Source organism: Eufriesea mexicana, unplaced genomic scaffold (assembly GCF_001483705.2).
Source record: "Eufriesea mexicana isolate 0111107269 unplaced genomic scaffold, ASM148370v2 scaffold876, whole genome shotgun sequence".
In the NCBI taxonomy this organism is placed as follows: domain Eukaryota; kingdom Metazoa; phylum Arthropoda; class Insecta; order Hymenoptera; family Apidae; genus Eufriesea; species Eufriesea mexicana.
Window position 1 is genome coordinate 112,682 of NW_016909003.1, and position 71,768 is coordinate 184,449.

General features: G+C 37.1%; 1 protein-coding gene across 1 annotated transcript; it reads right to left on the bottom strand.

Moving 5' to 3' along the window:
* Window positions 1–18,849: 18,849 nt before the first annotated feature.
* On the bottom strand, window positions 18,850–57,361 carry LOC108546965 (trichohyalin). Its single transcript, XM_017899279.1, has 6 exons — window positions 57,291–57,361; window positions 32,794–33,044; window positions 28,411–30,130; window positions 27,436–28,317; window positions 24,037–24,208; window positions 18,850–20,765 (listed from the first exon to the last, which is right to left on the bottom strand). The coding sequence occupies exons 1-6, from the start codon at window positions 57,344–57,346 to the stop codon at window positions 20,502–20,504; spliced, it is 3,345 nt and encodes a 1,114-aa protein (XP_017754768.1). The 5' UTR covers window positions 57,347–57,361; the 3' UTR covers window positions 18,850–20,501.
* Window positions 57,362–71,768: the final 14,407 nt, after the last annotated feature.

The following is a 71,768-nucleotide window of genomic DNA, read 5'->3' on the forward strand; positions in this document are numbered from 1 at the left end:
ATACCAATTTTAAAAAAGACAAACAGCTTAACAGACGAGAGTAATTTCCCTTTCCACTCAAAGAGCTTCGAATCAATAGATCTCTCAAGCCTTATCTCCTGTCCGTATTACTCCTTGTCCTTTGATACGAAGATTAAAGAAGCGTAAAGCGTGTAAGTTAGGTCACATACAAGCATCTTTTAAATTAGAAATTGCAAGAGCTGCTTCTTTTAATATGAAAGGACTTCTATCCTACACATATATCCTTGTATAACTTCGATATTAGATTCCTTCGTAGCAGTCGAGCAATACTATTCTAGAATTTTACGAAAGGATTGACCTCGTGCACTATAGCTTAATTGCGAGAATTGTGGTTTCACTGTGCATTATATAATTACTTAATGTCAATTTTCCACTATATACCTGTTTTAATTACAATCAAATTATACAATTTTTCCGGATTTATTCCAATTTTGAGTATATTAAAATATGTGAAATATAATTTTAGTCGAACACGAATGTAATTCATTTTTATGGGTTTTAATATGAGAAATCCATGACGAATTAGATTCGTTATCGTAGTATAAAGTGTTAATATTCATGGAGCAAAAATATAATCGGTCCTTTCTTCTCTGTTATCGTATAATTTATTATTATTGTACAATGAAAGCATTTAGCCGAACTACGTTTGCAAATATTCGGTAAAAGTTTTTTCCTTTAATTAATATAAATACCGTACGAAATATTAACATCCATTAACGACTCGAAAGCTTCGTAAACAATTAGGAGAAAATATTTTCCCGCTGTTCGTCATAGACGATCGATAGTTTAGTCGTATATTTTGCAGTTTGTAAAAAGAAGATTTCTTCGATTAGTTGAGTAATAAAAGTTTAATATTTTAATATTTTTAGATTTTTATAAGTAAATAGAAATATTGTATTCCAACATCGATGGATTTATAGAAATAGTAAATTTATGAATTAAATAAAAAATAATATCAGTAAATTTATCTTGTAATAATTCATTACATATTCGTGACAGGTTTCATAGATTCAAAGAAATTTTAATTACGAAGCTTTTAATTAAAAATAATACCAGAGGAAAGTAACTTTCCTTCAAAACAAATTTTCTTCGTTAGTAGATAACTTATTGTTTTAATTGTGAGTTTTCGTGATGCAGTAATATTTTAATAATATTATTTTTAATAAAGTCAGACAATATGAATTATCATTCTCTCAATTTCATGATTTCGTGTATTTCACAGAAAAGTATAATATATTGAATTTTGTTATAATTATTTTTCATAATAATTATGCAGTCGCATTAATAGTAAAATTATATATAGAATGATTTTTATTTTTAATTTTTATTTTCGAGGCAATATAAAAATAATATCATCGTGAGTGTCTGATAATAATATCTTTTTATTTTATATAAGGAAATTGTAGAAGCAATTTGTACGAAGACTCTTTAATGGAAAAATAAAGAGCTTTAATCGTATGGTAAGTGTTCGTGTAGTAAACGAAATAAATGTTAAAATACAAATTTATTGTTCAACGCTACAAGGTGTTTCAGTGGAAAATAATTGCGTTACGCGTGTAAACTACAGCATGCATGGCACTATTTTTAGGTTTTGAAACAGCAAATGTAAGTTATTGTGCAGGAAGCTAGCTTTTACCTGCAAGCAAGCATTTTAATGAACATTGCGCCTTGTTGGAAGTTATTATTACTTTGCTTTTACGAAGCTCCTCGGTGCAGAATGAATCACCATCAACTTTTTCCAGATAACAATTTTATGCTAATGGACTGAAAATATTTGTTTATCGATATCTGCTATCGAATCAATCAGTATTAAATATAATAGTATAAAATCTAGAAAGAAATTTTATATTTTTCTGTCATTCTAGTAATGCGGAAGGAAATATTTTCAAATGAAATTTTTTTAATTTATAATTTGGATTTCGAGGAAAATTTATTAGATACTGGTTTTTTCTTAGTAGACCATTTTTCAATTAGATAGAAACCATTTATGCTAGACTATCAAAAATTCTGGGAATCATAGTTAACTTCTTTTATTTAAATTTTGCTAGTAATACTATATTCATAATAATTTCATAATTTATTGAGAAAGCTGATAAATATTCATAGAAAATATTTTTAAATATTTTCCGAATTATATTCCGGGTTAAAAATTTAATTTAATTTTGTATATGATTATTTAATATAATTTTATTTAAACATTTCCGGAATTATTTCGTGTTACTGATTAAATTTCTCACAAGATACTGTAAAAAGCATTAACTAACATATCAAACTTAATGAAAATAAAATTTCAAACTTTCGAAACTATAGCAAAGACCAATTCAGAGCAATATTCAGCTTCAAATCTCGCGTTACCTCTCAAGTATTACTCCTTGTCGTATCCATAACGATACTTCGCAAACAAAATTATTCAAGGCGACAACAAAGCATCCCTCCTACCTCAAGGACGCATAATACTCCCTCTAGAGGGTCTGAGAAAATCACCTCGTTCCTGCCATCTCGAAGCAACCTTAAACCACTCCAGCCAAACAATACCGATTCACACTTTATTAAACATCCCGGAACCCGTGGTCCATTACATGGCAATCGCAAGATTTACCTTCACGCCCTTTCAGCAATGGCACGTTCGAGTTCTCAATGCCTGTAATTTACCAAGCCTGCAAAGAAACCGCGAGCATCAGTCCCGCATTAAAAGCGTAATACACGTTTAAATGATCCTGCCCAGCACCGCATCTCGTATAGCCAGCGAATTTTATCGCGAAACAATAAAGCGGCTTAATAACTCGGGGTCGATGGATTATGTCTGGTGGAGAAGGTGGAAAAAAGGGATGGTAGCTCGCGGGGTAGCCGTCACGGTAAATAAGGAGTCACAATGGGGCTGAACAAACTCGGAGCTAGATAAACGAAGTCACGCTTAAAGGTTATTAGCATAACTTTCGTTAAACTTCGTTAACGCTGCCGCGAGTTGGGTGGAATTCCGGGATAGTATCGGTGTTAGGTAAACGAACGACCAGAGGAATCGGGCCAGCGAGGAGAATGGCGGAATCGACGCGGAGGAGAAATAAAGCCGGTTGAATGGTCGAAAGTGTGAAACGAGCCGGGCCTATTGTGCTCCTCTTGCCCCGTTGTCAAATGAATCGCGCCGGCAAGGCGCGAAGGGGTTGCATGGGCTAGATGAAAGAGGGTGGAATGGTACGCGGGGTAGTTGCGGCTCGAGCGGAAAGAAGACAATGGCCGCGAGAATTGCTGAGGCAGAAGGCATCTTCGCTTATCTCGAGGGCAGACGTTTTCTTTCCAGTGAAGTTACTTTCGGGTTATTGTCGCGACTCGGTTTGATCTTTGTACGGTTTCTTTCTTCTCAAAAGCGTTGGAAATGTGTGAGAATAAACTCGGTTATTTCCTTTATTAGGGTAAAGTGGGGATTGTACCTAGGCCGGTAATGAGGCGATTGTACCTAGGCGAGAATGGGTGATGAGTCGCGATCGATGCGAGATCGCCAGTTTGTAACGAGTAGCGTGAGAATGAAGAGAAACTTTCGTCCAGCCACTCTGCACAGAATGGACCCGACTAATTTTCTTCCCTTCAACTATTGTTAAAAATGTACGTGGCGAACGAGTACAATCCCCGCTTTGCTGTCCTATTGTTCCCTGTTTTAGTGTCCTTTACGCTTCTAGTATTTTTATTCCTTTTTCTTCTTCATTTTGTAACGACCAACGTTCTCACTTTCGCCAATAGATGGATTTCTACTTGAAGGAGGTTCGAGGACTTTTTCCCAAGTCGTCAATGAATTCTTAACCTCCCATAAATAGAAGTTCCTACGCTACTTAAGTATCCCCATACCTAAGTAGTCTAAGGTAGCGCCTGCTAGAAAGCCTTACTGACGAGTCCACTATCAGGACCAGGACGAAACGCATTCTTTCCTTGCGTTCTTCTAACAGCTACCCTAACATAGCACAACGACCAAGGGGATACCGTGCCCCCGCAATTTATTCTTTGCAAAATGGCTATCTTCATTGAGATACCATCGTGTGTGGCTTAAACCAATGGATATGAGATGTTAAATGGAAAAAGTCTAACGGATGTTTTCAATCTTCCAGTGATGCTGTCTGTGTAAACTTCCGCAGCTAATTTGTTAGGATGATTTGAAGTTCTTTTCTTATAGCGTCTAGCAAAATTGCAAGTTTCTTCGCATATTGTTAGGATCTATAGATCTCTACGAGTATCGCTATTCCTGACGTACCAGGATACATCAGCCACTGTTCTAAGGGCGATCGCTTAGGGTGATTCTACCCTATGGGTACTCCAATTGGATGTGTGTAATGGGGTAATTTTTCTATGTGACCTTTTGCATTTTGTAGATTTTCTACTTATTGTTTGAACTCAATTCGGTTCAAATACTAATTAGCAAATGCATTTCTCGTCGTTTTACTCAGATTTGTCATGTTGTTGCTTTTACGTGCTGTTTCCATGTGTAAGGTTAGTATCAACGCGTAGAGTGAGATATTTGACACAGTTTGTTTGACTTGTTTCCTTGTTTCGTTTATGGTGACGCTTAAGGCAATGTGTTTGCGTAGTGCAAATATTACCTTCTCGACAAGCCATTCTTCTATCCTTGACAGATGTTCTTGCAGTGCCTCGTTCGTTGTTTGTAAAATTGGACGTGTAGCTAGTAGGGCAGTATCGTCAGCGAATGTAAATACGTTCCTGCCAGATTGAGTTGGAATGTCAGTCGCGTATAATGTATCTAAGATTACTTCGCTTCCAGTCTCACAACTCTCTTGAGTTGTAAGTCGTAATTCCTTCTACGGGACCATCAGCGATGATGTTGGGGACGCTGGTTTTAATTGAATTAACTGTACAAGTCTAATTGAAATTGATTAATTTTCTGTGTCATCGAAGTCCGTAGAGTTCTGTGTAGTTCTATGGTTGATTCAGTCGTGTGTGGTGGATTTAGCTTGTGGAGGGTCCCCTTCTGCACTTTGTTGAAGTTGGCTGGTCACAGGTACCCTCGATGTGACGGTGGTGTTAGAGGGGACGAAAGGAAAAGGAAGGGATACGTTTCGTCCTGGTCCTGCTAGTGGTCTCATCAATAAGGCTACCTAACAGGCCCTACCTTAGACTACTTAGGTAGGGGGATACTTAGGTAACATAGGAACTTCTACTTGTGAGAGGTCGAGAGTTCACTGACGACTTGGGAGAAAGTCCTCGAACCTCCTTCGAGTAAAAATCCATCTATTTGGATGGATTTAGACGGGGATATTATTGAAAGGTTTGGAAATTGTATAGATCGTACTTATTGGCCAAATCTCATACCCCATAATTAAATGTCAAACTTCCATTAACTCGGACCATCGGGGCTACCAGTAACCATAACCCAGCAATACCAGTGTGTGGTTGAAAGACGTTCAGGTTCCAAGTAGAAAGCGAAAGAAAGTTGGGAAAGTAAACGAAATAGAAGCAGACTCGTCGTAAGCTGCATCGTCACGCATGGAACACAAGGAACAAGATAGGATAGAGAAATTGTAACGAATAGCCAGAAACATGTTGGAGGTCAGAGACGAATAGAGAAGGAAAAGTAAAGCAAACTCGGACGTGTTTCGAGGTAGACAGGGAAAGATGGACAACAGCTTTGGGGATCCTTGGCACAGACAATGCCTAGACGCACCTGTCTCTTGCCAACCGTTATTGGGATTTCTGCACGCGCGAAAGTCTCGAGAGAACGACCCCTCCATCCTCGCCTTCTTTGAATTATTCGAAATTCTCCGAGGGTCGAAATTTAATCACACACCATCACGCGTTTTAATAATAAGAAGTCGAATCGGAATGTCACATGGGCTTCTATTCAAACGATTATTTCTCTGATCGTACCGATTATCTCATAAGGGTGATCTCTGTCAATTCTGCCCTTTGCGAATGAGATTATCCATGATCAGATTATTCTATCAAAATTCTTCGTAGAGAGATCAAATTTTATTTTAGGAAATTCAGTATGGACATGGTAATTTAAATATGAGCCGTTCATGGGCCAAAGTGATTAACTCCATTTGTTCGAATTTGTTTAAATTTTATTGTCAAAGAACTCGATTGGTATTTAAAATAAAGTTCTGCTTTTCAGTATGTCGAGCTAATAGATTCGGAAAATGGTACACTCATATAACAATGAATGCAATAAGTGACTATAATTAGCGAATGTAATTAGGAAACCTCATTTACAAGGAAATTTTATTATTCAGTGTTAAACTTAATCTTCAAATGATGACGTGTCATTAAACAGTCTACGAGAATTAATTAATAATGAAGGAATTATTATTGGGGATTAACCGTTAAATAAGGTAATACCTAATACATATGTGGATATTAAAATATATATTTGCAGGAGCATACGTAGCCTACCCATTGCAGGAAATTGTAATTATTCTACTTGTTTTCAGCTTTATACTATAATTGCATGGAATAAATTTCCGTGATACGTATATGTATGTCCAAATATTTTTATTTCCTCTAAATTTTTGGCTAAAATGAAGTATTAGGTGAAAAATAAGAACGCTAAGAGGTTCATCACTCTTCAGTATATTTAACCCTTTGCACTCAACGATTTTTTCTTTACAGCAAAATAGTAATTCGAAGACTTTCTGCCATAACGTGGACGATATTTCCAAAACGGTAAATAAGAAATCGTATGCAAATTAAAGCGTAGAATTATTTTACTTCGATAATTGTAAATTTGACATATTAATTAACATCCATCTTTAGAATCTGATTAAATGGCGACTCAGAGGCGTCTCTCTAGTGCAGTCTCACAACTCTCTTGAGTTGTAAGTCGTAATTCCTTCTACGGGACCATCAGCGATGATGTTGGGGACGCTGGTTTTAATTGAATTAACTGTACAAGTCTAATTGAAATTGATTAATTTTCTGTGTCATCGAAGTCCGTAGAGTTCTGTGTAGTTCTATGGTTGATTCAGTCGTGTGTGGTGGATTTAGCTTGTGGAGGGTCCCCTTCTGCACTTTGTTGAAGTTGGCTGGTCACAGGTACCCTCGATGTGACGGTGGTGTTAGAGGGGACGAAAGGAAAAGGAAGGGATGCGTTTCGTCCTGGTCCTGCTAGTGGTCTCATTAATAAGGCTACCTAACAGGCCCTACCTTAGACTACTTAGGTAGGGGGATACTTAGGTAGCATAGGAACTTCTACTTGTGAGAGGTCGAGGGTTCACTGACGACTTGGGAGAAAGTCCTCGAACCTCCTTCGAGTAAAAATCCATCTATTTGGATGGATTTAGACGGGGATATTATTGAAAGGTTTGGAAATTGTATAGATCGTACTTATTGGCCAAATCTCATACCCCATAATTAAATGTCAAACTTCCATTAACTCGGACCATCGGGGCTACCAGTAACCATAACCCAGCAATACCAGTGTGTGGTTGAAAGACGTTCAGGTTCCAAGTAGAAAGCGAAAGAAAGTTGGGAAAGTAAACGAAATAGAAGCAGACTCGTCGTAAGCTGCATCGTCACGCATGGAACACAAGGAACAAGATAGGATAGAGAAATTGTAACGAATAGCCAGAAACATGTTGGAGGTCAGAGACGAATAGAGAAGGAAAAGTAAAGCAAACTCGGACGTGTTTCGAGGTAGACAGGGAAAGATGGACAACAGCTTTGGGGATCCTTGGCACAGACAATGCCTAGACGCACCTGTCTCTTGCCAACCGTTATTGGGATTTCTGCACGCGCGAAAGTCTCGAGAGAACGACCCCTCCATCCTCGCCTTCTTTGAATTATTCGAAATTCTCCGAGGGTCGAAATTTAATCACACACCATCACGCGTTTTAATAATAAGAAGTCGAATCGGAATGTCACATGGGCTTCTATTCAAACGATTATTTCTCTGATCGTACCGATTATCTCATAAGGGTGATCTCTGTCAATTCTGCCCTTTGCGAATGAGATTATCCATGATCAGATTATTCTATCAAAATTCTTCGTAGAGAGATCAAATTTTATTTTAGGAAATTCAGTATGGACATGGTAATTTAAATATGAGCCGTTCATGGGCCAAAGTGATTAACTCCATTTGTTCGAATTTGTTTAAATTTTATTGTCAAAGAACTCGATTGGTATTTAAAATAAAGTTCTGCTTTTCAGTATGTCGAGCTAATAGATTCGGAAAATGGTACACTCATATAACAATGAATGCAATAAGTGACTATAATTAGCGAATGTAATTAGGAAACCTCATTTACAAGGAAATTTTATTATTCAGTGTTAAACTTAATCTTCAAATGATGACGTGTCATTAAACAGTCTACGAGAATTAATTAATAATGAAGGAATTATTATTGGGGATTAACCGTTAAATAAGGTAATACCTAATACATATGTGGATATTAAAATATATATTTGCAGGAGCATACGTAGCCTACCCATTGCAGGAAATTGTAATTATTCTACTTGTTTTCAGCTTTATACTATAATTGCATGGAATAAATTTCCGTGATACGTATATGTATGTCCAAATATTTTTATTTCCTCTGAATTTTTGGCTAAAATGAAGTATTAGGTGAAAAATAAGAACGCTAAGAGGTTCATCACTCTTCAGTATATTTAACCCTTTGCACTCAACGATTTTTTCTTTACAGCAAAATAGTAATTCGAAGACTTTCTGCCATAACGTGGACGATATTTCCAAAACGGTAAATAAGAAATCGTATGCAAATTAAAGCGTAGAATTATTTTACTTCGATAATTGTAAATTTGACATATTAATTAACATCCATCTTTAGAATCTGATTAAATGGCGACTCAGAGGCGTCTCTCTAGTGCAAAGGGTTAATATTCAATCGCTTTTCCCCAAAATAATCTTCCGAGATTAAAGTTACGTTTCACCCAGCATTTTATTATCCAATAAATCTTTCTCTCAGAGGGAAACATTCACCCTTGAGACTGATATCGACTTCACCTTGATAGATGTCGATTTCGCTGTGGAACGGTAACCTTTGATACACGTGTGACAGCAATGGAGTGCGATTGACACGGTTGCAATCCATGTAATATACAAAGCAGTGTACACCAGCTGGTTAATCAGCGAAGGGTTTGTTTGGCTTGGTTTGTTACAAATCGATGTCTGTCGGGAAGTCAAACTATAAATGCGCCCTGGTCACGTTGCTTTTGACCGTATAGTAGTATGTAATACTCTTGTACACGTGTTGTTGCAATATTTGCTCGGCAGTGTCGTATAATTGCGTCAGAAATGAACCGGAAATTAGATTCGTTGGGGAATTACATAGATATCTTTGAGTTTATATTGCATGATCGAAGCTGTAATTGGTGACAGTGAATTGACTAGGGACGCACCGCTGTGACAATCTTGGCAAAATATTACGTCTTTGGAGCATAGTATTAAGTACGACGAAACAATATAATGCAGAATAACGAAGAAACCATTTCTTAATTTAATTAGATTCACGGAAGGTACACGAATTATATAATTTAAGAAGATGACGATGTTAGCTCTTCAAATATGACCATAATTTTTTACTCTTTAGAAATTAACCCAAGCTTTTATATATTTTCCTACATATTTTTAATTTCGGAAATTAATTAATTTTTCTAGTGTAATTCATTTAAAAATATTTTTCTAAATATAGTTGGACATCATAAGAGCCCCTATAGTGCATAGATTTATTAACGTAAATATGTGGAATTTCAAACGTCGGCAGACTGTAAGATATTATTCAAGAAACTGTATAGATTCTACAATATTTTACATTTGACGAAATTTTTCGCTAGTATATTTATATATTTCGTAAATTTTATAGAGTTTGGATTATTCGTATAGTTATTTTCTTATATTTCAACGTGTTTGAAATCGAGTAGAGGATTTTATTCTATTCCATTACTTCTTTGAAACTATAGCATATAGTGCAATCTAAATGTGCGGAATGGATGCAATCCACACAGGTCTCTCAATGAAAATCGATTATAGAAACTATACTAGTCGAAATTGATTTTTGCAAATGGAAGTTTTTAAATGTCTCCCAGCTTGTAACTTTCCGATGGTTCGATTTGAGAGAAAATACCATTTAGGTAAATGGAATATTTTGATACAGGAATGGTAGTACAGATTGCGTTGCATTTTACACTCAAGTTTTAACGGATATACCTTATATAACATACCAGAATTTCATTCTACCTCACAGATATTACATTTTCATCTACCAATAAGTAAATTCATTTTATCTAATAAAATCCATATCGATGAATTAAAAATTATTTCAAATTTGTTAATTAATATTCTCACGTGATCTCATCTTTTTGTCCTATTCATATAAACCTTCGCTGCAAATTCAAGATAGCGTTTAAGCCCTTTGGCGTTTATACTATATACATATGTGCATACGTCGTGACCAAAGTCAATTTGCAGCGGAAATAACGCGTGTACACCGATTATCGAATTTCTTGTATGTCTATACCTCAATGCTTATGTTACATGTTATCTCGTGAAAGTGTACCGTGTTAAACCTTGAGTTGACTCATCGTACTAATCAATTGCCAGTTCGTGTACATATCTCGTTCATAGCTTCGTAGTATACTCGCTCTTCGGTAAGCTACTCGCTGCACATTTTTAGAACTCTGGAAAATTAGTATACCATTATTAATATACGAATGAAACTTCGAATAATCGAAGGGCTAAATATAATTTTCGCTTTAACCGTTTGCGTCCCAAGCAGCGCGATCGCGCTCAACTTTGCTGATGCATGTACGTCATATTGTACCAACAAGCGCTATTGCGACGATTGGGATTTTTCGACATAAAATTAAACAAACCCTATCGCGCCGTTTGGACTTCTTCGCACTCGATTAAGGCTCCTGTTCAGGATTTTTCGACCGTGTTCTTACGAAAGTCTCAAGCGCTGCTTGGGACTCAAATAGTTAAACAGAAGACGCGATAATTTGTCATTTTTAAAATTCCCATAAACTCGACGAATGCCTAAATTCTGTCAATACGGCTGATAATAAAATTCCGTTCACTCGATATGAATCGTAGAAATGTGAAATTTGCATGACACGATCATTCGACCTACTATTAATCGTGACTCGCGAACAACAGTCCGTCATGTCGACGCCGTTCAATCATCTTTGCAATTCAACGTCACCGACGTCACCGTTGCTGGAAACAATGAACTATTGATCAATGCGTCGGATCTCGAGCCGATTGCTGGAAACAAAGATCAAACGCCCTAACGAGTCCGACTATGACGCGAAACGCACGGTGCAAGATGACCGGTTGAATCGCCGCTAGATTATTCCCTTTAGCCGGCGTCGCGAAGGCAAGATGGCGGTGTCGAAGGTATTTTCGATAGGAACAACAATGCGGTTGATTGGACAGGAAGCGTTCACGAGTCCTTCGCCGATGAATGTCCTCGTTATCGGCTGTGGCCATTACGGAAAAAGAAAACGAGCAAGGGACGCGAGGCAAATGCAAATGCCGGAAGTTGGCCGGACGTGGTGATTTTTCCCGCCATTTTGGTCGGCCGTTGCCTAGCTTTTTGTTTCCTGCCGTTACGGCCGAGGCTCCAAGTGTCTTCCGCCATTTTGGTCCGAACGATTAAACGCGTTACACTTCGATGGAACATTTTCTCTCTTCTTTTTGACGATGGTGAAGTGGTTAAAGACACTTGGGTTTGGGTACGTCGTAAATAGCGTAGGGATCGGTGTTGGAATGAACCATAGTCGTGCAATGGTGATATCAGGCTTGCTTGACGATGCAGGCCAGTAGCGATTTTTGGATCTCAAGGACCTTCGCTATTGTGCTGGCGTCAAAGGGTCGTGCACCTGGTTTGGGTTTGAAAGGCATGCTGTTTTCTAGAATCGTTCAGATCCTAACTCGATACGGTATAGAGCACGCTAGTCGTTAGGACCCTTACGGACACCTATATTCTTTGTATGTATTTCCATCAGTGTTCATTTCACTAATAATAAACTTTATATATTGATCACTATATAACTATATACAATTAGTTCCCTTCGAATTATAATAAACTCTATAATTTCAATGTCAAGAAATTACAATAATCGGTAAAAGAAAAAGATGTTAGGTTCTAAAATATTAAAATTAAAGTAAACTTTGACTGTTCTGTTTGACTGCCAATTCTTGGACTCCTTGCTTCATCGTTCAGTCACCTTTTATTCACTCACACACGCTAAACGCTCATATGATGCATCCCAAAAATCTCACGTACGTTCCAAGAACTCATTCGTTCTGCTAGCATAATCTTAACATATACATACGCTCGTCGTTCGCACCGATAATTATTCTAAATATTCTCTCACCTACAATGATATTCCATCTTGAGAAATATTTAGAAAAGTATCGTTCGTTATTCGAATCTATGGTCACGTATCATTAGAACGAAGCATATATTTTCAACAATCGATGGTGACGATTACTGTTACGTCTTGGTTATTTCGGACGAGTTTTGGTAATCTGGTGAAAACGGCCATGGCTCGATACACCGTGGCTTCTATGCAAATTCGGTAATTATGCCGCGGAGGGATACGTTTATGAACTGTGCGGTTAGCGTTGCGGAGTATTGCTCCGCAATTAGTATGTCAGAAACGCGGCGCGCTGGATGAAACGAGACACCCGGTCTCCAGACGTTGGTTTATCGAGCGGATACGACGAACTTCGGGCGACGAGATTGGACGTGGTGGGTTACTTCCACGAATATGGGACGCCATAGTTGGGAATTTTTGCGGTGCGTTCCGTGGTCACTACTCCAGGGCGCAAGTTTTCAACGGGTCTCGAGGTAGCCTTTGAGGAGTTAATATCGACATATAATAGTATCGAGGGGAAAATCGGTTAATCCTTGTCGGCTCAGTTTGTTTTCCGTTTATTAAAATAGTTTGCTAAATTATGGTAATTTCATTTGTATACTAGACGCAAGAATTGGGGTAATTGATCGATAAGGAGATATATAGATACAATTCGCAAAATAATAGAAAATTATGTGAAATAAAAATGAAAATTTCAGTGCAGTGGTTAATGACAGTATTTGATTAATATTTGAATAATATTTATTTCCAGAATCATACAAATTTATTAACCAACGCTATTGGGAATATATCGGTACTAATTTCCGAAATATATTTACAGATACTTATCATTTTTATTTTTCGTTTTCTGAAAATATAGCTTGTTTCTGAGAAATTTTCACTGCAGAACTCTGTATGCCAGAGTTGTTGATCCATGGAATAAAAAATTTTCAAATTTTAAAGGATTAAATAAGCACTCTGCGTATTAAAACTAATCGAAAAAATCCTATTTCAGTTTTAAATTAAACGTACGAAACTGTTTTTCAAATAAACTCGGAAAGTAGGAAAAAATATTTTTTCCCATACAGAAACGTATTTCACATTGAAACATTGAAAAGCACATTCGTAAAGTCACATTTGTAAAATCATCCGTTTAATAATTATTTCAAACGACACTTAAGAATGGACACCCTATACATCCCTAAATTTGCGGATATTTTAATTATTTCATCTCGTATCAGAACCCACATTTATTTAAATAGATTCAACCGATGAATTGTCATACACCCACAATTTCTGATAAATTTTCTATTTCAAATTCAATTTAGGTGTTTACATTGCAATAGGATCTTTAAAAATTCCCTCTTTTGGCATTAACTCCTTTTCCATTAATTCTGGAAGTGCAACGAATGCTATCTAAAAAATACCCGAGCGGCGATACAAAGCCGGAATCCTCAGGCAAATTAGATTTCGAAGGAAGATTGTAATCAGAGTGTAACAAATCTAGTAAAGCCGGGAGCGAAATTACAAATTGAAGAGAAATCGGTTATCCAGTGGCTCGATCACGTTCAGGATGGTTTTAGAGGTCGGGGGAGAGAGGGAGAGAAGAAACAAATTCTTCTCTTTGAGCTGCTGGTCACGTCGCTTTTCAACAGGCAATGCCCATTTCATGTCCGATAGGGTACGGGATTATTCTACTCGCTCGAAAAGAGACGAGGAATTTTAAGAACTTTCGCCACGCCAAGCACTGACCTATCACAGGGCACTTTTACGCCCTCCGCTAAGCGGAAAAATAGTTGCCTCTTAAAACTACCCTTCCGCGCCGAATAAAAGCGGGAAAAAATGTTTCCACAGAGTGTGCACGTCAGTTACCATGTAATTTTAGGCAGTGGATTATCTTGCTTGCGTGCAACAAGTTTAAGCACGATTTTAAGTAGCTTGTATAGTTAGCAAACGGTGTTTTTTATTTCGGCAATTTCCGTGTAACTTGTGTTTATGTATAGTACGTGACAGAATTATAGATTAGGATGTTTTGTGCGCCTCGAGCAATTTCAAAATGGTAATTCGCGATAGAAAAGAAGAAAAATAAAATATATATATTTGTACATTATTTATTATAATTTATATTGTGTAATAATATAAAAATATTTGTATATGTATCTAATTATAAATCATATCATTTGCATTTTAACAAAAATTAGTGTCATTGATATATCTCCACGCTACATTAAAAATCGATATTTTTACATTTACGTGCAGTATACCTCAAAATGATAGCTTTATTATTTCTAGTATTTGTCGAATGATTTTAAAACAGCGCAACATGACAAAACGAAGAAAAGAAACATGATTATAAATCAAATTTGATTTTACAGGAAAATGCTTCGTTGGAAAATATTATTCATAGGAATATTGAAAAAGATACCGTCTTTAGAATATTTTTATAATGTAAAAATCTCGTTTATTTATACAAATTTTATATCATTTAAATTGATACTCTTTAGTACATGGAAGGAAAATTTTAAGAGAATGGGAAGTTAAGTAATTGTCATCCATATTTCGAATAATTTTCAAGGGTTATTTTTGTACTTATAATACCTTTTCTTTTTGTTATGTAGCAAGTGAATGTATTTCAGTTCTTTCATTAATATTCATTCACGTCGCATCGAATATTTCCCATTTTTATTATGAATAGAGTGTGATCGATGATGATGGCATGTTCCATTGAGACCGCATTTTTATCGCACTTTTTAAATCGAATAAGCATGTCGTGTCGATATATCTCTATTATAAATTCTATGAATTTTAGCGATACATCCAGTTTCATCCGAGGAAAAATAATTTCACGCGGTGATACTTTACATTTCGAATTAATGTAATTCGGCATATCGGTATGTACCGGGTGTCCAATACGACTCAGCTCGAATAAAAATTGCAATTACACACAAGCTGTAAATTTTATTTTTCGAGTATTCCTAGTAAAATGATCTACTGGTATCGGATATAGTGATCTCCTGTGACTATGAAACCTTTCGTTCAGCGTGACTCGAACAGAAACATAATCGCGTCGATAATTAAGCAATATTTGTTGCTTAATTATTAACGTAACGGAGACCTCTCGTCTCTGTGCAGTAGTATTAAAAAAGGCAGACCAATATTATAGTCATTAACCATTTCGTCTGCAATATTTCACAATAGTGTGAGACTCGTGGTAAGAAAATTGGGCCAAACATAAGTATCACGGTTGGGAGACGTGGTTTGCAGATAGGGCTCAACGTGAACAAGACGAGTTAGGCACGTGGTTAATTTTCGCCGATGCCTTCGTACCTCAGTTACCTGTTATTCTTCGCAATGTTCGGACGTGTGACCGACTATGTTGATTATGGCACACGCCATCGGAAGTTAACTCGTAGGCCACGCGTTGGAAGACCACTGTTGTCAAAAATTCTGTACCTCCTAATACTGGATATGAAATTTAGGATACCTGAAAGGTTGAAGGTAATATAATAATTTATATAAATTTACCAAAAATTTACACTTGTATTCTTTACTCATATTACAATCTTTTTTGCACCCTCCCCTTAACCCCCAGAAGCACACTGAATTTATTCAAAATATTTCTGAGTATCGTGATCACTTCTGGAAACATTCTTGGAATATTTAATATAAATCTTGCAGATTAAAATTGGTAAAAGGTGGAAAAATAAGACAGTCGATGTTGAGTTAGACATTTGTATTTATAAAGAATTATTATCTATATTACACAGTAAGTGTTAAATATGTTACAGCGTGCTAAAAGAATCTCTACAATCTCACCGCTTCAAGCACGTATTCTTACATGTTCCTCTTTCCAACGTGTCACGTAGAAAAATATCGATCACATCGTTGCTACCGCCCTAGATTATTGATCAGAACAGAGAATACTAATCTTCGCTTAACCACCTGTCCCTGTAGTCGACTTAAACTATCCCATCGTCCCTCGATACATCCATGAAACGTATAGTTGGCTCGAACGATATAACGCTTTCATAAATTATCGTACTAAGCGTTCACTTCGATTGACGTCCAAATGACACCCTTCATTGCCGACTTTGATAACACTCAAAGTCAAAATTTGTAAATACAAAATTAAAAACGAAAATATTATCAATTAATTTCGAGTTTCGGCGTACAATAGTTTGTTAACTGTCACTTATTATCGATATTTCAATAAATTTTTGGTAAATTTTGTTCAATCCTATTACTGATAAGCGGCTAGTGTGTCGACCCTTGGTGCTCATGCGAAAACTTGCTACTTCTGCACCTTTGGCATTTGACTTCAAGAATTTCCCATAACATACAGGGTGAACCATTCAACGTGACCACTTGTACAGTTTTCATTTTCAGTAAATCGATTCTCTGCATGCTTATTAAATTATTGTTTATTGTCTCTTCGGTACAAACTGGACGAAAATAACAGAGGATAATCGAGATGGTCACGTTACATCATCCACCATGTATATATAATTAACCTCTCAATATATATATCTCTTTTCTTATTTCCCCTCTTTTCCTTTGAAATTCATATTTAGTCCATATTTGTTCGTAGGTTTAATGTCAAATACATACTATTTTTACATTTAAATACAGCGAGAAGAAGATGCATTGAATCAATTTACATTTAGAATATGTATTTTGGTACACTAATGATTGCCATAATGGTTCTCCCTAACAAAACACTTCTAGCTATAGGTATGTAATATTAACACTAGATTTACGGAACCCGTCCATTTGACGGAAAGGTTGCTCTAATTAATATAATATATAATTGTTTTTAAATTAAACTAATCGTTAAAAAGAAAGGCACGTGGTTTCCTTCACCTGTCAATTTGACAGGTGTCGTTAGAAATAGGTATACAGGTAGCGTAGACCTAATGTTAAATTGTAAAGTGGTAAACAATTATTAACTTCAACATTTCCAACTCAATTTTCAATTTATTATTTCTAAATTCCGTTTCATATCTCGAATATTTAAAAGGACCTTAATTTTTGAATTATCAATGATACCCATGAACAGAAGGGTTGATTCCACATTAACACTGCACTACAGTGATCCACATAGAAGTATTTAAAATTGCTATTTTGAAAGTCGAAACGTCCATTTCGTTAATCCTTTTAGTACTGTTCGATTTTCCAATCTCGTTACACAATTCGAACCAACATCATGCGTTACACTATCTCGCATCTTACAAGCATAAACGCATCTTCCAACTATGATATTCGTCGCTGGCAAACGATCTTTCCTTCTCGATTAATACTCGCAAATGTTCGTCTACGTTACAGAGATAAATACGTCACTATGCTAGAGCAAATTAAGAGCCTATCTATTATATCACATGTGAGAAAGCTGCGGTAATATAGCTCGAAGACTACGTACAAGAGGAGAAACAAAGGGCTCACGGTTAATAATTCTACGTTCGTTAAACGCGAAACGAACATGCTTAATTGCACGTGCGTCTGCTACGCGACCATATGTCGCGTTTTTCTTCTCTCGTTCTCTCACACATACACGCACACACACGCATACATGCACGTAGACACACATTCTAGATCGCTCGTGCCCGATTTATAGCTATATTTTTACATGCTAACCGACTCGGCACCGAAATTGGCGACCGGCCAATACTAAACGATCAGTTACTCTCTGTTGAATATTGGCTCCCTCTCGGAATTGTATCGGGTCTGTAAAGCATAACGATTCCTGTTCCGTTTCGACCCCTGCATCGCGAGGCTGCAACGATTCAATGGCGCCCAGGGTCGCTTAATGAACGTTAATTCGAGATGTTTCGGGATACGTTGACCACGTTTTATTTCACCCTACGATTACTCCAAATACTGCACACGCTTACGTCTTGTGGCCCGAATTAGGGATCGGTACCCCGAAACGCAGGGGCTTCGAAATTCCTCCAAGTCCCGGGAAAGTTTGCCGTTTCGAGGATTACAGACTTCGCGCTGGTTTCGTGAATCGAGATTCTCGAAAGTTTGCTAAAGGGAGATGTAAGATCGGCGAATAAAGGAAAAATATCTCATCGCGATGATATTAATGGTATTCTTTGAAAGAGCTTTAAGTTTCGAGAATTTGAAATTCCGCGCTCGTTTCGTGACTCGAAATTCTTGAAAGTGAGATAAAAAGGAAATGTAAAATCGAAGAATAAAGGAGAAGGTATTTTATCGAGTCAACGTTGCATTTTGGAAAACCCTTCAGCACATCGAGAGCTATAGTCGATATAAAATAATGATATTCAAATTAGCGATTTTGAAAAAAAATTCCGATTAGATATTTTTCTAAATCGTTACAATTTTATTTGTATTTTACTTAACCATTCTAGTACCTTACGAGTTTTCTATGTACCAGCAAGAACACCTTAAAAACTAATTATTTTTGGAAATACATATTAAAGCGAACATATTTTTCTTTTAAAAGGAAATAATTTTACGTTTGTTTTATATTTCGTTGTAAAATATATACGTGCTTTTACATTTGTATTATAGAAATAAATCGCCATATTACATGCGTGTGTCAAAATCGAATTAAAGGGAAGAAAAATCAAAATATGGGTTGAAAACGTATCTCGAGAAAAGTATTAGGAATCGGTATATAAGTACTAGGGTACTAAGAGGATTAACTACGACTAACAAAGATTAACGCAAGATTTTTGTTAAGATTTCGGTTCACGAAACGATTCCTCTCGCGGGACGAACTCGACTCAGGAGTTTCGAAAGTTTCGAGAATTTCGCGGGTTTCGAATCTTACGAAGTCTCGGATTCGAGTTTCGAGAATTTCGAAATTAACTTGGAACCCACGGCTCGTAGCGATTTTCCATGGCGAAACAAGTTCCCCGGTCTCGTTCCGGTTCCTGAATCCTCGACGCATTCTATAAACGTGTCGGAATCGTTGCGAGGAATTGTTCGCGTTTAACGACGCGTCGCGCGATATCGAGCCGTAAAAATTCACTCGGGATGATGGTGGTACTGGGAAAAATAATTTCGAGCCGGCTCGCAAGCCCTCGCAGAATTTCTGACGCACCGGTTTCACAAGAGGAACGCGACGCTTTCGAAATCGTTGGCGCAATTGTCCGCGCTGTTATATTTAAAAGGCTGTCATGCAACGCTACGTCGATCTAAAGAAGCGAATAGAAAAATATCCGATCTATAATGTAACTGTCTGTTTCACGTTCTAAGAATACGAGAACAGCGAAGAACACAAGCGGTGCCCTCCTAGCCACGTGTCACGAGTTCTTTCGTGTTCGCGTTTTAGAGACACGAGGGTGGCTACTCGAGTGGATCGAAGTGTTCAGCAGATACTCCAACGTGGACGTGATTGCAAATTTGATACGAGTTTTTAAAGGGAAAGATAATACTGGAGAAATCGAGAAAGTATCGTTAATGAAATTATTAAAATTCGAATCCTAAATTAAAATTTTACTCGAACAATTTCGTCGTGAACGAAATAAATCGAGGATATCTTCATTTCCTTCAAGTAGGATAATTAATCACGGTGAAGTTTCGTAGAAATATGCAGATTCCAAAATTTCTCGAATTTCTTCTGTATATATATCTAAGTACTAGTAACTGTAATTACTTCGCAGCCATTGAATCGATCGTAATGTTCCCAATAAAATAAAGAAAAGAATTTATTATATTCTCAAAATGTTTTTTTTGTTCACAATAAACATAAATTTATAAAGAAAAGGTGATATATTTTATGTGAAATATCTAATACGAAGGGAATATATATATATTATATCAGAAATTAAATTCGTGTACTGAACATCTCGCATTGTTCAGCCCCATCATGTATTATAATAGAACATGAACGTATCATTGGCAAACGCTAAAAAGCTCAGAGAGCAATTCACGATACACGAAACACAGTAGCTACCATCGATTGAAAAATATCTCGTGAAATAAATTCTGCACATTTCGATTCGACCAGGAGTGTAGGCTAACGACCAGGTTCCTCGGTCAATTCCCCTGTCAACTGTTCGATCCACTCGCGTTAATCGCCTCCGTCTTCCTTAAGAGCTACAGGCAATCTCCTGCGATTGGTTGGCAAAGGACATTTCAAAGGACGATCCACGAAATCCTATCCCGCGAAACGCACACTCTACCATCTCGCGTTTCTGCTAATAATCTTCGTCCTCGTCCTCCTCGTAGAACTTGTTCACCTGTTTCCTGGCAGCTTCGACGATGCTGCTTCTGCACGGTGCGGGGTCCCAGTTGACACCCGGACAGCCCATAGCCTCGAAACAGTTCACCAGGCGGTTGATATTCGACGGACAACAGTGGACAACCGCCCAGATGCAGGGTGGAAGGCTTTTCTTAGGTTTCTGAGTGGACGGGGCTGGGAAGTTGGCAGCTATCGGCCCGGGTCGATGCATATTAGCTCCCTGTAAACAAGTACAAGTCGCGAGTAGATTCGTATGTTCTTTTTCAACTTCTCGCTGGAACTGCTCCCGTGGAAACTTTATCTTTCGCATTATCCTGTCGAATATCGACGAAGAGTATAACGTGGCACGAGCTGGACGGCGATGCCATCGATGTGGGGTATATCGATTGAATTAAATTAGATAGATTGGGTCGCAGGCTGGTATTTGCATGCACGATTCGATGGTCGGGTATCATTGGAGAATTTGCAACGGATTCTTTTGAAATTTAGAAAATGCGACCGTCGTTTAAATTTGGGAAGATTGGCAGGGATTTGGTATGGAAATTTTACTGAAGAGGATGTTTATAGAAATGAATATAGAGATTATTTCTCTTATTCGTTTTATTTGAATAGAATTTAAAAATTAAACGAAGTAGAGTGGAATTTAAAGCTGAGAAATTAGGATTAACACTAGAACTACCAACCCAGTGAAAATGACTGGTCCCAGAATTTTCCTTTTTGCAATCACCGAACACATACACCTGTTTTAAGAATAAAATTGGTATCAACTCGTATTAAGAAAGAACTGTAATCGATATATTCACTCATGTTCATCGTATCGCTGAAATTAATATAATCTGTGCACGTTATAGTTAGGTACCCATTAAAGATCGGCAGTTCTAGTGTAAAATTTGATGTACATAGTTGCACTCTGCTTTTGTTAATCCCTTACACCAGGAGTATTCCAAGAACTTTTGTATCGAATAGACGCTTTTCTAAATTAGCGATTAATTCGTTTCGAGTAGGATTTAATTTTAATGACTCATCTTGTGACTATAATTTTATTTGTACGATTAGTATAGTTCATCTTTGACTAATCTGGTACGAGCAACTCATGGCAAGCTAGACTCCTTGTTATAGTGCAAGGAGTTAATTATAAAAAGCTAATAAATGTACTAAAACGATAAATATAATTCCCCGTAAAATGAATTATAATATTTGAATATCAGATTGCGACATTATAATGCTATTTTACTATGTACTTATACAACCAAATTTGTATAATTATATTATACATTATAATTATATTTATAATTATATTTGTATAATTATAAATAATTATAATTTACTCGTATTTCTTCCTTAACTATACCGCAGTTACTATAAATACATTTCCCGTCGTCTTCGTAATTAATGATAAAAAGTTATTCTCGAGTTTCAAACTAATTGCCCCATTAAATTTTTTATAGCACGCAGTGGATAAAAATAATATTCGCGATACTTATCCCCCGCGAATCTCTTCTACTTTACTCTATCTCCATTATGCGTTACAGCAAAAAACCGTTTGAAGAAATGAATAAATAAATAAGTAAAACCACGAGTCATTTTAACATCGTATTCTGAATGTTCAACCCCTATCTAACTTTTCCATGCACATCATACTTCTCCACGCCCATCTGCGTCTTCAGCAAGATTTACATAGTCCGAACCCAGCCATATATTCCCCTTTCGAAAGAAATCTCCATCGTAGACTCGTGTTCAACGCGTTACATGCGAACTACTATACCACGCAACGTAATAACCCGTAACCCTTAATTTATAATTAAGACGTAATTTATATCCCTTCATCCACTCCGCTCGCTCCTGTTACAACAATTCGGTGCGCGAATATTACACCATAAATTACCGCGGTGCTCGCACGAGCGCCATATCCGGAGCTCGATTATTCCACCTTTAACGATCGCGAACACCAATACCGATATCAGCGATAACGACGCTCGTCTCGATAGGCCGCTACATGACGTCGAGACAGGAGCGAGTCCTATCGGTTTCCGTTTCACTGAATGGCGGAGTTGTCGTCGCGTCACGACCCTTGCACCCTTTTAACGTTACCCCTTTTCGGACCTTGAGGTCTTATTAAGGTCCTCGATCAATAAGGATCCTTCTTCCTCGAGTATTCCATTTTTCCATTTTCATTTTGTCGATGCATTTCAGCGAAGTTTTTTAATAAGGAATCTGACGCGAGAATGTGTTCTTATTTATGTATATATTTGTTAATTTTGCATGTATGATACATGAAAAATACCCTGGATCTCGAAATCTTTAAGATTCCCTAAAATATTCGGGATCCTGAAATTTTTGAGATTCCCTAAAATATTCTATCCTGAAATCTTTAGATTTCCTAAAATATTCCGTTGTATCCTGAAATCTTTGAGATTCCCTTAAATATTCTGAACCCTGAAGCTTTTTTAATTCCTTAAAATACCCCGGATCTCGAAATCTTTGAGATTCCCTAAAATATTCTGGATCCTGAAATCTTCGAGATTCCCTAAAATATTCTGAATCCTGAAATTTTTGAAATTCCCTAAAATATCCTGGATCTCAAAATCTTTAACATTCCCCAAATTACCATGGATCTCGAAATCTTCAAGATTCCCTAAAATATTCGAGATCCTGAAATTTTTGAGATTCCCTAAAATATTCTATCCTGAAATCTTTAGATTTCCTAAAATATTCCGTTGCATCCTGAAATCTTTGAGATTCCCTTAAATATTCTGAACCCTGAAGCTTTTTTAATTCCTTAAAATACCCCGGATCTCGAAATCTTTGAGATTCCCTAAAATATTCTGGATCCTGAAATCTTTGAGATTCCCTAAAATATCCTGGATCTCAAAATCTTTAACATTCCCCAAAATACCATGGATCTCGAAATCTTCAAGATTCCCTGAAATATTTTAAGCCCAGAAATTTTCAAAATTCTCAAAAATATCTCACATCCCAAGTCTTCAGAATTCCCCAAAATATCCCGGATTGCGAAATCTTCGGAATTCCGCAAAATATCGCAGATCCCGAAATCTACGAGATTCCAAATACCCTGCATCTAGGAATCTTTAAGATTGTCAAAAATATCCCAGATCCCAGAACCTACTAGAATCCCGAAAATTTTAGAAATCACCGTGTCAGTACTCGTCAGTGTCATTTGCACCATAGAACCTCTTCAGGCCAAGCGATATTCATCAAACTCTCGCGCATCTGACCAAAAAGTGTTACATACGAGCGAAGGAAGTGCATCGAGAATCACCCTTAACCCACGATCAGCCCTTTCAAAGACCCCAGCCACAGAATCTGCATCGTCACCGTGTAATACGCGTACAGGCGCGACAGGATAAGGCGAAACCGAAACAATTATCGGAAGTCTCTGATCTGAAGTGCGCGCGAAAGTCTTGGACAATCTTACCAGGAGCGCTGGAACTGAAACAGAGGCTCGTAGGAATAGAGAATAGAAGACTCACCGGGAAATCGATATCACTGTCGAAGCCCATCCTCGATATCACGTTAGGCACCGCGGGCTGGACTATTATTCTTGCCTTCACGCTCAACGCGTTCAGCCTGGCCTCTTCCCTGCGTCTCTCTTCCTCCGTCATCACCCTGGTGCGTTGTCCCTGCTTCCATGCCTCCTGCGTTCTGCGGAGGATAAGGGACGTTGTATTATCGGGCGTGCGACGAAAGAGGAAGCTCATTGTCGCGACCGGCCTGTTTGTTTCATTAACGTCGCGCGCTAACTCAGGCCCTGCCAGCCGTTTCCCGCCGACCAAATTGTCAGAAGGTCTTCTCGCTGAATATTTATCTTCGCCCGCGGTCGCAAAGACACGCGATGGATCTTGCGGAACGCAATAACCGCCACGATAACTGTCCCACCTTTACGAGCTCTGCTAGCTCGCTGAATCCTCGCTGGCGTCTCGACGCTACACACGCGAGACTGTTCGCCGACTCGAGTTCCGACTGTTGGCAGCGAACGATCTCGCGTGTCGCGTTGGTAGGTTACCGGGCTGGATAACGACCGATTCTTGGATTAGGTTAGGTGCGCGCAGTTGACAGAATTGGGAGTTTGAGGATGTATACGATCGTGAGATAGGTCTTTGCGCTTTGGTTTGAGTGAACAACGTTGGCAGTTTGTTGCATGTCTTGTTTTGGAGTCTTTGATAGTGTCGATTGCGTCTTTGTGTTCTGGTTTGAGTATGTATAAGATTGTAAGATAGGTCTTTACATTTTAGTTTGAGTGAACTGCGTTGACAGTTTCTTGGGTGTCTTGTTTTGGAGTCTTTGATAGTGTCAATTGCGTCTTTGTGTTCTGGTTTGAGTATATATAAGTTTGTGAGATAGGTCTTTACTTTCTGGTTTGAGTGAACAACGTTGGCAGTTTGTTGGGTGTCATGTTTTGGACCCTTTGGTAGTGTCGACTGCATTTTTGCGTTGTGGTTTGTATGAAAAACGTTGGCAGTTTGTTGGATGTCTTGTTTCGGAGTCTTTGATAGTGTCGATTGCGTCTTTGTGTTCTGGTTTGAGTATGTATAAGATTGTAAGATAGGTCTTTACATTTTAGTTTGAGTGAACTGCGTTGACAGTTTGTTGGATGTCTTGTTTTGGAGTCTTTGATAGTATCGATTGCGTCTTTGTGTTCTGGTTTGAGTATGTATAAGATTGTAAGATAGGTCTTTACATTTTAGTTTGAGTGAACAACGTTGACAGTTTGTTGGGTGTCATGTTTTGCACCCTTTGGTAGTGTCGATTGCATCTTTGTGTTCAGGTTTGAAAGAACAGTATTGGGAGCTTGTTGAATTCTTTTTTGCGAATTAAGGTGGAAATATTTTGCTGTAGATTGCTTTTGCAATGTTCTTCTTTTCTGTTTTGGGTAAAGAGTGCTGTTAGATCAGTGTTGTTGGATCATTATGCAGCTTGGAACTGGGAATTTATTTGAGTATGTATGAGCCTCGTCTTTAAAGGGAGATTGGATATCTCGTTTCGGATTTTTGGTAGCTGACAGTTGTTTAATGTGTAGCTTATTTTTATTTTAGTCTATGATGTTGACAGTTTTTAGGATTGGTCTGGATCTTGTTGGATATTTTCTTGTTAAATAGGATGGAAATATTTTCATGCAATTTTGGGCGAACAATGATGTACGAAATTCGTCTGTTCATCCAGGAATTAGTTTCTTCAGTCATGTTATAGCTGTTCAAATGGTTGAGAAGTTGGTGGCTTTATAGCGGTAACATCGAACGTCATACATATTTCATACTTGTAAACATCGTTTAACACAGGCTATCAAATTTGAAAAGAATGTGAAAGAAACCTTTTCGCGTATAATATAGTGTGAGATTCGTGGCAAGGAAATCTAGCGAAATATTGAAGGCCTGGTTTGTAGATAAGGTCCAATGTAAACAGTCCGAGTAACGTTCAGTCAGAGTCGTGGTTCATTTTCGCATATACTTTCCTGTCTCAGTTTCGTGTTATTCTTCGTCGCGTTCGGACGGTATGGCTCGACGTGTGACCGACTCTGCTGTTGATTATGGCACGCGCCATTGGAACTTCAGCCGTAGGGTAAGCCATCAAGTATTGTAATCATACTTAAATTCAAATCATTTTATAAGCAGGATGAAATTTTTAATTGTTCTTACCACTGTCAATTAATTAACATTGCAATATTCGTATCTATCATTTTTAGTATAGGCTGAATTTTGAAAGTATTAGCTCACCAAAATTTTAGTTACTCTTATTGCAGTATATATTGCTAACAATTAATCGATATTATAATCTTAAAATACTTCCATTATTAATTAATATATTGTTTATTATACACTTGCTATTCGTTGGTAGTGTTGCCCTAACAGATTTTACTGTTAAAAATGTTTACAAGTATAAAAAATAAATTCTTATCGTAATAAGAATTATATAATATATATCGTCGAAGGTTGTCGCGAAGAACTGCTCTATCGTAGAACGTTGAAATAGGATACGAGAATTATAAAATATATATTGGCAAAGATCGTATAGAAGAACTATTGCATCGGGAAACATCGGGGTTGATTTAGTAATGTCGTTAAGCTACAGTATGAATGATAGGAAAACAACAATTTCGGGAAGAGGAATGATATATAAGGGTGAGAACATTCTGAAAGTCAAGCTTTAAGGTTACGGGGTGGTCGTGGTACCATAAATATTAGCAAGAGGGCCGACGTGTGGGTTCTGTCTGGAGTATTTATCGCCTAGGAAAATCTATTGCGTCACAGAATATTCTCTGTAGGGGTTAGTAACTCAGAGTGTGATGTTTATAGAGACAATGAATTAGACCATATCTCTTTCTCGATGTCATATGTAAATGTCGCGAAAACCTTCCAATAATTTATTTCCATTCTAGACAAATTTTTCGATAACCTCAAAATTCCCGAGAATCTCGTCGATTGTTATAATTTGTAATATCACTCGAACTATAACGTTTCATAATATTTGATATCGTATCTCCACTTTATCCCCGTTATATCTGTTCGCTGTTATAAATTTTCACGTTTTACCGGATAAAATCGACTCCGCGAAAATACCAATATTAATGGTAATGCAAAAATTTGTCAAAGGTATAATTCCCTCGATGATACGAGTGTAAAAAGATTACAGGAAATTTAAAATCGAAGGGAAAGATGACGACGATAAATATTTCTTCCAATATCACCACCCTCTGAGTTCGCTAACCGTGAGCTATGTCCGTACCAAGAAGATGCTCTCCATAAAAGATCAAACGCTTGGACAAATGAACCTAGTGCAATGCAAATTAACACAATTCGTCGGTTTACTTCGTTACGATTTAATATTTAGTCGGCAAATTCGCCTGAGCATTTTCCTTCAATTCGTTTCATTACCTGGTATACGCCTGCTGCCGTCTCTCAGCTTCTATCCTTCTTCTCTGTTGCTCCTGCCTTTGTCTCTCATACTCCTGTATCTTCCTGTCGTGCTCCTGTCTCTGTCTGTCGTACTCCTGCCTCTGTCTCTCGAGCTCCTTGGCTCTCCTGGACTCGTTCAGGAATAAATTGGCTGGAATAAGACCCGTGTCTGGTCTCCTATGCTCGTCGAATCGGCTACGATCCTCGTAGCTAGGTCTCGTATTCTCCAACGGCCTCACTCTCCGGTCCTGGCTTCTTCTTCTGGCCTCTTCTCGATGCAGTTTCGCCAATCTCTCCGCTTCTAACCTAGCCGCTTCTTGTCTCCTTCGTTCCTCCTCGTATCTCCTCGATTGTAGCCTCCTAGCCTCTTCTTCTCGCCTCAGAGCTTCTCTCCTTAGCTCCTCTTGCTGCTGTCTCTGTCGCTCGAGCATCCTTTCCTGCTCGATGCTTCTTCTAGCCTCGTCTACGTAAGACCGTGGATCGATATTAGTCGAGGCTGATGGACCATGATTTCTTCTTCCGTTTCCTGGCCCCGGATACCTCGAGCGATTATATTGTCTCGCTTCGTCTAGCCCTCTATACCCGAGCCAGTTCCTGTCATACGACTCGGTCGGCTTCTGCATGCGTCGAAGGTACTCTTGCAATTTTCTTTCCTCCTCCAGCTTCCTCCTGTGAGCCTCCTCTTCCCTTCGTCGGGTCATCGAATCGTTCAGATTGATCGGTACATGACGTTGCATGTACTCGTTCAACTTTCGCTGTCGTTCCCTTTCTATTTCAGCCTCGTGCGATCTACTTTCGTTCGGACTAGTTCGCGGAGGATACGATAAATTCGACGGTGCGTTCCTGTTCTGCTGCTGCCGTCTTCTCTCCTCTTCTCTGTGCTCCTGTCGCCTTCTCTCCTCTTCTGCCTGCTGCTCCTGTCGCCTTCTCTCCTCTTCTGCCTGCTGCTGCTGCCGTCTTCTCTCCTCTTCTTCCTGCTGCCTCTGCTTCAGCATCCACTGCCTCCTTCTCTCCTCTAAATTTCTTCTATCCAGTTCTTGCCTCCTCCTCGTCTCCTCTACCCATCTGCTCTGCTGCCTCCTACGCTCTTCTTCTTCCTCCTGCAATCTTCGTCGATTCTCCTCCTCTCTCAAACGACTCTCTTCCCGCCTTCTCGCTTCCTCTTCCTGCTGCCGCAGTCTCTCTCTTTCCGTCTCGTACGTGGGGGTCGGCAACGTAGTCCAGTATCTTTTACGAGACGTCTCTAACTCTTGCCTCCGACGTTGCTCCTCCTGCCATCGATTCATCCGCGATTCGTTCCCCTGCGAACGTCGCCTGTATTCGTCCAACTGCTGCCTGTTCGACGACTGCAATCGTCGCAGTCTTTCTTCCTCCTGCCTCTGCCTCAGCTCCAACGACTTCTCGTACTCCTGCCTGATCTTCTCTATGTCGGAACTAGTTCGATTCTCCACGAGACTCCGTCTCTGCGCATCTTCCCGCCTCCTCTGTTCATCCACCTGTTGTCTCTTCTGCTCCTGCTCCTGCCTCCACCTCTCGTAGTCCAGTCTTCGTCGTTGATTCCGCGTCTGCAACTCGCCGCTGTTCACCGCACCCTCGTCCTCCCCGAATCCCCAAGCGTCACGTTTCGCGCGTCCTTCATCCCCCTGTTGTTCGATGCCGTTGGAATCGTCGAGCCACAATATCCTTCGACGCTGATTAGCTCGAGACGCGACGTCGTCGTCGTCGAGTCTCGTCTCGTCGTAATCTTCCGGCTTTCTTTTATAAAAATGCAAAGGCTGGTCTTCCCCTGCCTTTCGATTATCATGGACAGCCAAAAGGACCGTCGTCCTGTTCCTCGCGCTAGACTTGCCCAAGTCACCGCGGACAGGTAATTTCTCCTCGTGTCTTTTGTCGTCGTGGAAGTTGGAATAAAGAGTCGCGTCCATGTCGCCTCTATTCTGCTTGATCCTCTCCGTGGTGGTCTGCGATTTCTTTAGCTTCAGCAGCTCGTCCATCTCCTCGAATCCCTCCTCGCCGGAGAGATCGTAGTCTAAGTTGAGGGACACCGGAGTTACGTCTGCCCACGGGATCACCTTCTTCGGATTCTTATCTCTGGCTGGCGGGTCTATCGATCTTCTCTCTTTCCCGTGATCGGATGCTTCCAGTCCCTCGCAGCCCACCTGCAACTCCGGTACTCCGCCTATACTGAACGGATCCGTGTTCGGTGGTACCTCTGTGCTCGAGTCGTCGAACGAGTTGGATTGTTTGTGCAGCATCTTGAGACTGGTAGCTTTGTAGTCGGACGGTTTGAACTTCCAGCTCACGTGGTTGGTCTTCTTAGGCGCCTTGCTCTTCGACGGGAATCTCGTGACTGGTGTCGGACTCAGCAGAGACTTCTCTCTCAGCAGGTCCAATTTGTATATTTCCACGGAGCCTGGTCCTTGATCTTGGAACGTGTCGTCGGCTACAAAAGGATCCTCCAATTCCGACGGAGGAGACAGCTCGCGCGACGCTGATTCCAGACCCTTTGTGTCTTCACTATCGGCCTTCTCATCCGTGAACTCTCGACCGACGAAATTACGGGGCTGCTTATCTTCGACTAAAGGTGAAAAATTGTCATCGACGCTGTTCCGTGACCGGCGGAGCAGCGAGTCACTTTCTTCGTACTTGCTCCCGCGGGATTGCCCCTGAAGCCCTGCAATGTTGATGCACGAGTGAACGAGGGTGATTGTGAAACGGGCGTGCGTTTAGTCGCGGCTGGTCTAGCTTGCGATAAGGGTGAGCTGCCGCTAGGCCGAAAGTTTTATATGGCTGACCTTCGATGTAATTTAGTATACTTCTAACGCGACGCGAGAAAAATTAGTCTCGAACTTAGTTTCATAAATCAGATATATCTAGGCGACCAACGTAACCTAGCAATTTGATAACATAAATCGAGAAATAATAACGCAGAGAAAGATAAGAGACAAATTTTTTCAGAAAATATAAACGATAGAAAATTATTATTAATTACCATGTTATTATATAAATAAATTCGCATAAACTTCCTATTTTTCTGTCTCAAAGTGAAAGGTTCGATTCGAGAAATATTTTCGTTTAACAAATTTACTGAAATTTTAGGATAGTCGTGGAGACAAATTTTTAATGCAAAGAGGCTAGACGTGGAATAAGAATTTTATATTACTTCCAGAGAGCTGGATTCGGATTTCTTATACAGTGTACTGTAAACAGCTGCCAGCCAAGCGCAACCAGTGGCTCCGAGTTAAAGCACCGTCGAAATTCTGAATGGACCACGTTTCGAGATTTTATCTCCGTTATATCCAGATCGCGACATTAAGTCGTTGGCCGATTGCTCTGACAAAGGGTGAAAGCAAAGTGACATTTCGGATGAAATGATCTCGAATCTAAAGGAGCACTTTCGTCTTTGCCAGTCGGTTTTGAATAGCTGGGGTTACCTCGCGTTTCAAATTACCCCCATTAGGATTCTCCCCGTCGTCTATAAACGTGCTTTCGAAATAAATAAACTCGTTTTCCGAAACGTCAACGTGGCGAAGCGTGGACAAAAATTTTGCAATTAACACGAGCTATATACAATATTTTTTTCCAAATTTCTTCCAATCGTTTAATTATTTTCCAAACAATCGTCCGTTTTGTTGCGAGATATCAAATTTCGCGATACGTGAAATTTATTCGAAATTTATTTCACGAGAAATATTAATTGATGTAATTGACGCGAAATTAGCGAAGGCAAAAATTTGCGAGATATTCCACTGTAATTTCTGCGCGTAAGAAAGTTCTTCGTGTAAATTGTTCGTAGAAATTTTCACGTCAGCATCGGTGTCAGGTATGGAACGATGCAGTTTTATTCCATCGATTGATTTGCATATTCCAAGGCACATTTAACGAGGTAAATAAGTTGCATGTTTATTGGGTATTTTCATAAATAATCGAGGCAAATGTTAAGTGAAACGTAGGTCTTTAGGTTAATTCTACGCTTTATCTTGAAATAAATGCGATGATCAGTGACGTTAGATTTAGTCGTGGAAATATTTAGCAGATAATCGATCAAAAGTGGCTTGTTTGTTTCCTTACTCGTGCCTCGAATTACTCGATAATGCAAATCAATGAAGGATCATGAACTTTATAACATCGAATCTATGATCGAGGTCTTAATAGATAAATCATTGCTTTCGTTAGATCAGATTCGTGTCAGCATTGGTAACGATCAAGGAATAAATATCGAAGAAAGATGAGAAACTCGGACAAAAATTTGTCAGAATTATTGTCTTTCCAAATCGAATAATATTTACGCGAATATTTTTACATATATAATATACTTATTTTATATAATATAATTATTTTCTCGGTCCACGATCTCCACGAATTTCTTTATTATTACTAAATTATTACTAAAAACAAAATCGCGTTTTCTCAATTCTCAAGAGTTAAGAGTAAAACAGAGTCTTCCCAAGAAAATTATCTTTCTCATGTTTACAGTAGTGCACGGGGCAGATTTAATTTACTTCAAAGCAACGTTATCACTGGTAACAGGCTCGATAAATATTCATAAAATTAGTACTGCAAGCTGGTAAATATCGTAATAAAATTTGCATCCTATGAAATTTCATTTTAGGTAAACTTCGATCTTTAAAAGTCTATCCGCGATCTTTTACGATACCAAATCTATAGTACCAAAAATAGTTCCGATTAAAATTACTATTGCGAAATATTCCTTTTCTAAGTAGAATTAAAAGAAAATTCGCAAGGGTTGAAATCTTACGCGCGACATCCTTTAACCCATAAAAGAAACCTACTCTCATAGACGTACGTAACGTCAGCCCAACTTCTTCCCCACGCATAAAGCGAAGCACATAAAAGAATCGACCTGCCTAACTGTATTATCGCCATAGCCAGTCCAAATAGATAGCCGTGAAATCAATACCCGTGAGGATAAGACAGAAGCAAAATCCGAGGACCTAAAAACGTCAGCTAGAATAACCCTAGACTCTTTGAATCCAGCGACCCCTGATCGCAATAGTTCCCGAGGATCGAAACCTAACCGAAAGCCGCGCAAAGCTCGTTCGTCATCAGAAGACATCGCGGTCTTGCGGCGAAACGTGTTCCAAGTTGGTCCCTAGACCTCGGGTAACTTACACCGTGCTTATCCGAATCGTTCCGTAAGAGAACTTCATTACCCGACCCCGGCGTCTGATTCTCAGGGGCCGTAACATCAGAAACGAGCATGTTAACCAGAACGATATATTCCCCCGGCGTCGAGGTCGTCGGTCTGTTTCTGCCAGCTAGAGGGATGCCAGGGCGACAGAATTAAATTGCTGATGTAACGAATGCCAGACGTACCGGTGGCGCTCGTCGAGATCGACCTTCGCGGCCCGATCGAAAGGTCGAACGGCTGATTCTCGCCAGGATTCTGATCCTTCCAGTCCAGTTGGCCCTCGACTCTTCGATAAACTTCATGCTGCCGAGGCTGCGGGGCCAAAGGGGAGTATTGATCGAGGGTAAGGCGAGAGGGATGGTAGCTGACTGTCCCCACCACGCACGCCGCCAGCCAGACCGTGGCCAGAACCACCGTCACCCCTGGCTGCATCCTTCTGCAATCAAACGGATACGTTCTTCGTTAGAGCCTTCTTTTTCTCCGCCAACAGCTACAGGCAACAGCTAGACTCCGTCTACCTCTCGCCGTTCAACCGGAGACTCTCTAACTAGAGACGCTCGCAATTCGACTCGTAGCTGAGTCTCGATCGGTTGATTCGGAAAGGGGGATGGTTTCGTATTTTTACCGCGTTTACCGGACTCGCGAGAGAGGAACGGTTTAAACGTTCGCGACTCCTGGAGCACTCCGTGTTACGAGCTCCGGGGATGCCGGCGCGAACGAGACGCGTGAGCACTTCGTGTTGGATGGAAATTCTTATTAGGTATTCGCGTCGCGTCAAAGGAGCATCGCGGCTGGTCCTCGAGGACCTCGGAACCCTAGGGTGGTTTAATGTCTCCGATATTATGCGACAGTGTCACTGAATTTTGATCGGACCTAGGCTGGTATACTTTTCAAGCTATTTTCTTTTGATTCTTTTTCTCTAGGTTTTTTTTTCAGATGGATCAGGGATTCGATGATAGGATAAGTCCAGTGGTGAGTTAGTAGGTGAGCTTTCTTTAATTTTTTTCATTTCTGTTCTTGCTTTGGTTGGATCAGCGGTTGGATGAAGGTGACAAGTTAGTAGGTGCTTTGCCTTTGACCTTCTTTCGTTTCTTTTTATTTTCGACGGCCGGAGGGATGAATAAATAGACGGCAGGCTAGGGGTGAGCTACTAGATGTTTCTCTTTTATTCTTATTTTGATCAGGGACAGGATTAGGCGGTGGGTTAATACGTGTTTTCCCTTTGGTATATTTTTCTACTTTGTTATTCTCGTTTTGGCTGGATCAAGAGATGAACGAAAGGGTGATAGGTCATGTGGTGAACCGATAGATATTCTTCTTCTGATTTTATTTTTATCTGAGATAGGATTTGATTAGGGGATGATAAATAAAATGGTGAGATATTTTTCTTTTGCTTTCTTCTTTTATTCCTATTTTGGTCGAAGCTACGATTGGCTAGGAGAATGATCAGTCAGTAAGTGCACTGTTTTTTACTTTTTTCCTTCGTTCTTGTTTTGGTTAGATTAACGATTGGACGGAAAGATTGCGAGTCACGTGGAAAGTTGGTAGGTACTTTTCTTGGGTTTTTCTCAGATTTTTCGTTTTTATATCCTAATTTTTGCTGAATCAAGGGTTGGATAGGAGGATGACAAGTGAGGTGGTGGGCTAGTAGGAGGAAGAGAATAGGGGGATACATTGATTTCGTACACGGGAAGATTGATTAGCGTGCTACAGGGTCCCAGGTTTTATAAAGCTCGTGGGGGATCGATTATCACGTTTGCACGCTTCGCGAATTTGACCGTTGTTCTTCGTGGCAGTCAATTCTAGTGGCAATTAAAAGTTAATTGGCTATTCTGCGGCCATCGTGATTAGTTATTAATCGGGTATGCAAGTTTTCGGGCGAAATTTATGGGAGATATTCGTTACGCACGAAGGGCCATTTTGCGAATAGAAAAATTGTAAATTGCAATTCGAACGTCTAACGAAATATTACTGACACTTGACATCATAGAATATCGTATGTTTCACATTTCTTCTCTGTACTTTCATAAAGCTGGCTAACGATACATATAGGGAGTGACAGATTTATTTCAATATTTCTAAAAAATTAATGATTGTGTAAAAATTATCGTGTCATTTTTGTTTTTTCTTTTTTGTCCCTTTCCAAATTTTATTGTATTACTTACCGTTTATTTAAAGAATTATACTATAGCCAAATTTTTTAATTTAATGTTAAATAAAATTAAGTGTAGCAAGTATAATGGAATTTTAAAATTGTTTACTGATTGGAACAATTGGATTTAAGTTAAAACACTGTTCAAGGCTTATGTAAAAGATTTTATCTCGAGGCTTCTAGATGACGAAATAATAAATTCGAAAGTTAATAGAACCTCTAGTGGAATTTATAGTTACTTTAATTAGTTCTGCTAATTTCTAATTCGTTCTTTATTTTTCAAAATTATTTGTTTCTAACATGGCAGGTCATTTCCCAAATTCCATTTCTCGATAACTGAATTCTAAATTTCTTCATCCACTTTTATCCGAATCTAGCCGAATCGGAAACTCATCGTTGCACGCAATAACTGCACAATAAACGATAAAACTAGTCGTCCCTTGATTTCCCAGTCACTTCAACGACACACGTTAAACAACCGTTTATTATACTTTCGACATCCATTCACCTTCGTAACGTAACATGACTGCCAACTAGCCAATTAAACCGTAACAACTCTATTCAAAATAAACGACCACAACACGTGACATTCACGCACACGCAATAGCGATTCTTCACGAAAACACGTTGAATCAGCGAATAAAAATAACGCGCCACCTGCGTACGCCCTGTTTCTCGATCTCCAAAATGAACGACTCACCGATCTCCTGAAATCAACTCCAAACACGGAAACGAGTAATCCCGCGATTGTAAAAGAACTCGGAAACGGTGCAGTCACTCAGCCCGCAGTGCCAAGGATCCCGTGGTAAAGGATTGAGGATGAAAAGCAGACACCATGACCTTCCAGTTGGCGTTTCGATCGGTTTCGTAGCAGGTAACGAGATCACATTCGTGGCTGCGCACGAAAAGCCGGCTATCGATCTCGCGACACTCGATTGCCTCTCGAAGAAACGTCTGTCCCTTGAGCGCTTCTAGGGCCAGGACCCAGCTCTCGTCGCTCCTCGTCCCGGCGAATTTCTGCCGCTTTGTAGGCTCGAGGGCTCGCCTGGCTCTCTAGCAGCCGGCAAGAAAGCGAAGCAACAATCGGCCCTCGACGCGTTCGAGGTGAAGGCGCGGAGGGATCAAGTGATCTTGACACACTGTCGCTGCCAGGTCGAAGTGGCTAAACTTAACGCTGGCCCCGACTGGTCGCCTGCTGGCTGCGATCCTCGCGCGGGATCGCGTCGTGCATGCAGCCAGCCTCCACTTCCGGATGCTGACGTCAGAGCCGGGTCACCGGCAATTCCGAGCAATTGCGGACGAGATCGTCAGCGGGAATGCCTCCTTGGAGATGATGACGTCGGGACCGGTGAGAAAGCAGACGGATCGGTTCAATTGACCCGTTCCTCAGCGAACGATGCCCCGAGCGTCTGACACTGGCTTGGCCGCCGGCGAAGGAGGAATCGTTTAAGAGACTCGGAATTGCGCGGCGTCCGCGGTCGTTAGAGTGGCGGCACGTGGCCCATGTAGTCTCGGCTTAACGTGCACGTCGGCCAAGGCTATCAACGGGAAATCCCGGAGTCTGTTTGCTCCGGCTCAGCTGCTCAGGCTGCGTGCAGACGCGTGTGGGTCGCGGAGATAATGTACCAACGAGAGGGACCGATGCGAGGAAAGAGGAAGGTGGATGGCAAGAAGGAAAAAATGGCACGGAATGAAACGAGGAATAAAAGAGGGACCGAGATCCCGGTCTTGATATCCTGTAACTCGCGCCCATTGTTCCGTCAAGGACGAAAATGATGGCAGGATTCGGCGACGTTATTTAGACACAGTTCGGAGAGCGGTTTGAAGCAGCAGTCACACGGTGTTTCGTGATAGAATTTGTAACTTCTGTCGCTGCGTTTGCGAAAATTACGCGTTTCAGTTTTGGAGTTCGTGCAGCTGCAGGATCTTTGACGAGAGATAGGATTCAGAGTGATTTTTCAATAATGTTCAGGCCTCTATGCTGTTATTGCGAGGTAAATGTATGAATTTTTAATTGAAAGTTTGGTTGTGATATTCTTTTTCGTGTTATAGGATTAATTTGGGTCCATATAGATAAATAAATGAAACATTGTACAATATATCGAGAATGAAATATATTTAGCATATTAAAATATTTTTGTATAATACATTATATCGTTAATGGAATATATTAATGCATTAAGAATTTTAGAGAATTAGAAAAATTAGGAAAATAATATTCATACAGAAAATGTTATTATAAAATTCAAATGTGCTCTTTCTAGGGAGGATTTTTGTGTTAAATTATTACAAATAAAATGGTGGGATATTTATATTCATTTATATGAATCATAGAAGTATTCTGTACAATCTACTTACTCTAAATGTACAATTTTTAATTATATATTTACTTGTCATTTTTTAATTTCTTCCATAATTTCAAAATTTCTTTCTTCGCTGTTAACTATGTTGAAACATGATTCGTCGTGGCAGGTTTCATTCGGCTGAAAAAATTTCCAAACGATAATAAGATAAATTTCAGAAGTTTGATATTTCGAAAACAATCTAGAGTTGACCTTTCTATCTTATTTTCTAATTTCTTCTATAATTGTTATCAATTTCTTTCCTTGCCACGAAGCATACTTAAAAATTGCAACAATTATTCATTTACTATAACGCATTCTCAAATTAAATCACGACAGGTTTAATTTAATTTACAATTAATCGTGTCTCGCGCAAGTCAATTTGAAAAATTCCCAAAATGATCAGAAATGAAATCTTGAAACTCCTGCTTTTTGAAAATAATAAGGAAAATCTTGGGAAAGTACTTGTTTTCGTTTCACAAGCATAATACAAGCGAGAGTTGTCAGGAAATTGGGTATTATGAACATGTTTCTTAATATCCCACAGCCTGTCAAAATTTCTGCGATCTTTCTTCCAGTCATCGTCGCTTTTAGCTAGCGAGTATTAAGTTTAGGGAAACAGACGTGTTGGTTTACCAAACTTTTCGCCATAAATCTCGTGGCCAGTTGACCAAGGAGCGGTGTTTTGATGAGCGAAGCTGAAAACTAGGAAATTTAGAACGAGAAGGATGCTGTAGTGGCAAAGGGATCTCGGCAGCAGCGTGAGATTGATTAGGAACAAAGTTCCTCGAGTATGGAAGATAATTTCCCTCTGTGTTATTATTCATGGCTGTGTAAGACGCAGATGAAATGGAAGTTCGACAAGGAATTCGACATGGGTCGAAATTGCAAGGAAGATTAATGTTCCATAAAATACCCTCGAAATTCCCATCGAGCGAGCCAATGGCGTTGCCTTAACTTAGGTAGAATGGATAAAAAAATGTCCAACTAACAGCAAATTAAACTGTTCAACGTGAGCCAAATTTCACATCGAATAAATTAGTCAATAGGTCATTTTGATAGGTGTAAATCATATTTTAATTTTACTTATTGACACTTGCGATTGATAGTTCCCCACAATGATAAGGCGTTACTATTCAAGTGTATGTGAATATACAGATTAATGATTATAACAATGTGTTGCCAAAAATTTAAGAAAAGAAGGAAAGGAGTATTTATGCTCAAGTATTGCATTCAACTTTTTCTAAATGCTGGATAAGATTTATTTGTAAGCATACTTGAATTGCTTGTCAGAGAGTAAAGATAATAACATTGCTATATTGTACGAATATCTGACAAAAAATATTCAGAGAGCTATTAACAATAAACTAACACTCATCTAAAATAGGCAAATAAAATCATACAATAGACAAATGAATAGTAGGTCGAACTCTTCGTACAAATATTAAATAATTCGTATGCAGAAAATTGATAAAAATGACGACAAGCCCTAGAAATTTAAGAAAATAACATTTAAGATACAAATTTTGAACAATATGAGAATATAACAGTAAATATTCCTTTCCAGGAAACCCTAGAATGCGAGAAATTATAAGAATTTTCAAAAAACAAAACTCAAAGCTTCTCAAAGAATTATTCAGACAAATTTTTCAACGTCAACTAAGAGAATATGACAATAAAGAAGATGACATACTGAAAAAACCAATCATACAATTTCAAGACTTGACGAAAATCCCAGACGTAGCAAAGATACCTGCTATGACATGATACCTTCCTAACACAAAATGGCATATTAAGAAGAAAACATTATCACTAGGCAAACAAGTATTGCCCAAAAAAATTTCTGCAACTAATCTGCCGGGCAACCTCCTGCCATATTATGTTTTCCCGATACAAGTCGACAAATTGGCTACCTATATTATCACCAGGCTGGAAAAGTATACTCCAGGGAATTCTCGGAACTGACGTCATTTCCAGGAATTGACTGGCATGTGACCTCCTGCAATATTATATTATCCTGATACAAAATCATCAAATTGCCCTGTACAGTCTACCGCCAATCAGGAAAAGTATTGTCGAAGGGATTCTCAGAACTGACGTCATTTTCAAGAATCGTCTGTCGGGCAACCTCCTGCCATATTATGCTTCCCTGATGCAAAGTCGATAAATTGACTGCCTATATTATCACCAGGCTGGAAAAGTATACTCCAGGGAATTCTCGGAACTGACGTCATTTCCAGGAATTGACTGGCATGTGACCTCCTGCAATATTATATTATCCTGATACAAAATCATCAAATTCCCCGTAAAGTCTACCGCCAAGCAGGAAATGTATTGTGGAAGGAATACTCAGAACTGACGTCATTTCCAGGAATTGACTGGCATGTGACCTCCTGCAATATTATATTATCCTGATACAAAATCATCAAATTCCCCGTAAAGTCTACCGCCAAGCAGGAAATGTATTGTGGAAGGAATACTCAGAACTGACGTCATTTCCAAGAATCGTCTGTCGAGCACCCTCCTGCCATATTATGCTTCCCTGATGCAAAGTCGATAAATTGACTGCCTATATTATCACCAGAAACTGCCTCTTGCGCAACCTCCTGCCATATTATGCTTCCCTGATGCAAAGTCGATAAATTGGCTATCTATATTATCACCAGGCTGGAAAAGTATACTTCAGGGAATTCTCGGAACTGACGTCATTTCCAGGAATTGACTGGCAAGTGACCTCCTGCCATCTTATATTATCCTGATACAAAATCATCAAATTGCCCTGTAAAGTCTACCGCCAATCAGGAAAAGCATTGTCGAAGGGATTCTCAGAACTGACGTCATTTCCAAGAATCGTCTGTCGAGCAACCTCCTGCCATATTATGCTTTCCCGATACAAGTCGATAAGTTGGCTACCTATATTATCACCAGGCTGAAAAGGTATACTCCAAGGAATTCTCGGAACTGACGTCATTTCCAGGAATTGACTGGCATGTGACCTCCTGCCATATTATATTATCCTGATACAAAATCATCAAATTGCCAGTAAAGTCTACCGCCAAGCAGGAAAAGTATTGTCGAAGGAATTCTCAGAACTGACGTCATTTTCAAGAATCGTCTGTCGGGCAACCTCCTGCCATATTATGCTTCCCTGATGCAAAGTCGATAAATTGGCTACCTATATTATCACCAGGCTGGAAAGGTATGCTCCAAGGAATTCTCAGAACTGACGTCATTTCCAGGAATTGACTGGCAAGTAACCTCCTGCCATCTTATATTATCCTGATACAAAATCATCAAATTGCCCGTAAAGTCTTCCGCCAAGCAGGAAAAGTATTGTCGAAGGGATTCTCAGAACTGACGTCATTTCCAAGAATCGTCTGTCGAGCAACCTCCTGCAATATTATGCTTCCCTGGCGCATAGTCGATAGATTGACTGCCTATATTATCACCAGGAACTGCCTGTCGAGCAACCTCCTGCCATATTATGCTTTCCCGATACAAGTCGATAAGTTGGCTACCTATATTATCACCAGGCTGAAAAGGTATACTCCAAGGAATTCTCGGAACTGACGTCATTTCCAGGAATTGACTGGCATGTGACCTCCTGCCATATTATATTATCCTGATACAAAATCATCAAATTGCCAGTAAAGTCTACCGCCAAGCAGGAAAAGTATTGTCGAAGGAATTCTCAGAACTGACGTCATTTTCAAGAATCGTCTGTCGGGCAACCTCCTGCCATATTATGCTTCCCTGATGCAAAGTCGATAAGTTGGCTACCTATATTATCACCAGGCTGGAAAGGTATACTCCAAGGAATTCTCAGAACTGACGTCATTTCCAGGAATTGACTGGCAAGTAACCTCCTGCCATCTTATATTATCCTGATACAAAATCATCAAATTGCCCGTAAAGTCTTCCGCCAAGCAGGAAAAGTATTGTCGAAGGGATTCTCAGAACTGACGTCATTTCCAAGAATCGTCTGTCGAGCAACCTCCTGCCATATTATGCTTCCCCGGTGCATAGTCGATAAATTGACTACCTATATTATCACCAGGAACTGCCTGTCGTGCAACCTCCTGCTATATTATGTTTTCCTGATACAAAGTCGATAAATTGATTACCTATATTATCACCAGGCTGGAAAAGTATACTCCAAGGAATTCTCGGAACTGACTTCGTTTCCAGGTATTGTTTGCCGAGCTCCCCCTGCCATATTAAGTTCTCCTGATGCAAAGTCGATAAATTGGCTATAATCTTTATCACCACGTTGCAGAAGTATTGTCGACGAAGTTCTTGAAGTAATTATTTTCCTCATGTTCGTGAAGTTTGTTATTCTTTAAATATTTATTTTGTTAATTCAACATGTTGATCTTAATTATGATTAACATAATATTTATTAAATCATTAATAATAGAAATTTATGAATAAATGTTTCATTATTCATTGTAGTAAATAATTATATGAATTGCGTTACTAATAATCAAATACCCCTTTTACTCCCTTTTTAATAACGCGAGACATATGGTAAACAAGAACAAGAGTGGAGCCATTTTTTTAATGCTTTTGTTTCATGTCCGGTTCTGGGCTATCTTACTAGATATACTCGTCTAACTGTCTACGCGTGAGAGATTATTCACTGCCACAGGAATTGTGGGAAGTGGGAAGTAAAGTTTCGTAAACATTTCTGATTAAAGGCCTAATTAAATATCCATTTCATTGGCAATTTAAGAAAACGATTGGTACAGTAATAATTACAATATACATGATTTTATGGTATGCATGACATGCATATTACACGTGAAAATGTTGTAGTTAATCGATTGAAGGAATGAATTAACAGGAGACCATCATTGAGTTAATCTGATTAATGTACTAGATTCCTACCTTACATAGGTGTTACTATTACAAAACGCATATAAAATTATTCTAATGATGCACATTGCCAATATCTGTTAAAAAAGGTATTAGTGAAGAAGAAATTAATTTATATAAATATAATATCGATACAAAATATCGAAAATGTGAAATATACAGAATTGATGACCTATTGTGATCACTTTGATTGTATTCATCATTAATGAATTAATTTTTTCTGCATTTCGCTATATAATTTAACAAAATCAAGTCTCATTATCTCAAAAATTTGTTGATGTCTTACCATAAACAATTATGAGTGCTCTTATTTATAACTGTCGCCTCTATGACTCTTTACTTCATCGTTCAATCAGCTTTTATTCATTCACACACGCTACACACACACACATGATGCATCCCAAATACCTCATGCCCATTCCAATAACTCATTCATTTTTCTCGCATAATCTTAAAATAAACGCCCACTCGTCATTGATATCGATAATCATTCGAAATATTCTCACTTCTACAGTAATGAAACTTTCCTCCATTAAATTGGAAATGAAATTAAAAAAAAAAAATTAAATATACGTTAATCTCATGCATGAATTAAGTTAAGTAAGACATGACTAATTAAAGTCATTAAACCTTCACGTGAAGTACTGATACAACGATCGAACGGAGACGTAACTGCGTTTTCCAGTAGTTCGTGTCAATCATAAGAACTACAGATGACACGTAATATCCATTGCTCACGAGGAGCACACCGGGTTGGGTGTAGAAAGGGGACAGGGCGAGTAATAAATGAGTTTACTATAACAATTTGTCACGTATGGACCAACGATAAGTAGTTGCATTTTTCAGCGACACACGCTGTGATCCTCGAAGGCTGGATTAATTTACATTTTCAGCAAAAGCAGCGTAAATAATTCGGATTACTTGTAGATCGAGTCGAGGCGACATCCCGGTCTCCTTTTTCCTTTTGGTATTCCACTCGCAATTATCTGTCACCTTAACGGTACAGGAGTTAAGAGGCTTTAAATTCTGCTGCGAGGAATGCGACGCGGAATTAAAATACGCGGCTGATACGGCAAGCTTGTCAGCTGGAAGAGGGCCGCTTGCGGTAGGCGCGTAATTATGTATGGAAAAAGGAGTTGCTGCCGAACGACTGCTCGATATCGGGGATGAGATGTAGATATATGTAGCCGGTTTCAGAAGTTTAGGATTAACGTGATTCCAAACGGAACGCCATTTTAATGAAGGAATTAAACATCGCGGGTATTACGAAGACACTTTTGAAATTGAAAATATCAGCTGTTTAATTAAAAGCAATATATTTTGGAGTATTTATAAATTTATAAGAATATTTATGAATTTATAAATAATAGAAATTGCATTTAAAAAAATGTATATTTACAGATTTATTTAAAAATGGAAATTATATTTACGAAAATGTGTATTCATAAATTTTTAAAGAAGAGAAATTTAATTTACGAAACTGTGTATTATATAAGTTTGTAAAGAATAAAAATTGAATTATGGAAAAGTATATCTATATATTTATAAAAAATAGAAATTCCATTTGTAAAAATGATGTATGACATATGTATTTATGTACAATAGTATATATTTAGAGTCATATATAGGCCATATATATAACAATATGTGATTTTACATACATCTGAGTCTTCTTTTGCATAACATTTATTTACTTCTGTATAATTATTTATATGATGAATTATTATACCTTTCGCACAGTTTGTGTTGCTTAGAACAAATTTTATACTTTCTGGCTAAATGTTATTTTCATGAAATTTTGTATACACCTTTCCTTTCCATAATACTCCTTTACTGTATAAAAACAGTCAGAATGGGAAACTATATTTTATATCTAAATATTTATGTGAAAAATTGAAACGTTGAAAGAAAAATTATTTCTATTAATAATCTTAATTAATTAAATCTGAAGCGTTTGTTATTTAGCCTCATTTCATTTTCATTTAACTGAAAACATTATAAAGGTATATTTAAATATAAAATACATAATTATATTATATACAAAAACTGAAAATTTTTCATTCTCTTAATGTTTCTTAGAAAATATTATATTAAAAATAAATTCAGTAAATATTATTTTTCCAAAGCATAAAATTTATGATTAGAAGAAGCAGAACCATTTCTAGTTATACTCCGGCTACAAATTCGATCTAATTTTTCATTTAATGTCAGAAGAGGGAATGGAACTCGATCTCGCAAAGCCACTAACGAAAAGATTAAAGCGAAAACATAACCAGACACATTGGATACAAACATTAACCATGTCGTTCAGTGCGAGCTAATTTTCTGTCCCAAGGGAACCGCCAAAATTAGAATCTTAAGCAGAGGAGAATAAGTCAAAAAGTGCGCCACATGGTCGCTTTCACGGCGGAAGTTAATTAACGAGCTGGTCACCATGAAACTTCAAACAGCGAGAAAATCTTTGTCGGGTTAATTAGTATTCTACAACGCGTCGTGAAACACGATCAAAAATTCGTCGTTTGGGAGGAGCTGGGGAAAAATTATGGTCCACGAACGCGAAATTAACTCGTTCGAATTGCAAACGAAACACGTTTAAAAATGCTCCATTTATAAGGAATTAGAAGCATAATGACAGCCTGCCAATGCAAAATTAAGTGATACGAAATCAGAAATGTTGTGCAATCGAAAATACCCCGTTTGAAAGAAACTAAAAGCAAAATGGCGGGTCACGAACATAAATTTAAATCGTATAGATCTTCGGTGACACGCGAAAATGTTTCTTTCGCACGAGAAATAAAACGGTGGATCGTGAATGCAAATTTAAATCAAACAAACTGTCAACGAATCACGGTTGACAACATCTGATTCGTAAAAAAGTAAAAATAAAATGGTGGTCCACGGATAGAAATTTAAACCAAACAAATTGTTGACAGAACGTGGAAATTCTTCCTTTGTAAAGAACTGAACAGAAAATGGCGGTGTAAAAACGAAAATTGCTCGTTTGTAAACAAATCTGGGAATAAAATGACGATCTACAAATGCTAACTTAAAAATTAAAATCTTATAAATCAACGAGGAAACGTGATCGAAAATTCCTGATCTGCGAAAAACTCGCCACAAAATGGCGGTTCATAGCGGGGTATTTAAATGATACAAAATAGCGAATGAATCACGATTGGAAATTCCTCTTCGTTCTTAATGAATTATTATAGAAACAAATGACGAGCGATGGGAAGAAATTCAAAATAATACGAATGATCTATAACATACTCTATCCATTAAATAGTGATCGAAGAAGGAAATGGCAGCCCAAAACGAAAATTCCTCGTTTGTAAACAAATCCGGGACCAAAATGACGTTCTACAAATGTTAACTTAAAAATTAAAATCGTATAAATCAACGAGGAAACGTGATCGAAAATTCCTGATCTGCGAAAAACTCGCCACAAAATGGCGGTTCATAGTGGGGTATTTAAATCGTACAAAATAGCCAACGAATCACGATTGAAAATTCCTCTTCGTTCTTAATGAATTATTATAGAAACAAATGGCGAGCGACGGAAAGAAATTCAAATAACATAAATTAAATAGTGATCGAGGAAGAAAATGGCGAACCGCGAACGCGAGTTTAAACCCTGCAAATAATCACAGTCGCGGGAATTAAAGTTACTCTTCGAATAGAGGCGATTCGGTGGAACTGGAGTTTTCCCCTAGCTTTTCTCTTTCCCACTGACCTCCATTATCCTCCCAACTCCACGAGACCTTTTTCCTCCGGGCCCTTTCTCCTCGTCCCTTCTTTCTATTCCGCCTTTGCATGCCTCGTGGCAACGAGGCGGAATGTTACGGCCAGGGATAAACTATCCTTTCAGACGGAGACCCGAAGGAGAAAATTGGCTGGATCGTGTTTGTTACAGCACGGGATCGTTTGTGCTCGCGATAAATCGACGCTGGATCATGATTGATCCCGATCTAACGAACGCGCCTGTCCGATCAGAATGATGGAAGGGGGTCGGAGAGTATCGAACAGGCGTCAATTGGATGATCGAATTCCGCAATAAGCAGGTCGCTTTGTATTTATCGGGCCGGGTTCAATATTTGTCGAATTATGTAAATGAGATACGTTCCAGCTTGAGATATAGCAGGTGCAATGAGTTTGAATCTTCTTGCGGATCTGGGATACACGTTCTCGAAGGTTGTTCTTGCGACAGTTTGTCGATGCCGGTGTCAGGAAATGATTTGAAGATTGATTTAGATAGGTGGCTATGGAATAAGTTTTTCAGCTGGAGTTTTATGCGTGTGCTATTGTGTGCGAAGGTTTAGGTAAATTGGGTTAGGTATGGGGCAAGCAATATTACATGGGAACGGAATACGCGTGGGGGTGAGAAACGGGTTTCGCGTTTAACGAATTTATTGGATATTCAGTTGGAAATTCTGATGTGGTGGGTGTTCCCGGAATTTCTATAATATAATTCCAATGGATGAATCTTTATTTTGGAAATCTTGTTGAAAATACTGTCGAATAGCTATCGAAGCAATTTGTTATCATTTTTGAATGTTCATTGTGAAATTGACGAATTCGTGATTTAAATGAAATGTGATATATATTTGTATGTCTTCTAATGTGTAGAATTTATTTAAAAACTAATGTTAATAACAAAGTGACTATATTTAGATATTATAATGAGGTTTCAAGAGGTTTTGAATGACAACACCTGGTCTGACGATACAAATTGTCAAGCTTCAACGAATAAAATCAGGCTTTCCTCATATTAAGATCCCAAAAGCCATCTGATAAAACACTAACTTATTTTCATATTATATGATCTCAGGGGTCATATAGGTTTAAAGTTCCAGACTTGTAAAATTCTCTATAGTATATTACGTCCTCGGTTTACACGAAATAAATTGCAGTTTTTCATGACTTTAAAGTTGACAGGAAAACACAATTGTATTATAATTTCAAAAGACACTTCGTCTTCCTTACTTGACCTAATCAAATTTCAAGCGTCATCATTTTCCAGGACTTTCCTGGTAATTAGACCAAGCAAGAGAAGTTTGAATTTCGAAAAGCCGAGAAATGAGTCTCGAAATGTCCTCGCGATTTGAAATTCTCGAAAGCCAAGTAGGAAACTTTAGCTCTTAAAACAAAGTATTCCTCTTACGAAACAAAATCTTCGAGTCCGAGGAGTTGAAAATAAAAACAAAAACATAAGCAGTTTTAGTTTCCAGAGTTCGAGCTTTCGAAGATACAAGAATTTCGAAATCTTACGAAGCTTCAGATTTCAACTTTAAGAATTTGGAGTCTGTATTCGAGTTCACCTTCGGTAATAAAAATATTAGTTTTATTATTAATATGGTAACATAATAATTTATAATACCACGATACGTGTGCTATTCTTTGCATGATAATATAATTATCTGCAATAACACAGCATCAATTTTATTATTAGAATAATAATGCAATTGTCTATACTTACACAACGTTCCCTAAATAAGTATAATAATAATCTCTTTTTCTACGTTCCATCTCGCAACTTCACTTTCTCGCATTTCACTCACCCACAAGCCATACAGATACTACTACAACAGCCTTTTTATTGTTAGCCTGCTAATATAATAATTTATTATAACACAATAGCTCTAATGTAACAATAATAATAAGAATAATAATAATACCAAATTTCATACTTTTCAATTTTATCAATACCCTAATTATTGCATATCTCACAATTTCACTCGTCCACAATCCATACAAATGCTACAACAGTCTTCATATTATTAGCCTAGTAATATAATTATTTATTACAACACGATACCCGTAAAATAATAATAATAATAGTACAAAATTTCATACTTGACAATTTTGTCAATACCCTTACCACCCCGTTGTGGTAATAGTTGGCATAGATTTTTTAATATTAAATATAATATAATTTTTAATATTATATATTCATGTAAAATAAATTATATTTATAAGAAAGAATGAATGGAACGAGTATGCGTGTAATGAATGAAGCGTGGTACAGACTGTGTATATTTATGTGATGCATGAAAGAGAAGAGGACAAATGAGAGAGTATTACGATAGGTCAGTTACAATTTAGAATTGATTGAGAACAAACGCGTGTAAACAGAATTAGATATATTTCCTCGATAATTTTTAGCCTGCGTTATAACAATGTTTAATAAATATATAATAATTTCATTTAAATATAGTATCCACAACTAACACCCATATTCGACAATTCCACTTTCCCACGCCTGCCTAACCCACAAACAAACGATTCAAGGAGCATGTCGCAGCGAAATAGCATTAAAGTACCAAAAGAGAAGTAAACATCCGGCTTGATCTCCTACCATCCAGCCTAATCTCCTCGCTCATACATAAACCTACCACGTAGGTGGTTTGCCTTGGAAAAAAAAAAAAAAGAAAAAAAAGAAAGAAAAAGAAAGAGAGGAACTGAGCAGTATTTCACGTTTTCTAGACCAGCATGCAAAGAATCCAAAGTCGGCCGTGTGTATTTTCGTAATATACGATCGAATTGGATCGTGACCTGGGAGATGTGCGTATAAAGCTCATAGTCAACGAGCAATGGAATAATGGTACCCGCGGGCCTGGTAATAAAAACGGCACGGGAGACTATATCGTTCTGTCATGCAGCCCTTATCGATCGAGCCCGTTTCCGCCTGACTTTTCGGAGATAACGTATTGAAATATTGGAACGTCGTTTCGCGCGAATCCTGCTGCCAGAATGTACAAGGTGGCACCAACGGGAAACGAGTTATTTTTTCCAATTTTTATTTATCTTTCTTTTTTATTATTTTACCCCTTTTTCGGTTCCTTTTTCCCGTTCCAGTTTTATCGCGACCACGCGACGTTCTTGTTACTGTTTATGACAAATAGTCCAGCTATCGACGATCGGTCGGACACGCGGACACTTTTTTGCCAGGAAGCGATTTCGATCTTGCATCGATTGTTTGGAAGCGATTGGACGATATGGGGATGGACGGGATGGACGACGTATGGCATGGCTCACGCGGAGATGTTTATTCATCGATATGTGGAGAAATGTATCGATATATGGAACATTGAGTACTCGTAGGCTCGTCGTTTCATTTCGATTCTAGGTGAAATTGTAAATTTCTTTCCAATTTTACACGTAGAATTGAATTTTTTATTTTCGTGTCCTGGACTGGTATAATATCATTTTACATAGATGCTGAAAATTGGTTTTACTGTAAAGCAATTGAAAATAAATTACCAAATACTGACTTATAATAAAATTTGGTTTTTATAGAATTAATCACGTGAGTTTTATTTTAGTAAAATTCTAACGAAATTTCTTTAGAAAAAGTGATAAATTCTGATAGATATTAAATTTATAATTGAATCGGACTCTATTGTAATTGTATTGTTAATAAAAATAAAAATAGTCTAACTAAATTCCTTTAGAAAATTTGATAAGTCCTAATAGATATTACATTTCTAATTTATTCAGACTCTAATTACAATTGTAATTTTACTAAAACTAAACTAATCATACAAATCTTGTTTTAATAAAATTCTAACGAAATTCCTACAGAAAATTTGATAAATCCTAATGGATATTAAATTTATAATTAATTTTAACTATAATTCCAATTTTAATTATAAATTTACAATTCTTATAATTGTCATATGTAAACTGACAGTAAAATCACTATTAACCGATATCAATAATTCTAATCATAAATTACAATGGAAAAATTCGAGTAGGGCGGCTATTAGAAGAGCATCGTGACTAGACAAATCGATAGCGATGCACCTGTTCGATGATTCGTGTATAACTGCTTCTATATCCCGAGTTCAAGAATTTCTGATCACATGGCCGGATAATCGAGAGTCACCGACTCGACGTCCTAATCGGTGTCCGGATAACCAGCGTTCCACCGTAATTACACGTTAATGGAACGAAGAGATATCATCGTGCGATCATACGAGCGGATAATGACATATTAATTGACGTACTGTTTCTTTGAAATCGTGCACCACTTCTGTGAATCACCCAGTCCGTCTATTCCGTTTCGTAATGACTCGTATTCGTTAGCTTCTTGCATCGCATACGCGCGACTGCTTTTTGCTAGGTTTGATTGACTGGCAGCTTGATTAATTATTCAAGAATTCATATCAGCTGGTATTTTTTACCTGTATCTATTATCCTTTAAAGGAAGTGTGATTAGAGTTCTCCTTAATTTCCAGTGCTTATGCAATTACGTTTCCGGGGATCAGCTACGACTTTGTATACAGACGTATCATTATTCCTGATTTATGCTGATTACAAGAATAGGTGTTTCTAGGTTGTTATTCAGGAAAAACAAAGAACTATAATGAATATTCCAGGGCAAGATTAAAATTTAATTTTTGCCTTGAAATAATTTTCTTTTATGTTTATTGTAATGAGGGACTATATTATACATTACACGGCATAGACAGTATAATTTAAAAAGAAAAATATTAACTGGAAAAAATACTGGTGAGACATTTATGAGTGATTGCTATGTCGACACTTAGAGTGTATAAATAACTTCTTCTCGAATACTCACGATTGACGATTTATTCTTGCGAAATGTTTAAATTACTAAAATTGTTTAATGAAATTCCACAATCCTTTTGCTTTAAGTAATTATGAAAAATTGAAATTCTTTGAACGTTGCAAATAATAAAAATGATTTATATTTCTTATTATAGAGAAATAGTTGATAGATCAATTGAGTAAGTCATTCTAGCTGTACGAAGAATTAATTAATTCCAATTTAATTTGACAGAAGGAATTTTAATAGACACGAATTTCTGTTAACAAATATCTGTTTACATATTATGCAATAAAATATTCATTATCTGAATACTTATTGTGCAAATTTTCCTGGTTATTTAAATGAAAGTATAAACAATATACTCCAATACAACTTAACATAATGAAATATTTAAATAATTTACTAGTAAAAAAGAAATATATAATTCATAAGTAGCGATATATTGATATTGACAGAATATTCTATCTATGTTATAAAATAATGACTCTAAGATAAAATGACTATCCCTCTGTCCAAATATTTCCTCAACTAAACACTCATATCTGCCTATTAATTTTGAAAATATTCTTCTCGAAAAGAGTTAATTCATCATAAATACCATTCAATTATTTCATAACCAATTCACCTGTCAATTTACCATTAACTACCAAAACCTATGAATTTCCATATCAACATAACCACACACCACCACCACCACAAACACCACATAATTATTAATATTTATTCTTATACAATTTTTATTTTGAATGAAATAAATAACGCTTGACCAAAATTAACTGTCTTTTTAATACCTAATTTTTCATAATTAAATTTAACTTGACTGATTTAATCTGAAATCAATTTCCAAGAATAGGAATACAAATTTTCTATTCAAGACCTTACACATGTGCAACTATCCTGTTATTTATTCCCATTTTATTCACAGGTGTCGCGAAGAGAGCAACGAGTGTGAAACAAATATTCAAATATAAAATGTAAGAGGACTCATGTGCGAATCCATTCGTCATCCTGCGACTCATTATCCGGTTAGAGTTCTCAGAAATTTCGAATCATTGCCTAAGTCTTGGAACACGATTACGCGAGTGTATTCGTCACGAACAGGGCTCCCTACGTAATTCGATTGCTCGTAACTACGCGTAAGAAGATTTACGAAGAAAGTTTTAATTGTTAGCCCAGTGAAAGAGCAGTGGGAGTGACCGGCTAGATAGAAATAACGAATATACTTTCAGGATGATAACAGCGAAACCGTTATTCAGTTCCACTCGATCGCACCTTGGATTATGGCTAGCTCGATAAATTGCAAGTTTCTGGTTAAATTGTACTGTAAATCATACCACGATATTTTACGAGAGAGTCTCTTTCGTTGGGTAGATGAAATTAATTCATAAGAACGGAGTGAGGTCTCGTAATCGTTCCTTGAATTATACCTATCTCGGTAAATTGGAAGTTTTACTTTTGGTAAATCGTGCTGTAAATCACGCTGCAAAATTTTATGCTGATGACTGTTTCATTGGACAGACGAAGTTAGATTATGCGAGTGAGAAGAGGCCTTTTGATTGCTTTCAATAAATTGAAAGTTTCTGATTATATCGTACTGTGTAACTCATGCTGCATAATTTTATATTATAGGTTTATATTATTTTCAATTATACCTATTGCAAGGAATTGGAAATTTATTGTTACATTCTGCTATAAATCATGCTATAAAATTTCACGTTGAAGGCTTTTGTTTCATTTTAGAGAAGAAATTAGTTCCAACGAGTAAGAAAAGGATTCGAGTATAAAATTTCTGGTAGCAAAAGGAATTTAAGTTGTGTGGAATAAATGATGGGGGATTTATTAAAATTATAAAATTAGAATTTCGATGGTTTTATCCTGTTTTGTCAACCCCTAGAAGTATGGAATGAGAGTGGTAACGTTAGAGTTTCAGGTATATAGAGAAGCCTACGGCTCTAGCGCTATACTAACTTTAGAATGTCATGTATACTAAAGAATGTTCAATATGGAGACAAGATATAGTGGTTAATAGCTTTGGTAATTGAGATATTTAGGTCAAAGGGAATTCTTTCTTCCTAAAACTTAAACTCTTCTTAATTTCAATGGCGCCACCTACATTTCGCTTTTATTGGATGATTTAAATCCATGGCCTGTGTATTAAATGACAGCTTTACATATGGAAATGCCTGACATACTATGCAACGTATTGTCCACGAATAGTATCGTTTCACTCCTTTCGCGTATTTTTGACAGTTAGGTTTAACTGTCCCATATTAAAAAATATACCTAGAAAGAAAATTAGGCTCTCAATCTCTCACCCATAAATTTGTATTCCTTCCAACCACTCGTAATTAAATAATTTTCAACAAATACTCTAAATCCACAGGAAAACCCTATAAATACAATTTATCATTTGAAAATCCCTACAGACTCGTATCGAAATTATTTCTATAAAATATACCATATTTAAGCTTTCCACTTGCGCATGCAAAAATATAATAATATAAAACTCAAGTCCACCACACTGAAACCTACTACGACTCGTTAAATGACCGGTAGATGAAGAAGTAGAAGATTTTTCGCCAAAAATATATAATGAGAACGTTGAGAAATTAATTATATGCATATCAGGAAGAAAATCGCGACAACACGTGATCGAAGCGATAATGGTGTATATGAAATTTTCAATGCAAATTTCAGAAATGTTCGTTTATGTCTTGACAGATTTACTGTTAAGACACGACGACGTCGTCGAAGGGCACTGGTTTGACCTAGCCCGACAGCCAAGCAGGATGTACTTGCTAGCTGAGCGATTAGCGTTGAAATTAATTGAAGGCTGACGAGGGTCGGGGGCGAGGAAAAAAGTGTCACCTAATTAACGTGAACGGCAGCATCGTGGCTAATCGGTAGGCCGGTTCGCGCCTGGACCCCTAATTGAGATTACTTATTAATGACGAACGATTTGCAGTGGCTGGCTTGGCTACTAGCAGCCAAGGAGAAGAGCGATGGTCTCGTTCGTTTGATAACTTAATTGTCGGCCGGCTCCATGGCGAGCAAATAAAGGATTACACGGCCCTATTGGCCAGCGACCTTTTTCACGAATTCTCCGATTCAATGGACCTACGAACGAACACTGGAGGATTAACTCGATGCCACGACGATTCTCATTGAAACCTCGCGTTTAAATCGAAATTACCGGGAAACCGAGGTAAATTGCAGCGAAACGGGAAAATTATAGCTGCGATCGCAGCAATGATTGCTATTAATTATATTGTGATTGATCGAATGTTGATGAGGAACAGATTGGAAATTTATTAAGTTTAATGTACCGAGTTAAGTGATTTAATGCGTAATTCGTTATAGGAGGATTAAATATTGTGGTATTTTATGCGTAGCTGTTATTTAATAACTCGTGCTTGTATCAGATAAATTGTGTATTTTCTTAATATTTTATTAATACATTTTCATTAACGCAGGAGCTACTGACGTTTTAATGTGTACCTAAAAATAGTTTGCAGAGATAATAGAAATTTTAGAAGATGAAGGTATAACTATATTTACATATCAACAAGTGTCAATATTAATTTTAATAAAGGCAGGTATATTCTTTTCCGTAATTATAAGAACGAAAAATAACAATAAAGTTTTGAGAATAATGTAATATAATTTTCTGATATTATTTAGAACACCTAACTCTAATATTTTGAGATATTCATTGAAGTATGCTATAAATAACAATCTACTTGCAATCCTTACTTTCATAACTAATAAAAATATTCTGTAATATTATATAGGGTTCTATAAAAATATCATAATATCAAAACTATTGAAACAATTTCCTACGTCAATTTTCAGTCCCTAGTTAGTTATAAATTAACTAATTTTTAAAATAACTCGATATAATGTGGTATTTCGCATATAATAAAGTCAAGGAATGTGAAATGATGTCATGGTTTGAATTGTTTAATAAAACATGATAACAAACATACGAAAAACGAAGGAATTGCTAACGGATTTGCTATAATTACGTTGTAAAATAAGAATAAGTCGAGGATCGGTGTAATCATCAGATATTGACACTCGATTGCGAAATGTTCAACGAACCTGCCGAAAGGAGATTAATGTCGATACAAAATTAAATTTATCATTCTACGAAGTTTATTTCGATTTTGTTCCATCAGAATGAACGAATCATCAGTTCTTCGTATCAGTGTACCACGAGTATTAATTTTATCTCGACATACTTTTTCTTTCAAATTTCTCCAGGGATAAAATTCTAGTAGCGTGAGATCAGGCGATCATGAAGGCCAAAGCATTGTTCTCTTATATCTCACATTTTTCTTACTACTCTTTAATAAAGCTCCGAACAACCTACGTTTATATATCTTCCCTTATTTATATCTCTCTTATTTACACATTATGATCACATACTTCAGTCGCTAAAAATTGAGGCACCCTGTATAGGCAAATTGAAAATATGGGAAAATATGTCAGAAGTATATACAAATTATACAGTATAATATAAATATTATTATTACAATTATATTCTATAATAATATAGATTACCGTACATAAATTGCGACAAATCTCATTGGGAATATTTATCAGAAATACATACAATTAATATGATGTACTATTATACACAAATTATTAATAAATTGTGTATCCCTGAAATTCTTTCTACGTGGTAAATCAGTACCAAGTAAAAACTAGTAAAGCGATTGATTTTCTAGAAAGTATAAGAAATTGCATTAAACTGGAGTTAAAAGAATAAAAAAATACTTTAAAGCACTAAACTGCTTTCCATAATGTTTCTTCATTTTTAAAGGTTTCCTGGGTTTGAGGATTAAAATAAGTAGAACGTACTAAAAAGCTATTCAAATTAACCAATTTGAAGAAAACCGTGTTCAAAAAACACGTTAAAGAAAATCGAGCAAGAAATGTACTATACAAAAAGAGTCCCTTATTTATTAATATTATACGTATAATTATAAACCTGCCTAAAGTATAACAAAAACATAAAAGAACAAGAACACGGTATAAAATATATCCAGTCCAAGGAAAATGAAATAAAAAGTTTGTAATTAAAAAATACGAAAATAGAAATACTACACAAACCACCAGACAGGGTTATTAATGACACCGCATATAAAACCATTAATAAACCGTCACGAATAGAAGGAAACGAGTGCGATAAAGTAAATAGCGAACAATTTTGTCGCGTGAAATGTAAGAATAAGCAACGTAATTTGGCCGTGAGAAAATTAGGAATAAAGTAGGCCTCTTTCCATGACGCGATATCTACTTCGTTATTTCTTAGCGGATCGCGAGTTCTCGGCGAATGACGTCTTAATTTCAGATAAAATATCAGCCGCGAGAAAAGTACCGGGATCGTGATAAACGAGGGGACGGAGGGATTTCAAAAGTACCTAATGAGATTCTATTGTAGCACCGCGGGAAATTATTCGGGCCGTTCCATTAATTTCCTGTTATCTGGTAAACGATACAACAATAGAGGGAGGAAGAAATGTTGCAGCGGAGAAACTGGGAAAAAATTACACCGTTACCGGCCACGTAAGAAGGCGGAGGAAATTTTCTTTGTCGAAATGAAATACGTAAGGGAGTAAAGTACACCTGCACAGGATGCCCCGTGCGTGCTGCACCTTTGTGATTCGAATGCTTACGTAGTTTTAACGAGGATGGAACGTTCGTTCAGGCGAGAATCGCTGCGAAGGAAAGCGATGTATATTTTCTTTCAATTTATGCACGCCAAGGAAAGATAAGGATGTAGAATATAAAGACGCGTTTAATTACTACAATAATTAAGAGGGAAAAAATTTGATTTCGAATGAAATTCGTATCTATTAAAAATTGAATACGAGCTCACGTGATTTTATTTCTAATATAATTAATACAAATTTTTTATTCATATTAATCCTAATTTTTTTTTCAACCTTTTTTACTACGGTAACGAGCCGAACTGGTCACGAATTCTTGACGAATATTAGATTTGTATATGCTATTGTACACTTGTCATACGACCAAAATTATATTTAACGAGTTTCAACGTGACCAAAGTTCGACGAAATTCTAAAATTGTTGTATAACTTTATCGTGAATGGACCATAGGTATAGTGGTCACCTAAAATTAACACTTTCGCCTACAATACTATGTGAAACTCGTGGTACCGAAAATCGTGCCAAGCACGAGCATCGTGGATGAAAGGCGAGGTTTGTAGATAGAACTCAACGTAAACAAGACGAGTCAGGTTCAGTCAGACCCGTGGTTAATTTTCGCCGACGTCTTTCTGTCTCAGCTACGTGTTATTCTTGAAATGGCTCGACGCATGACCGACTTTGTTGTTGACTATGGCACGCGCCATCGGAACGTAGATCGTAGGGCGAGGGGTTACATACTCTTCCAATACGTCATTTCTCAGAATTAAATCATAGTTCAAACCTCCTTTCTCTAAAATATTCTATCTTCGCGTATTCTACGCTACCAACTTTTCAACGGACATAAACATTAACTAAAAGCAACGTTCCGTACGTTTACCTATTTTATTTCACGCTCGGGTGTACCATTTCAAATATCCCGCCCCGCGATCCGGCCCGCGAAAATAAACATCACACGTGGAATAGGGAATACGCGTTATTACGAGCGCAGTACGATACAACGTACCGTTGAAAGCTACGTCTTTCGAGACCGGTAAATTAAACGCCTCATTCCCGCTAAAAACATACCTGCTGAAACAATGCGCCGGGGCGTCTGGCTGAAACGGAAGCCCGCAACCAGCCATAGACGGAAGCTCGTGTACGGCGGAGAGACGCGTAATGCGATCTCCCGCGCCACAGCCGGTCCCGTTCCGAAGTACGCACTGCGCGCGCACGCGAGAGAGACAGAACGAGGTGGCGCGTGGTGGGGATAGGCAGCGTCACGTGGTTGCGAGAGAGACCGAAACTGTGAGTGGTGGGGATAGGCAGTGTTACGCGGACGCGATTCAAGGTGGAAATTGAAATGCACGAGATCGGTGGCGCGCTTAGAATGGAGGTCACGCGTGGCTAGGAGGATGCAGCCGCAAATTATAGGATGATTATAAATTAATGCATTAGTATCAGGACGTAGCAGGCGTCAGAGGTGCGAGTGTCGGGCGGCGTTATCACGTTAGTCGCGAGCGAGCGAGCAAAATAATTAGAACGAGCCGGCTCTGTGTATATAGACTACATAGACGTAAGCCAGCCGGGAAAGCCTATTTCCGACTAAACGGATAACCCCCCAACGGGTATTAATCGCCAGGCGAGTAGAGACGATGCTTAAGGTGACGGGACGGCGTCGAATCCGAGATGACTCGCGATTTCTTCAAAATTGACCTTAATCCGTGTCCGTCTGGCGCTGGCCTCGCGCGCCGACGTTAATTAAATTTGCGCGGACAGTCGTTCCATTGGAGAGGGGAGTCGAGACGGGGTGGAAAAGCTCGAGTCGCCGATTTAACGGTTAGATCGGAGCTCGTTACGAGAGGCCGGTCGTAATTTATTTTTCTAAGCTTCGTTAGGGGTAGGTCTGGAAAGAGTTTCGTTTCCCAGGGGAAAGATCTCGTCTGTACCACGACAATTTCAAAGATATTTTCTGAAATGATAGTGGGGCATATTGCTAAATACGCCTGTTGAATATTAGCCGCAGTTATTCGATGGTTTCATAGATATAATTAATTAAAGATGCATGCTATCATTTCAATCAGTGTGGTATAGTTGGGGCCCTTCCCTTGTTAGAGCACATGGACGTTTCATTTTCATTTTGTTTCTGGGGTGGACATTGTTCGAATAATTTCTGATACATTGATAGAAATTGAAGGAATTTTTTGTATATTTAAAATAATATATTTCTAACGTTGTCAACGAACGTTGAATAAATTTGCAGTAAGTCTTTTGGAAAGGGTGTGGACTTTTAGGTTTAAAAGAAAATCGTTTTTAAGTAAAACGTACTGAAAGTCTGGAGACCGAATTTATCAAACTTTGAACACTTATTTCAGGTAGCCTTCAAGATTTTTAATATTTTACTTGTTTCAATTTGAGAGATATAAAACTTTATACTTCGATAGCATTAAAAGTTCCAGAAGTTTTATCCTACGGGCTAAAAATCATAGTTTGTACGAAGTGCAAAAAGGAAGATTAGTATTATCGTAAAATTCTTTAATATTTTCCTGCTTCTTCGTTAGAAAGTTATTATTACGTATAAGATCTCGTACTGAAACTGATTTAAGCAATTCTAAATATTATAATTGTAGTCTAAAAAATCCTTCATGAAATCCTGTATAATGATAACATTAGATCGAGGAAATACAACTTCCCGAAAATTTCAAATTAGCAAATGTATATCGTGTCTTAAATTTCATCAATTATTGAAACTCACGTTGAGAAAATAAAATTTATCAGAACTTAGTTATTCAACGCCATAAACCCTCTATAAACTCATGTAACTCTTCTACGAGTTTAAATTTGGAGTACGTGTACGTTAAAAGCTGCAGAAAGTACAAATTTAGCATTTGAGGAAGCTTATGTAAATGTTAGGATAGTTGAACGTTAGTTCGTAAGATTCAAATCTTCTGATTCCTCGGCCTTGTGGCTAGAAGCAGGAAAATGCCATCGACAATAACGTTTTCGGAGATATAACCGCAAATAATCCACGTCAAATAGAATACAGGATAGAATTTCAAATGAGGGTACTCTGTTCTGCCATTATTCACTTAGGCAAAACAAGAATAACAAAGAAAGTGAATAAACAGATGACAAGCATGTGGAATAGAAAAAGGAAGTATTCACCTTGGTGAAAGATAAATGACAGATAAACAAAGCCTCGCGTGTTCCAAATAATCGTACAAAAATTAAAAAATTAAAAATATAAAAATTTATCCAAACCCTTATAGAATTCTTATTCGATAAATAATCAATCTAGAACTTTTCACTTTTAACTCTCGATAAACTTTATAATTTTAATTTACAATGTTCGGAAAAGCTATAAAAATTATTTGCGGATTTTTAAAAAATTTATTCCCAGGAAGATCTACAAGGCGCGAATGACAATTAGAACACGGAAAGAATATTTCTATAGTAAGAGCTAATTATTAAATAATTTGAAATACAATTATTAAAAGTTACAGTATATATAGAATTATTTGAATGAATATGAAGAAATGAATCTGAGGAGTCATTCTGAAACTAAAAATTATCGAAAATAACACAATTCTTATGACGAAGTATTCCACGATCTGCTGTACTAAACTTTACCCTTGAAGACCAGATATTCCCATTCATTCGGCGCAAACCCGTCGTCCCTCGAAATCACCGAATCCATCAAAGCAGGATTCACGTGGCACGTACGACAGACTTTCCATTGCCGAGTCCCATGCGAAACGTTGGAAAGCACCCTGGCGTTTCGGAAACTCGCGCCACCCCCGCAGTAACAGAAGGCGAAACGAGATTTAGGAAAATTCGATCGGCCGATCGAGACGTTTCTCCCACTGGCGGCTAACAAGCAATGCCAGCGACAAAGTGTAGCGGAAATTGCGCCTCGATCGTTGAATATTCGACGCGGTTTCCGGGACGCCCTCGACCAAGATGACGCCGGTGCTCGAAGCCTGGCGTCGTGGAAACGCTGGAAAAATCTCGTTACAGCGACGTGGCCGCGTTTTACGACGGCATAGTCGAACAGCTCCCCGGAGTTTCGCGGTCAGGAGCTGCGAGAAACCATTTTATCACCTCGAAAGCTTTCGCCGCGATGTTTACGAGGCGGAAAAGCACGGCGCATTTCCAACGGTGCTTTCGCACAGGCCCGAGCCGCGTTTAGCCGCGAAACAATCGTCACAAGGCTGAACCTACGTGCTCCATCCGCGACGCCATGGGACGACCACGGTATTTATGGGGACACGCGATCGTTTTTCGAACCACGATTGCCTGCGTCCTCACGATGGCGTTTATCTGCGATTGTCGGGAGAATCGTTAAGGAAGGTAGAGATTCACTGCTCGCTGGGTTATCCGTGTGGTTTCTTCGCGATCTCCACAGTGTTTTCGCCTAATGTCGGCAGATGTGTTCTTCTTACTTCGTGCTATGTCTCATCGGTTTTTATTCCTCTCGACGCGTGTTTTAATATTTATGAGTGTTTCCCGGCAGCCGGGATCTTGGCGAACTTCATTTCCGTTGAAAACACGGTGATAGTTACGTGTGATGTATCGTGTCTCGATTCGTTAGTTGAAGGTTTACCTTTTTCTACGGTGAGATTGTTATTTGGGAGATGATGGTCAGTTTCGTAATGTAATAGCACAGTAGAATGCCCGTTGTCTGGATTATTTGAGTGGATAGACAAGTGTTCGTATGACAGAATTTGTGTTTGATATTTCACTATATAATAAAAGTAAATGTAATTTTCTTGTACGAATGAAGTACAAACTTGAAAGGAGAGATCTTTATCTTCTTTTTGATAAAATGGAATAGTTGAGCTTGAAGCACCATATTTTTATGTCAAATTTATTGTATGATACTTATACTTAAGTTCCTTAATTATGTTACATCCTATTTCGAATGTCAATGCTACTCAATTTTGTCTTATATTCGTTATTTTATTTATTTATTTATTTATGTACTTAACATTATTATGCTACTATGTAATTGTTGTTTTTATTATTACCATATACTCATAGTATAGTAATATTATACTATGCCAATATACTATATCAGAGTGCATAAAGAGAATGAACACTTTGTATTTATATATATATGTATACCTATTATTGTAATAGAAAATTTGAATAAAATATTCACATAACATATGTACTACTGTAATGTGATTCGTGTGAAAAAGTAACAAGATATTAATTAATAATTTTAGATTATTTAGAATAACGAAAAGAATGTAAAAGATGTAAAATTTTCATAGCTTTTGTTATAAATAAAATTTTAGGAGATATACATACATATGTATACATAAGAATGCTTTCTTCTTTCGTCGTTCTCATATCCTTTGCTATGTACAAAACCCTATGACGTGGAAGCCAGTGATGTCGAATTTTGCGGAATGCTGGCTGTCGTCTCCTATAATTTGGAATCGTCGCTATCGGGTTATTACCGCCCCTGTCGTCGATGCAGCGTAATGTGATCGTGGTCTTTTTTGCATATCGATTTCTGCATCGAGAAACAGCAAAATCCATTGCTTAACTTCGGATATCCTTGTAACAACGCGTATCTTCCGCCATATTAGTATCCCGGTCATCTTTTCCATATTTAAACACCATGAATCCTTAAAATATGATTTTACAAGAATCCCACGTCTGATGATATTTTATTCACGCTATTAATATATTGCGAAATGTAAAAATATTGTTTTCCTCCCTTAAATATGTTATTATTCTATCAATGCCTCGTGATTAAGTTACGTAAGATTAATATCGGATATGAATAATTACCATTGACAAGAGTCAACGACAAAAATTGAAATATCAGAGACAATTGAGTTCAATTAAGCTTGAAATTATCAGTCATCAACCAGAGTCGCTTAGATCTACAATCAATAGCCAGCATAGTTACTCCGAACTAAGAATAATTGACATTCTATAAACGACTGTAAAACTAATAATAAAAATTAATAAAAATGAAAATGAAGTTTGAAACGAAATATTTAACACGTTGGGTGCCACACCTGAGCTGATGAAAATTGATAGCTGGTGGAAACTGATACAAAAGCATTGGTTTTCATCACCATTTCATCAACCAAATACCCATGAAAGCAGCAAACAAAATTTTGTTCAAGCGAAAATAATAATTAAAAATAAAATACAATATGATACGCATAATGTGTGGCACTGAACGTGTGTGACAATACCTTTTAAAAATATTATTTTAAATTGAACATCCAAATAATTCCCATCATTATTAGAGCTATAGAAAAATGTTTAAACGATGTTTAATATTTTACAAGGACACTTTAAAGGATGTTCATTAATAGCAAAGATAAAAATTTGGATGTTAAACTTAAATGGGACAGTAATTGTTATCATCAGAGCATATGCATATACTCATTTATATCATGATCCTTAATTTTTTCTCACGTTGCACAGCACGGATTTTCATCACGAGGTAATCAACACATCACATACACTATGAACGTCTTCCTTCATTCTTGTTAAAGGGGTTATAACGCAAAGGAATAGTAGTCAGTGGAAAACTGTGGTAAAACTGTATAGATCTTTATTGAACGGGCGAATGGTTAGAACTGGCCTGTTTAGGGCCTCGCAGGTCAAAAGTCATCTTCAGAAGACTGGTGACAAAAGGCAGAACACCAGGGGAAGGGGTCGCCCCCACACCGCTGGAATGTAGAGTTTACTTCGCTATTGAGTTTTACCATAACAATTTTCATCCTTCGCGAATCACCGAAGTATTAAATTTTTAGTCCGTCATGAAATATTTGGAATTCCAATTTATTAAACAAAGTTTAGCGATGGGGGTATATTTTTCATTATCCCGTAAGATACGAGTGAATTAATTAACGCGGGAATAATCGAGAAATTCCGAATCTGTGGGGCCACCTCTGTCCCATTTACCAGGATATTCATGGTCGTCAGGTGTAAGGGGGTAATTTCTACTAAAAGAGATTTAATTTCGCGGCAGGTACCCGGGGAAACGCGCTGTCCTCGCTTCGGCTTCTGTACACGGGGAAATTTCACAAACGTCAGACACATCGCGGACGTGATTTGTCAGTTTCGTTCGTGCGTGTGAATGAAAGGAAAAAAGAAAACGGGACAGGCAGGATATTCGTGACGCGAGTAGACAGCGGGTCTAGAATCGAGAGGTATTTCTCGAATAATGGTACATAAGGCGTTCGATTCGCGCGACGTTCCTTCTAATGGGAATTCCAGGAACGTCGTATGGAAATTCGTGAATCGGAATTCGCAGCCGAACAGCTCGTACGACAGTGTCGTATTAACGCACAGGCATTCCTCTTCTTACTGAAATATATTGCCGTTTCTTCGAGTGGCTAATCAGAAGAGCTGTGTCGGATTTCAAGACGATCGGGAAACACTTGTCAGAATTCTGGATACAAAGTTCCAGGAGAATTGCTCGGAATGTTTTGCAAGATCGAAATAACGCGCAGTGACGATGTTGTCGGAAAATTTTATTTATCTAGTTATTATTAGCACGTTATTTGTCACGTGCTGTATTATTTTGTACTTTTTTAGTTAATAAATAGGCGCTTAAAATAAAGTGCGATGAAAAAATGTTTGACATAAAAGTTCCATGTTCCGTTTTCCCCCCTTTCTTTGCAGAATAAATGTACAAATATGGGAAGAAAAATTTAGAACTACGTACAAGGAAAAATAAAATAACCTTCAAATAACTTTAAAGATGAACAATGAATCAGAAATATATAGAAGGGTTGTCCTTCCCCTTTAAAACTTTTATTTAAATCTGGTTTTTTTTAGAAATTTAGTTTTTGAGGTATTTTGCAGTCTAACCTAAAATATAACACGCTGTTTAATATATAATAAGGTTCAATAAATTATATATCAAGAGGGTTATATACAATAATTATAATACATATTGTATGGTAATAGAATATATAATACTTATATTATATAATTACAATAACACATTATATATTATCTTATATTGTAAATTAATGAAATCATAATAATAAGTTACAATAACAATATGCATTAGTATATCTATAAGTATTATGTTGGTATCACACTATATTCTAAAAAAGAGTACCAAAGTCGAAGAAGAATTTAATATTGTACAAGTACGCCATTTTTAAAAAATAAAATGATATTGCTTTCTTCAAACCTCTGTATATCTTTAATTAACTTAAATAAACATTCAACAGTTTTAAGCTAAAATATATTAAAATAAAATAAAATAAAATTACTATTGTATGAAACCTTTAATTCCGAACGGACAAAGAATTACACAAGCAAGTTAAGAAGCTAAATCTGAACGTTTAACGAGGATTTATAGCCTACGTTCTCATCAATTACACATGCCATAAAAATTGAACATTGACACCCTCGTGAAGCAGTCGCACAATACCTCCAATTCCCTATCAATATCCATCTCACTAATCAACCCAATAACGTCACCCAAACGGCTCATAAATAAATCATACTGAAAAAACCACCTCTGAACGACCATACTCGTCCTCATCCCTTCGACAAATTACTCGGCCATAAAGATAAATCATCGCGAGTGGCGATGATCAACGTTCAAACGAACTTGACGTTAACCACGATCGCATCGCGGCCGTGAACTTCTTCGGGCACCAGTTGCTCGTCTAATTTCCCCTAATTGATCGAGTAGCCTAAGTGTACAGGTTTAAATATAAATCTGACCGATTCGATTGGCAGGAAGCGAGAGTGCGCTGGCGTGGAAAGAGTAACAGTCGCGGTTCGTTGAAATTTTCGTGAACCGTGGATTCTCGAAGGTTCGATCGCGAGGTAGATGACGCTGTCGGCGGTTTCCATGTAATTACAATGACGCTTAATTCGGCAAGTTCCGGGAAAATAGAATGGACGAACGGCGAATTGCGGGTCCGTTGACAGGCCACGGTGAACAGTTGACGTCACTGGTAACGAACAATTAATTGCTCGCGGTTGTACTTAGACGCGGGTACGAAATAAAATTTGCGGCAAGCGCCCCGGGGCTGCCTGTTTTAATTAAAGCCGGTTGCGAGTCCGAATAACGAAACGTGGTATAATTACGAAATTTGTAGAAAAAGCTGATCCTTTTGTTTCGTTGTTGTTTACTGTCTGCTTTGCCGGATAAGGGAAAATCAGCGATGTTGCGAGAATTGAATGATTGTACGAACATTGTGTTTGATTTTGAGAGGAAGTAGAAGAGTCTGTACGTGCTGATTCTTGAACATTTTGTTTCATGATTTTAGTCTGTATATTTGTGAATATATTTAATCCGGTTTACTTATTTTTTATTTGATATATGAGTTCAATTTTCTAATATTATTGTTGATATTAAAATAGATTAATTATCGATAATATTATTCGCGAACAATGTTGTGTTTACATTGTGAATATAGTGTTATGTATAATATTGTTTCAATGTGTTTGTGATTTTTGTTTTAAGATTTTTGATATGGGCATTGGGAGAATTTGGAGGATTTGAAATATTGTTAAAATGATTTTCATATAGCAGGAATTTTTATGTAATATGAAGTTGGATATTTTGTAGATAATGGACAAGCATGATACTAAATCTATATGATAAATTATAATAAACATAGTAGATTATTTTGTAAAATTAGCAAAGCAATTGATAACATCTTCATAATATTCTACTATTATCTTAATATTATTATTTATTTTTTGTCTTATGTAAAGCATAATATCTGCTACAATAAATTTTATGCTACTAAGCTTTCATCGATAAGAATTACATAGTAGGTAAAATAAATAAAACCAAATTCTCTTAACACGCAGCATAAGACCACCCTATAATGAATTGAATAATCTAAAAAGACTCGAGATCAAGAAAAAGAAGATCATCTATCATTTATTCCGTACACTTTCTACAATTCCAATCGAGTAGAAACATTTTTCCTACCATAGAAAATGGTTCAAAATTGAAAATATTTCAAAACCAGATATGAGAAAAATTTTTGAATTCCTAGAAAACGAAATCCAATTAATTTTTACCCATCTACAATAAATTTCACTTCAAGCTACTCACCGATCTTCCAATCTCTTTCCTTATATACATATTATATATATTGCACATTATATACACCAATAGCATTCTTTAAGTCCAATGAACGGCGAAAGAGTGCCCAGGCATGGTGCCTAAAGCGAGGAATAAATTACCTCGATTGTACCGCGAGAGTAATTTGAATAATACAGCAGTGTTAAACTGCTCCACACTGGCTGTCCCACAATCCTTTTTCCACGAAGACGATTTTTTCCTTGGCAAGACGAACCGTGTTCCCCACCCACCCGATGGATTTTCGCGCGCTGGAGCAAGCATCGATTTTCCATTCGCAGCCATTGCACGGGGAAAATAAACAACTGGCGTTAAATCTTTGGAATTTATATCGGTATTATCGCGAAAGTAATCGACCGATTAACGCGACGCGTTTTCGAGCATAAGCGCTTGAGAGCATATTTCCCGTTCGATCCTCGGGATCGTCGGGACGCTTGGAGATCGATCGAAACCGGCGACAAATTATGCACGCGGCGGTTAAGCCGATAGGACGTGCAAAAAATTTCATTCCACGACGCGGGTCGACGGTTTGATTCCGCTGAGCACGTAATTTCGAAGGCCTCGTTACATGCAAATCGAATAAGGCCGAGGAAAAAATTGATTATCGAAATTGCTCGTAAATCAAGTAGAACGTGATAAGCAGTGTGTTTGCATGGCCGATTAAATGATTTCATGTTAAAGGGGATGAGTATTTCCCTTTTTTTCAATTTATTTCTAAGGTTGCGTTAATCCGAATGCCATTAGCAAGTGCAAATTATATTACGATAATAATGATTTAATTCATTATAGTTCGAATCTTAATTAGGTCGATAAACTTGACAGAATCGAATAATTTATTGCATAACTTTCCGTTTTATGAAATTTCCTTGGTACTTATCGATTTTTCGACTTTTCAATTTTTTTCTCGTGATCAGTATATTAGAATAGTATAACTTTTAAGAAAAAATTTGTACATACCTTTAAACTAATAATTAAGGAGCTGAAACAAAAAGTAAATTATTTATTAGAAATTATAAAGAAAGATTCTGTAAAATCTTAGCATTTCAATCGTTTACCATTTAAATATAATACAAATTACTATAAATAATATCTTTCAGCCTCGAATTGTAACATTATTAACTACAAAAATTGATAATACATAAATTAAAAAACTATAACTATAAAAATTCTATTAAAAGAACACCTTAATAAAAATTAGAAATAATCGTTTCTGCACCCAGAAAAAATTCAAGAAATTAACTATAATTCAGCACACGGCTCAAAGAAAATCATTCCCTCGATCACGTATCTCATCTAAAAGCTGTTAACGTTCTACTAACAATTACACTTCACGGTACACCTGTTCTCCACGTGACTATCGTATTTTATGCAAATATCCGTGATACAATGGATACAGGGGTGTGCGTCAGTTAGCCGCGTTCTAATTCATTGCATAGGGTTGCCAAGTAAAAAGCGTCGGGTCTTACCATGCATTAAAGTAATTAGCAATTAAAGCAATTAGCCGCTGATAGCGAATGGAACACCACGCCTAGCCCCATAACTGGGATGGGGACGTAAACTTTTGTTCGTGCTCAGCGAAAAATCGAGCGTGAACGGTCTGAGAAAATTTTAGGTAAACGCATCCCTTTATTTAGATTGAGTCGAATCGGATAACAATCGGTTGGAAGCATGAAGCGTTCGATGAGAAAATTGGGATGATCGTGGATGTGCAAATGCTAGCTTGCAAGAAGAATTGGTGTCGTGGATCATGACTGGTTCGTTGATAGTAATTTGGCTCATTAATCATGTTTCTATGTCATGATGTCTATGTCATAAAAATAGTCATTTGTTGTCGAATATTGATCCACATATGATAATTTTTGTGGGGATAGAAGGTGGATAAAAAGTTCACAATTAAAGGGAAATTCAAAAGTAAAATCGAAACTAAGTGTTCAAATTTAATTAAAATCGAATTAAAGCCAGGTTAAAAGTAAGTGTTTTGATTTAATTAAAATCAAATTAAAGCGAGGTTAAAAGTAAGTGTTGAAATTTAATTAAAATAAAATTAAAGTGAGATTAAAAGTAAGAGTCCAAATTTAATTAAAATAAAATTAAAACAAAAGTAAATGCTATTAAATAATTTCAATGAAATATTTATAGAGATAAATAATTGGGCAGATCTGGTGATAGTAGAGTTAAGTACAGCATAAGTTATATTGATAAATTATATATCTCATATAAATTACATTATGTACATTATATATTAGAACAATAATATATGTCATACTAAATGTATAATTGTATGCTATCGACTGAAAATTTTTAATATTTGATAAGTACCTATAGAAGTTAGGATAATTGATACTATGAATCACAAATAATTATTGACATTAATTTAATCATTAATTGTTAACGTCTTTTTATTTATATTTATATAATATAAATATTGTGCCAATAGTCATTTATTGTTATTACATATTACTAATATCCTATACAATTTAATTTTTTTGTCAATTATTTATTTACGATGATTATTCATTAATAATCATTTCAATTACTTTGAAAATTAAATCTATTGAATCCTGTTTAGATTAAAAAATTTATACTCTAACAAAGTTAATTTCTTCTCGAATTATCCAAGTGCTTGTGTTCACGTATATTCTAAATAAAGGATTTTATCGTAGACAAATTAGTAAAGAAATACAGTCATATCTTATTAATTGAAGATAGAAAGAGAGCATCGTAAAATAAATTGTGCTTTCTCCATCTTCGTTTAAAAATTATATAAAGGAGTATCCACATTTAAACGATCCTACTCCTCTTCACGTAGACACGCAATTTAATTCCTGCGAGAAATTACGAGGCTCACATCGATCTTGGAGCATTCTCTAAAAAAATTACCAAACTAATTTCATCGTTGTTCTAACGAGGTCCGTTAATAAGAATGCCAAGAAGGCTGTATTCTTTCAGCCTTAAACGTCTTAAATAACGACGTGGAAAACTTAAATAAGTTTACCACGAGACGCCGCGCGGACTTGTGAAATTAGCTCTCTAACTGTAATTAGCTTTAAACAAAAAGGGCTATAATTCGAGGCAACAGTGCGAATTCGGGGCTGATGAAGTTACATGGCAGACGAAAGGATAATAAGATTTGAACTTTGTCTTTTGCTAATTTCTCTATGATATATATCGAAACTTAAAATTATTTAAAAAAGGTAAATTAATATATTTACCATTAGAAATTTATTTTATTGATATCCTCAATAACTAATGTCTAATATTGACAAAATTCGTAATTATTTTGAATAGGTTAATCAGCGAATAAAAATAAATAATAATAGAATTATATTACTCTGAAATATTTTCTTGTTAGTTAAGATTATATATTAACCCATTCGCCTAGTTTGACAAACTAAACTCGTCATACCATATTAAGACTATAGCAATGCAAAAAATAGGACAAATTATTCTTATATGTACCACGTAAAAATGTATGTAGCTCAATATTGTATACGACGTTTTAAAAGTATGTGCGCAATTTTTATTTGCTAAAAAATAAATAATTCCAATTAACCCAATGGTTAACGAATGGATTAAAATTTTATGAAATAATAAATAATATTTATTTAGTATATAGTATGTAGTCTTTATGTCAAGTGCACTGTAAATCTATCTTTCATTAATCTTCGATGAATTATATACTATATGGCGTTTAATATTTCATACGGAATTTCCTAGTTCTCTTATCTATGAATCAGTAGAAAAATGATAACAATAGCAAGTACTATTTACACGTCATGAGTAATGCATTGCAAAATCGCAATGACTTCGTGATACTCGATTCAAGTTCGTTCAAAGATATTTCTAATAAATTCTATCTTTACTGATATGTCGAATTATATACTATTAATATATATTATATTCATTACACTTGTGATACTACCAAAATTATATTTAATACATTTTAACATAAATAAAATTTGAAGAATTTCTATAATATTTGTACAATTTTACCGTGAATGGTATAGATATTTTTTCAATAAATCATTTTTCATAATTATTAAATCATAGTGCAAGGAGTTTTTACCTCTTAAATTAACACCATAGAACAATCCATATCCAAAGAATTCCTCATTAACATAAATCAAAACGCTCTAACTTTTATCTCCATGTTCATCAAAAACAGGAAAAATACCTACGAAAAATACGAAAAGAATATGCAAAAGATTAAAGGTACAGGAATTTTTCTGTCTCCCTATACGTATGTACATACGTTGACCAGACACTCATTCTCCTGGATGAGCAGCACGAGCTCGCAAACTCTTGGACCCCCGGACACGTAGCCTAGTGCACGTAAAAAAGAGAGAAAGAAAAAAAAGGAAGAAGCAGGGAAACAGGGAGAAAAATATTCGAAATCGGCCGGTTACGTGTATATACACAGTCCCACGGGAAATTGCACAAAATAGACGGTGGAAACTGACGTCGCGGAACATCAGCGAAATTGTCTGTTTCCCATTATTCGAGCGCGACGCTCGTGCGCCTACAGACCTCTATAACGTTAGAATAACGGGGTATAGAGTAGCCGTAAATGTAAATAGGCTCCGAAGCCACCGCCGACAATTATTGGCCGATCTCATTTTGCCGTGTCACGCACGGTACACGAACTGCCGCGTGTATGCATATGGAAACGGGTGAGGACTATCTAGGAGGAAAAATGCAAGGGTGGTTTAAGCTGTTGGCTTGCTGTCTGCTCAGCCTATACGTCACGGGATTGAAACTTTCGGCTAATTGAATGCTTCGTTCATCTCGTTGGTCTTTATGGTGTTTAGGTTTAAATTTCGCGCCCAGGAATGTGCAAATATTTGTTTAATTATGCATACCCCGTGACGTGTTTGCTATATTATTTTTATGGCGTGTGAATTAGTTTCGTTGAAATAAGAAAGTTAATATAAATTATTCTATTTGAAACAATACAATTTTTTAATTTTTTATTCAATAGGATAATTCTATTCATGATATTGACTTGAAATTATATATTTGCAAGGACATTATCATGGTCTAAATTAGCGTTTGTTAATTTTTGATCAAAAATATTCTGCATTGAACGTTATCGTTTTGATAATTCAATAATTCAATTTGATAATTAAATAATTTTTGATAATCGATTTTGATCGAATATTATCTTATAATTTATATATAATTAATTTTTTAATATCTTTTGTTATTTTGTTTCTTCATTCCCCTGTCATATAACCGTTTATGATAAGATTAGTATTAATATTTGTCTTATCTGATGATGATGGTTAACAACGAGACCGAGTGGAAATTTTATTTAATACGATAATATAGTAATTGCTTGGTATAGGGAAGCTTTTAGTATCGGTATAGGGGATGTTTAATATTAAAAATTCTCCTTTGGCTAATATAAATGGATTTTCTCACTAAAAGTTATAATTTCCTGAATTCAGTGAGTATTAATTGTTCTTACA

Excerpts from the sequence above, each read along its gene's own strand:
- LOC108546965 (XM_017899279.1), bottom strand. The coding sequence starts at position 57,346 with ATGGCTGGTTGCGGGCTTCCGTTTCAGCCAGACGCCCCGGCGCATTGT. Across the intron at positions 30,131-32,793 it reads GATCTCGACGAGCGCCACCG|GGCTTCAGGGGCAATCCCGC; the intron begins GTACGTCTGGCA and ends TCAACATTGCAG. Across the intron at positions 24,209-27,435 it reads CGGCAGCAGGCGTATACCAG|AACGCAGGAGGCATGGAAGC; the intron begins GTAATGAAACGA and ends TATCCTCCGCAG.